This window comes from Mobula birostris, chromosome 2, assembly GCF_030028105.1.
Source record: "Mobula birostris isolate sMobBir1 chromosome 2, sMobBir1.hap1, whole genome shotgun sequence".
Classification (NCBI taxonomy): Eukaryota; Metazoa; Chordata; class Chondrichthyes; order Myliobatiformes; family Myliobatidae; genus Mobula; species Mobula birostris.
Genome location: NC_092371.1, coordinates 47,578,973 through 47,642,804, shown reverse-complemented (window position 1 = coordinate 47,642,804; position 63,832 = coordinate 47,578,973). Strand labels below are relative to the sequence as shown.

At 38.4% G+C, this 63,832-nt stretch overlaps 1 protein-coding gene across 2 annotated transcripts; it reads left to right on the top strand.

Annotated features, from left to right (window-relative positions):
• The first annotated feature begins 10,257 nt into the window (after positions 1 to 10,257).
• Positions 10,258 to 62,812, top strand: LOC140208301 (stathmin-3-like). 2 transcript variants are annotated; one of them, XM_072276891.1, is made up of 7 exons: positions 10,258 to 10,475; positions 13,662 to 13,786; positions 55,109 to 55,204; positions 56,420 to 56,557; positions 57,653 to 57,822; positions 58,589 to 58,780; positions 61,067 to 62,812. In XM_072276891.1, the coding sequence occupies exons 2-7, from the start codon at positions 13,768 to 13,770 to the stop codon at positions 61,124 to 61,126; spliced, it is 675 nt and encodes a 224-aa protein (XP_072132992.1). In that variant the 5' UTR covers positions 10,258 to 10,475; positions 13,662 to 13,767; the 3' UTR covers positions 61,127 to 62,812. The 2 variants fall into 2 exon arrangements, with proteins under 2 accessions (XP_072132992.1, XP_072132995.1); XM_072276894.1 differs by having other exon boundaries at positions 10,258 to 10,498.
• The last annotated feature ends 1,020 nt before the right edge of the window (positions 62,813 to 63,832 follow it).

Below are 63,832 nucleotides of genomic sequence, written 5' to 3'. Positions count from 1 at the left end.
TGTACTGTGCTGTACTATTCTATGTTCTATGTTCTATGTTCAAATAGGACTAATATAATTAATGTTCCGAGTTCCCATGATATAACTTTATCATTCAAAACAATTCAATAAACAGAGTGGAAAAACGGCATATATTGGTTACCACCAAAACAATAACTATTGTAGGCAGTCATCTCCTACAATTGCCAATTGAATTAGGAAAGCTTTGGTTTCCTAGTGAGGAAACTCCATTATTGTCCATTATTCTTCTGAGGGAGCTTCATTATTCTAACATGGCTTAAAGTCAGATGTCAAGAAAATTTGTAATAGGATTAAGAAAGTATGTGGACATTTATGCCTTAGAGGAGGATTATAAATACCAATTATGATTTGCCTTTAGAAGACAAAAACCTGTCAATGGATTTAATTGGAATATTGTTAAAGAACAGTGTAGCAGTGTAAATGATTAAATTAAGTTCTAGGAAAATAACTGTACTAGATAAAATTTTAAAATGTAATGTATTGTGAGGGAAGACAAATAGCATTCAAAAACTTTGACAGGAAAATCATACAGAGCGCATCTCATTTTAAAGAAATATGGGATGTTTACATGGGAGAACAAAGCCATGTTAAATGGAAGAACTAAAAGATGTGAACATTGTTTATTGATAAACCTAAAGAGCAAACAATAAAATACTGAAGACACAGAAGACATAAAAGCAGAAAACAGCTCAGGCTATATCTGTGGCAAAAGAAATCTAGACAAAGGCAATCCCGCTGTGGAACTTCCTTAAGGTGTGTATTTCTGCTGGAGAAATGGGATATATTAAAGAATGAAGGAAAAAATAAACAGTTACAGATTTTGTAAAACAAATGAAAACACATCTCCTATGAACAACTATCGAGCTTAAACGCTAAATCAGTTTCTTTCTCCACAGATACAATCTGATCTACTGAATGTTTCTGATTATAGCACAGAAAGTATTGGATAGATGAAAAGATTAATATAATAAATATATTCAAGGTTAAAGATGAAATAATAATATTATACACTAGTAACAATTAATGACCCAAGGATTGGAGTTAGGGACAATCAGGAGCAAAGAATTTAGCTGCACTGAATTACACTAAAGGACTCATGGATTCCCTTGTCAAATCCTCTTGGCACAGAGAAATACCACCAGAAAATAGCTGAAACGAAAAGGAGCAGATTCTGGCACAACATGGTCCTGGCTCATGTTGTGGTCTTTTGAAAGATTATCAACCCCAGCTGTAATCTGACTTTGAGAGAATTTATCTTTTAATAAACAAATGCTATGCATGTATTTTTGCATGAGTGAAACAATGCATATTCTGTCAAATAAAAGGGGTAAGTTTAGGGGAATATATGAGAGAGAATCAGCCAGTCGGTGGCACAAGACTTTGAGACAAGTGGTCCAAGGTTCAAATCCAGTTGGCTCTTTGCACACTTTCCATCTGTGCTGGGTTGATCATCGAGCTAGCAACCTGGCCTCGTATAAAACAGACAAATGCTAAAGAAAGGGAAAGGAGAGAAACAACAACAACATATGAGAGAGAAGAGGACAGAAATGTGGTAATCTATCCAACCTTCATATTGGAAACTGCCAGAATTTTGCATATTCTATTTATAACAAAAGCTAGGACACTGGATTTTCAGATTAGCTATTTAACCTAACTCAAAGGTAAACAAGAGGTTCTGCAGATCCTGAAAATGCAGAGTAACACACATAAAATGTAGGAGGCCTGTTGAAAGGCCTTGGCCTGAAATGTTGAAAAATCCACAGATGCTGCCAGACCTGCTGTGTTCCTCCATCTTTTTGTGTGTATAATTCTTAAATAGCAAGAAGCTCCCCACCAAGTGGTGGTTATGAACAGCATCAGAACATTCTTTGATCACATGACATTTATGTACAAATACACCACAAATAAAAGTTGATAGTGGGAGGAGGATAACATAGTGTAAAATACATCAGCATGTAACTTCTGGAGTGAATTGCCTGTTGCTGTGCTGTAAATTGAGATGTATTTTTAAAATAAATTTTAATAAATTTATCAACTTCTATACCATAATGAGAATGATATCAGGTAATTTTGACCTTCCTACATCGTGAAATTTTGTGGGAATTGGGATGATAGTGAAATCAAATTGTTCTTAATTTTGTCAGTTGCACACCTGCCCCCGTTGAACATTGACATAGGTGATCAAATATCCTGTAATATAGAAATCACCTTTTCTCATCAGTAAATCTGCTTTTTCATGTTCCATTATGTCTTTAAGACACAAAAGCTCAAAGAGACCCAGCTGTGAGTAAACAACTGAATTCAAAGTAAGAGATCAGAGAAAAGTCTTGTGATGTTGTCAGAAGCCCATGAAACGGGAAAATTTCAGAACTCAGTAATTGATGGCCAGTAATGGCTTCAACAAAGGGATGTTGGAGACCACTTTTTTTTAAATACTTTTTCTAAGATGAATTAATGTAAGACTAAAGTTGTATTTTAATCTTCGTTACTTTTTAACAAACTCATGTATTTTTCACATTATATCGTGGGTTAATTTACTGGCAGAAAACTGTATAAATTAATCTACCAGTTTATCACCTTTCTCATTTTTCATTGGCTAAGTATTGGCACATTACCCATGTTATGTAATTGTGCAATTATTGATTGGTTTAGCTTATCAAAGGAATCACTCTTATTTCAATTATAAAACTGATGGATTTTTCAGAGACACCATCTTTTATGACAGCTTCTCGTTCATTTTAGCTTTGGGTCTCAGCTCCTTTTTTTCAGTTTGCTTTGTATTTGTATGTACTTTAAAATAAATGATCATAAAGAATTGAGATTGCTCACCACTCTTGACTCCAGAACCCCAAGGATCGGAAAATAATAGAGATCAACAGTTTGGTGTCTGAATGTGGAACGATTACTTGAAGAAATCTGGACAAGGAAAGGAAGTTTTAAGTGTGCAGCTTGGAGGTAAGACAATTCCTCCATTCCTTAATTGTCTGAGAATAAATATCTTCATTACATCATTTAAAGGGAGTTTAAGAGTGAGCAGAATGTGTCTGTATTTTATTTGTGGCAGAGCTAATTAAAACTTCTGTGGTTATGCAACCAGTGGGGTCAGTATAAATTATTGGTCCACAAGTTAAACAGGTCATCAGTTACATGAAATTCGCAGAACTTCTAGTGGGACTGGAGAAAATTGCATGGAAAGCATTCAAGAATGTTGTTGAAAGTTTTCTGGGCAGCTACCTACAGAGCAACAAAACACATGCAGCTGGTTGACAACATGCACCAAGCATACAAACCATGAATTGCTACATGTCACTAAAGATTCATTTTCTGCAAACTTATTTAGACTTCTTCCCTGCAAATCTTGGCACAGTCAGTGACAAGCTTGGTGAAAAGTTTCACTAGGATATTGCAGTATCAGGGCAACTGGAATCTATCAATGCTGGCTAATTAGTATTGGACACTTAAGCGAGAAGCCTCATACATTGTGTACAAACAAAAATCATCAACAGAACATTTTTAGCTTAGCTGAACTATTGCAAAACGTTAGCACTGTTATGCAATTAAACACATTATATTCAATAAAACTTAATTTCTTGTTTCTCCAAATTCTTACGTGATACAACTAGTCTGAAATTATTTTTTGTGTTCAGCTTTAAGTGGTCTAATATAACCAAAAATATATCTGAGGAAGGAACTTCTTTTGAAAAAATTTGCTGTCCAGTGTAATTGGTCTGGCAGCCATGGCGAGACTTGCTCCAGTGAAAACTAAGGGAAGAACACAAAAGAATATGGAGGGTATGAAATGATACAAGAGGTTTATCATTAACCACCAGATCCAGAAAGAATTGACAAATGGTACAGGGAAGTTCCACATACTAAAAAAAAAGCTTAAAAGCTTGGGCTGAACTTCAACAATTAAGAATATGTACAAATTGCATATGATGGCACTCTAATTTTAGTTACCATGCTAATAACCTAACAAATGAACCAGTTGACACGACAAGTTGAAGAAACAGAATTTACCAGCTGGTTGGGAAGCAATTAAAGCATGGTTGGAGAGACAACCTCGAACCAGATTGATCAGAAGAAAGTGGTCGATTGCAAACAGAAGCCTTCAGAAGATGTTTGTGAAGATCCACTGTAGGATAGTTTGGCTCAGTTACTCAGGAGTCCCAGGAATAAGCGAAGATAATATTGAAGACGCCATATATGGCTCTCTCAAATCAACTTTCATCTATGGATTGAAACCAGATGTTGCCAAAATGGTGAAGCTAACAGGAGCAAATTGGAGGGAAACTGTTGTTTCCTGCAGTGAAATGGTACAATTTACCTAACAAGTGGAGTGGGATACCGACGTCCGAATAAGATTGGTACAGACTGGTCAATGGTTTCCACCTGCTAACCAACAAAGCAAGTGGAATTGGAATCCATGGCAAATTCATTATGGGACACAATCCCAAGGTAGTAAAGTGACATGCAAATTATGTGGTAGAAGAGGACATTGTTGGCATAAGAGATCAATTTCACCATAAGATCAACAACAACTTCAACCCCCATCTCACCAGGGAAGGAAAATTTTAATCAAATACCACAACTTCAGGCTACATTTGCAGATGTAATGGAGACATTATCAATATTGCAAAAATGACTAGACCTGTCCTGCAGCATTTGTCTACAGTGGCAGAGCAAAAATTGGGTGGCTTGTGTGTTAATTTACTAGTAGGATATGAACGTGTTGAATTCTTACTGGATACAGGAGCAGGGCTAACATGCATAACAGAAACTATTGCCCAAAAATGCAATGTGTCATTGACTAGCACCTGAAGATATGCACATAGTGCTGGAGGACAGAAAATTGAGCTAATCAAAAGCAGGCCAGTTCAAGTACTATTTGGTCCTCACCTAAGAGAAGGACAATTCTGGATGGGAGATATCTCACAACCTCTTCTCGGAACAGATGTCCTATTGACTTTAATTTCCACACTTGAATTCATTGAGGGTCAAATTATCTGGAATCTCATGTGGTTGGAAGAATCTAAATTAACCAGCCACTTTATATGGTCATGAGACAATAATGACCATAGCCTGCTGGAAATGGATTCTGCCAAGTTTACAGGTAAGATGCGAACTAGTACCAAACAATATCCTCTAAGTAAAACATCTTTAGAAAGCATCAGACCTATTGTCAATCAGCTAGAGGAGTGAGGAATTCTTGTCAAGGCATACGGTCTGTCAAACAGACCAGTCTGGTCTGTCAAGAAGGCAAATGGTACTTGGAGACTGATGATGGATCACAGGATTGCCGATCTATGTACTAACAAGTTAACCCCTCTGGTGGCAGATCCATCAGCTATCTTCAGCATCCCAATTCCATCCTATAAGTGGTTTGCTGTCATTAATATGGCCAATGTCTTCTGGTCGGTACACTGATGCTTGAATGTCAACCATGGTTGTGTTTTACAGTTGATGGTCAACAACATTAGTAGATGATGCTACCACAGGCATTTCACAATTGTCCTACTGTCTACCATTTGGCATTGTGACAACACCTAAGGAGCTTTCCAAGCACTGACTCAACTATCATACATATGTGGATGACATCCTAATCGCCTCTGAGACTGTAGATGAACATGATGTACTCTGTCTGCTTAATCATCTAGCCCCCAAGGGACACAAAACAATCTTGGACGAGGAACAATTGCAACAACAAGAAGCCATTTACTTGGACAGAAAATTTCCCAAGGCAAACAGGAAATCACTGAAGATCATACTAAGGCCATTAAGGCAGCAAAACCATCTACAACAGTCCAGCAACTTTGATCATTTCCAGGTTTGTGCAACTACAACAGAGCTTTGGTCAATTAATATGTTGAAATTGCTCAGTCCCTCACTGTGTGCTGAAAGGAGCAAGCACTCCAATGGCCCTGTAAGTCTTAATGAAGAGCAGGTGGAAGCTTTTCAAATTTTAAAGGCCATACTAAGGACTGCACCTGTATTGGGAATCCCTGATATGGGAAGAGCATTTACCCTGTATATCAACAAGAAGTGTGGCTACATGATGGCAGTCTTAACTCAAGAACATGGAGATCAGCAGCATCCTGTTGGATATTGGTAGGGCATTGAAGAACGCTATAGAACAGAGGGATCTAGGAATAATGGTGCATAGTTCCATGAAGGTAGAATCTCATGTGGATAGGGTGGTGAAGAAAGCTTTTGGTATGCTAGCCTTTATTAATCAGAGCATTGAGTATAGGATTTGGCATGTAATGTTGAAATTGTATAAGGCGTTGGTAAGGCCAGGTTTGGAGTATTGTGTACAGTTCTGGTCACTGAATTACAGGAAAGCTATCAATAAAATTGAGAGAGTACAGAGGAGGTTTACTAAAATGTTGCCTGGGTTTCATCTCCTAGGTGTAGCTCTCCCGGCCAGCCTCAGGGTCGCTCAGCTTGCTGTCGTCTAGGGAAATAGCCCTCGGCCCCACCAAACTGGGTAATCAGTTTGTGTGGATGCTGTGTGATGTACCCCACCCCGCCCAAATAACAGACAATACACCAAATATGATTAAATGATTTACAGTTTATAGATACTACTTGAACTACATAATTAATAGAGAATAAAATATAAAAGGAAAATAAAAGGCGCCACACTTACCAAAGTTCAACCTCTTTCTGCACAAACAGTTGGAGCTCAGGACCCTTCTTCTTCACCCTGCTACCCCTTGGACCACCTCGACTGGCCGCCTGGGACCAACAAAGGTGGTCGACCAGACGCTCCACATGAGTCCGTCTCCATCTCCTCTCCTCACCGAACGCCCCACTTAGGGTTCGACCCCGTTAGCGGGCTCACAGCACCTAGTCCATCCTCTGTCTCTCTCTCCTGCCTTCTCCCCCCAAACCCCGCGCATACAATATCTTACATAAGTTACAGAGAAAGGTTGAACAAGTTAGGTCTTTATTCTTTAGAGCGTAGAAGGTTGAGGAGGGACTTGATAGATGTGTTTAAAATTATGAGGGGGATTGACAGAGTTGACGTGGATAGGCTTTTTCCATTGAGAATGGGGGAGATTCAAACAAGAGGACATGAGTTGAGAGTTAAAGGGCAAAAGTTTAGGGGTAACATGATGGGGAACTTCTTTACTCAGAGAGTGGTAGCTGTGTGGAACGAGCTTCCAGCAGAAGTGGTTGAGGCAGGTTCGATGTTGTCGTTTAAAGTTAAATTGGATAGATATATGGACAGGAAAGGAATGGAGGGTTATGGGCAGAGTGCAGGTCGGTGGGACTACGTGAGAGTAAGAGTTTGGCACGGACTAGAAGGGCTGAGATGGCCTGTTTCCATGCTGTAATTGTTATATGGTTATATGGTTATATATTACTCTGCCAAATTAGACAATTTAGGATGGGGCTTCATTTCTACTAGCAGTGCATGCATCTTACCTACCAGTCATGACAGTTTCTGACATCATGCTGGACAAGACTTTAAACGTTGGATGTCCACACTAAGTACATACTTTACTGACCGTGAACAGGGCCTCTCAAGTGACAGCTGCTCGCTTGACCAAGTGGTCCACTCTTCTTGAGGCATTTAATATCATCACCCAAGGAGGAATTCCTGTGAATCTAGCTACAGCTTTGCCAGTGGACATGGAAGATTATGATCATCATGACTGTGCAAGAACAATAACATGGCAAGAAGATGCAAATTACCATAAAGAAGTGCCTTTGCTGAACCCAGACCTGATTCTGTACACTGAATGGCCTAATCCTGTTCCTATATCTTATGGTCTTATGGCTCCTGAACCATTGAGGATGCATTCAAATGGCTGGTTGGCTTGTTGTCACAGAAAATGAGTTGGTGACCTCAGGAAACATGGCTCCGGGTAGCTCTGCACAACAGGCAGAACTGAAAGCTTTGATTGAAACCTGTAGGCTACCAGAAGGAAGATCAGCTAATATCTACACAGATTCTCCATATGCTTTCAGAGTTGTCCATGACTTTGGAAATTTTTGGAGACCAAGAAGGTTTCTTACAGCCATTGGAACTCCAATCAAGAATAACCAACTAGTACGAGAACTTATAGAAGTCATACAAATACCATCAGAAGCTGTACTATCTAAATGTAAAGGTCACTAAAAAAGCACCACAGTGGAAAACTGTGGAAATGCATTTGCAGTCAAAACTTGCAAAAAGGACAGCAAGGGAAGGAATAAAGGAAATCGAAGAAACAAAGAAAACCTGATGACTGAAACCAAGTTGAACACTGTGTCATAGACGAACATGCAAGATATTCAAGAAATGCAAGATCAGCTGAAATGAAGAAAAGTGGTACTGGATGGATAATGATGGGTTATTAAGTGATGATGGAGTATGGAGATATGGCACTAGTCATAGACTGCTAGCCCCAGCTGAGCTGCTTCCTTACCTGGTACAGAAGATACACTGCTTAGGACACATTGGAATGCAAAAGATGGTTGACAGATTCTTCTAGTGGTGAGAATCCAAAGTACAGGATGCAAGCTTGTCAAACAGTTGAGAGATGTATGACATGCTACAAAATAAATCACAATCAATGGAGAAACTACCTCAGCGAAGTACTCCAACCCCACCCAGTCCATTTTTACATCTACATGTGGACTAGATTACTCCACTGAAATGCCAAGGACATTCAGATGTGTTAGTAATAGTGGACAAAGTTTCAAGATGGGTGAAGCCATCCCAGTAAGTAAATGAGTATCATGAGGAAGGTGTAGCATAGCCTACAGCTTGTCCTTAGTTTTATACAGCATTAGGGCAACCCCAAACAAGAAAATAAAACTGAGTCCAGTTGAAGTGGTGATAGGGTGACCCACAGTGTCTATAAAAAGTATTCACCCCCCCCACCCTTGGAAGTTTTCATGTTTTATTGTTTTATAATATTCAATCACAGTGGATTTAATTTGGCCTTTTTAACAGTGATCAACAGAAAAATCTTTCCTGTGTCAAAGTGAAAACAGATCTTTACAAATATAAAACACTAAATAAGTGATTGTGTAAGTATTCACCCCCTTTAATATGACATTCCCACGTATGGATGCGAGATGTGGACACTCACCAAGACTATGCAAAAGTCTCTAGATGGTTGCTATACACGAATGCTCTGGATGGCTCTTGACGTGAGTTGGCAACAGCACATGATGAACGTCGAGCTCTATGATGACCTACCAATGCTCTCCACTAAAATCGAGGCGAGAAGACTGCAACTAGCGGGGCACTGTCTACGCCACCCCAAGCTACCAGCCAGCCTAGTCATCATATGGGAGCCCAAGCATGGGAGGATGAACCCTGGGTGCCCTCCCAAGACTACGGTCAACACGCTCCTAGAAGACAGCGGTGCAGCTAATGTAGATGAACTGAACACACTGATGAGGGAGAGGGAGAAGTGGAGAGTCCGTCATCGTGCCCGACGCCAGCCCCCTAGGCCTGAGTCGACATAGTAGTAGTAGAATGAATACCAAATCATCGCTAGTGCAGCCAAAAGCTCTTAGAAGTCATAAATAATTAAAAGGAGATCTGTTTTTGAATACCTGTGTGTAGTCAAAGTGTTTCAATTGATTGTAGTTAAAATACACCTAAATCTGGAAGGTCCAACTGCTGGTGAGTCAGTATCCTGAGAAAAACTACACCATGAAGACAAAAGAACACTCCAAGGAACTCCATAAAAAGGTTATTGAAAAACACAAGTCAGGAGATGGATACAAGAAAATTTCCAAGTCACTGAATATCCCTTGGAGTACAGTTAAGTCAATCATAAGGAATGGAAAGAATATGGCACAGTTGTAAATCTGATTAGAGCAGGCCGTCATCAAAAACTAAGTGACCATGCAATAAGGCGACTCGTGAAGCAGGCCACCCAGAGACCTGTAACAACCCTGGAGGAGTTACAGACTTCAGTGGCTTACATGGGAGAGAATGCACATACAGCAACTGTTGGCCGGGTGCTTCACCAGTTGCAGCTTTTTGCACCAGAATAGCAAAGAGAAAGCTACTGCTGAAAAAAACTCACATGAAATCTTGGCTAGAGTTTGCTAGAAGGCATGTGGGAGACTCTGACGTTAGCTGGAAGATGATTCTATGGTCTGATTAAACCAAAATCGGGGATTTTGCCCATCAGACTAATCATTATGTTTAGTGTAAGCCAAACACCACACTGTAGCAGGCTCTGGATGGTTTATGAAGGTAGAAGGTAAAATGAATGTAGCAAAATACAGGGAAATCCCAGAGGAAAACCTGACACAGTCTGTAAGAGAACTGCGACTTGGGAGAAGATTTGTTTTCCAGCAAGACAATGACCCAAAGTATAAAGCCAAATCTACACAGGAATGGCTTTAAAACAACAAAGTTAATGTCCTGGAGTGGCCATGTCAAATTTCAGCGATACCTCTTTAAGACACAAAAGCTCAACAGGAAAAGAGAGCCAGCTGTGAGTAAACAACTGAATTCAATGTAAGAGAAAAGTCTCATGAAATGGGAAAATTTCCGTACTCAGTAAATGATGGCCAGCAATTGCTTCAAGAAAGAGATGTTGGAGACCACTGTATTTTAAATACTTTTTCTAAGATGAATTAATGTAAAGCTGAATTTTAATCTTTGTAACAAACTCATGCATTTTTCACAGTATGTTGTGGGTTATCCCCATTTACTGACAGAAAACTGTATGTTAATCTACCAGATTATCAACTTTCTCATTTTTCATTGGCTAAATATTAGCACGTTACCCATGTGATGTAATTGCGCAATCATTGATTGGTTTAATTTATCTAAGGAATTTCTCTTATTTTGATGATAAAAGTGATGGATTTTTCAGAGGCGTCATCCTTTATATTTGGCTTCTGGCTGCTTTTCATTCATTTTAGCTTTATTTCTGAGCTCTTTATTTAGTTGGCTTTGTATTTATATGTTTGTTAGTACTTTAAAGTCAGCAATTGTTAAGGATTAAGACTGCTCGCCATTCTTGACTCCTGCAAGAACCCTAAGGCTCAGAAAGCAATAGAGATCAAATAGAGATGTTTGAATCTGTGAGTAATCCAGACTGTAAAAGCTTCCACAGATACAGTTTATAGAAATAAATCATTAGCAAACATTAATAGGGATTCCGTACAAACATACAGGAGAAATTATATTGGGGGATAAGAAAATTGTGTGCAAATTAAACATATTTCATAGAATAAAACATAGAATACCTCCTGGTTACAGCAAGGAACAAGAGGTCCAGAGTGATTGAGGTGATGAAAGAAATCAGCATTAAATATTGGTGAAATAAATGGAGCTAAAAGAATATATATGACATTGATCAGATGACCTGCATCTCAAAGTTTTGAAAGATGTGGCTATGTACTGTGGGGAAAATGCTAGCATCTATTATTGAGGACGTGGTGGCAGGACACTTTCAGTCCACAGTGAAAACTAGAAATAGATCGATTGGTCAGCATGGACCTATGAAAAGGACATCTGATTTGTCAAATTTGCTGAAAGGTTTTTGAGGTTGTTTCTACTGGAATAGATAAAGAGACGTACACAAGAATTATTTGGTTTTTTGGAAGGTTTTTAATAAGGTGCCACACGAGGTTATTAAACAAAATCAGGGGACATGGGTTTGGGAACAATATACTGTGCTGGGCAACTGGAGGCTATGGGTTAAGGGTGAAAGGTGAAATACTTAAGGGGAACATGAGGGGAAACTTCTTCACAGAGAGTGGTGAGAGTGTGGAATGAGCTGCCAGAAGCGGTGGATGTGATTTTGATTTCAACGTTCAAGAGAAGTTTGGATAGGTACATTATCCAATTTGGATAGGCCTATTAACATTGGATAGGTTAATAGGCCTATGGAGGGCTATGGTCCTGGTGCAGGTCATTGGGACTGGGCAGATTAAATGGTTTGGACTGATGGGCCAAAGAGCCTTCTTCTGTAAGGACTGATTATGAACAGAATAACGTGGTGAGGGGAAAATGGGTTATTTTAAGGTGTGTAGCCTAATGAGGTGCAGCAGGGATCACATTAGTTGGTTCCCTCATTCAGACCATTGATTTGAACTATGAGGGAGCCAACTGCAACTTATCCAAATTTGCTGATGATTCAAAGTTGGATGGCAGAGTGTGTTGTGACAAGGATGGGAGAGGCTTAGGGGTAATATATGCAGCCCAACTGAATGAACAAGAACACAGTAGATAGAATGTAATGTCAAAAAATGAGAGGTCATTAACTTTAGCGGAAAAAGTAGAATAGGGCAATATTTTTAAAATGGTTGAAACGCGTGTCCATTGGTGTTCAGAGTATCTATGTAAATACTATGTGTATATTACTGAGAGTTATCATACAAGTGTAGCAAGACATTAGGAAAGTAAATGGTGTATTGGCCTTATTGATAAAAGTACAAGTGTTCAAAGGTTTTACTACAGTTACATCTGACCCTGATGAGAAAACCTTGGGATAACATCCATTAAACTATCCTCAATCCAAGCCAGTATATTACCTGAACCTGTGCATCATAGTTTTGTTTAATAATTTTGTTACCTCAGGAATTTTTACATGGTTTGATCACAACAGGTTCTATTGGTATGACATTTCCACTGGGGAGAGATTTTCTCTTACAAGAGCTGACAGTCTCAAAATGCAGGATCAGCCATTCAGGACTATAAAATATTTTCTTCATCCATAGTACAGTGAATCTTCAGAATTCTCTGTGAGGAAGGACTGTGGGCTGTAGAGTCTATACTGAAAACAAAGATCAATAGAGCTGTGAATATGAAAGGAATCATGAAGAGCAGGGTTAAATCAGAAAAGATAAAAAAAAGCTTTGATTTCACTGAGAGTTGAAGCAGGCATGAGAAGGTGAATGGCCTATTTTTGCTTCAAATTCCTTCATGTTTTATGTGTTTTTTTACTGACTTTATTTTATTTGAATTTTTAATAGATCTTAACTTTTTAAATTATTTACTTCAAATTCTAATAGTTTCTAAATGACACTGAATTAGGATTAATTAAAAACTATTAAAACCAATGACAGCTTTTCTCGCTGGTAAAAGCTAGAGCATTTCATGGGAAGGGTCTCTGCAATGCCCTGTCTTGCTGAATCACTTTAGAAATGAAAGAATATTTATGGTCTATATTACATGTAGCTTGCATGGAGAAATGCTATGCAGTGCACAGTACTGTAGAGGTTAATGGAATTGCAATATCTATCATCAATGCCTTAACACAGGCTCCTGAACTTGTTTTAGCATTTGAAGGTACTTATTGTATATATTATATATAAAAAAAACCTTTAGTTCAGAGGCCAATAATGTTTATTTTGATTTCTCAAAGACTATCCATAAATGCAGCATATTTTATAAAATGATTGGGTTTTTTAAATAATAACTTCCAATGTCAAACTGGCTGAAAGAGCTACCATTTGGAATGTGCAATTAATAGGGGAGTTTCAAAATATATCACCAAATTCAAACAGTTTTATCAGTACATTTTAGGACCCAGAGGTCTTTGAGCCATTAGCAAATTAATACTCATTGTTCAGGGAAAAAGGCAGTATAGCAGTGACATCAAAGCAGTGTCTCTACCACTCAGATTTACTGTCTCGAACAGGTTGCCTCTCCTCTTTCTCTCCTGCAGTTTACACACCACTGAGTCAGTGCCTTATTCAGACATCTGCCTCCACACCACTGCAGAACAGACCCATCTCATTCCTGCTACTTGAGCCTCTACATCCTACATCATCATGTCTAGCACCATAGCCGGTATGTAAAAAATATTTCTTTTATGTTTATTGCTTTACAAATATATTTTGCATGTTAATTTAATTTGGAGGAGAGCAAGATATTGTGTTGGAAAATCTGTCAGCAGTTCATTTTCCAAGGGCAGATCTGTATGCAGTATGGGTTACAGTTAGTTCTTCGAATGTTTAATTTAAATGCTATATTTTTATTTCATGAAAGTACCTGCTGTAATTTGAAATGATGAAGCATATGGAATTGGTAATGTATCAGAATTGTATTATTAAAACAGTGGAAAAGAAAATGATCAGCATTTCTCTTCAGTCTTCCTTAAGCAGTGTGAGGCAAATTTGACTTAATGCAGAAGGTTCCACCCAGCAGCCATATTTCTTCCCTGGGTGGACAGAAAATTGTGAAGGTCTGTATGTCTGAACACCCTGATACAGAGAATGAGAGGGAATTGCCTTTCAAATAAATTGATTACAAATACTGTAACATTGACAGCAAGCATGGTGGTTGACACAAGCCTGTGTAGTTATTAATTTGTATCGGAAATGGACTGCGGGGGAATGTCACTGAAACTAGGTCAGTAAAATAATTTAATAAGAAAAACTGCAATCAGGAGATGTTTATTTTTCAGGCCAATTTCAACCAGGAAATTATACCTGAAGAGAAATTCGCAACTCTGGCAGGTCTCTTGTTTGATTTTTGTACATATCCTTCAGACTTAAGAAATTTACATTTTTCCAATTAAATTTTTAATATTTTATGATTGCCCAAAGATAGTTTCTTTTAAAATAATTTGCTGAGACTGCTACTGATAACAGCCACGTCCCAGAATAATTCAACCTGCTTTATTGATCCATGTTATAAAGAATAAATTACTGATGGGAACCGAGACAAAGATTATTAGTTCAGAGTTCTGCGACCTGTTAGAAAGTTTCTTTGTGAAACAAATAAAAACATGAATGTGGAAAAAATAGGCTGTTTGTTGAGGAAAACTAAAACAATAGCGCTTTTACTGTCATGCTGAAGGAGGCGGACAAACATTAATTCTTCTCAAATGAAGTCAGTTCCCAGCGCAATATAAATGAACAGAGGCTACTAGTTTGTAAATGCAGTATTTTTTTGCAGCTGGGATCTGCTTAGATTTCTAGAAGCACCAAATAGATTTAGCTTGGAGAATTTATTTTAAAGGATATTATATTTAAATTGTCGTGAAGGGCACACTGGGTAAACAGTGGCAAGTCCAATAACAACATAGATGATATCGAAGAAATTAGTAAAATAGCTGCTCTGTGATTTTATGATTTGTAAGCCGTAAAGAAAATAGTGTTATATAATGGAAATCTCTGCAAAGATCCTGGCACTGACTCTGCCCAATTTCAAAGCAATTTCTCAGGTGAATAATACCTGCACAGTTTTCAAAATACAAAGTACTTGTCAAAAATAAATATACTCTAGAATGCATTTATAATAGTGGGCTACCAGTTAAACAAGTCTTCAGAAATTATAGCTTGCCTCACAAAGCACAGAGCCTAGAATTCTAAATGCTGTTTCTTTGTAAATCCCTTTCTCTTTGTGTACATGAAACAATAAACTATGGACAAAATGGAGTGTTTATTGTTTCCTGGCAGACCTAAATCTTGTGTGCTTAGAAGTGATAAAAATTTGGTAAATATAAGGCAATAGTTGCCTTAAGGAATATGCTCATAAGCCATTATGAAGATGAAAGTGATGCTAAATAATCAAGTGAAGATGATATTACACTGAATACTTAAAATAGGATAACTATCAGTAAAATACTGTGCTAGTAAATTAAAACAGAAATGGAAAGTGATTTTCAATTGTTTTGGATCAAATCTTTGACCTTCTGTTTTCTTCAGTTATGTAAGTCTGAGACAATAAGAGGCTTGGATGTGTGTATGGACAGCAATTCCTTCATTTTAATGAATTTCATTGAAGTTAACACACTTTGTTGACATGGCAGAATCTTAGGCTGAAACAATTAGTTTGCTGCTACAAATTACAAGGGTTTGCAGCATCTGCAACGCCTGGCCAGATTTGCAGGCCGTGTCGTCACAGTTGAAACCTGCATCAAACTGAGGCAGTGTCTCTGAGTGTCAGATCACTTGTGCTGCAATTTGTGGTGCAAGACAAGTGGGGGGTCATGGATTAAAATGCCTGGATGCTTAATGAGGGTTTTTGTATTTAAATGAGGGTATATGTGTTTTAAGCAAAACATCATAACTTACCTGTTCATTTTGTTTAGTAGATCATCCACTTAGATTTCAAAACATTTTCTGTGCAGCCAGTTATTTTCCTGTTTTGAACATTTAAAAATAAACCAATTATTAATGCTGATAAGCTCTTACTTTCCTGTATAGATTAGACTTGCCTGCAGGTGGTAGAGAAAGTTGTTATCCAGTAAATACGTTCTGTAATCTTGCACTTCATTGAAAATATTAAAGATCATTAGAATTTTTAGTTAAGGCATACTTCATTACTTTCTTTCATTTTCTCTTTACAGTATTCACCAGTGCAAGTCATTTTTAGATACTTAGCAAACAGCATATTTAGAAAACCAAGGAAAAGTATTTGGTATTCAATAGGCTTTTGAATGTTTACCATCTCTAAACATTTTCCTAAAAAAAAATAAAACAAAGCTTTTGGTGATAATTTAGTTTATCTCTTATTTTTATATTTTATGTACATTTATTCTAACAGGTGCAAATTTGCATGTCAATTAAGAAATGTTGACATGGTACATGCATGCGTTATAAAATTGAATCACTTCAGAAGCATTCTATTTTAGGAATCTAACAGCCTGAAATCACTAAAGATTTATTGTCTTAATGTGTCTGCATTGTCACCATAAAATCTTTTTATACACAAGAAAGAATAATTGCTTTTTAAGCTTATGTTAGAGCTTTCCATCAGAAACTGACAACTTAGTTTTCTTTGGGTAATGATGTATCAGCTGTTTCCTGATGCATTTCTTCTGTATCATACTGGATATCCTAAAGGACAACAGCAAACAAGGACATTTATGCTAATAGTGTCATTTCTGATTGGATTCTTATTAATACCAATATTATATCAAACACAATGTACAACACTGAATTATTTTAAATTGTATTAGAATTATTATCACCTTTTGAGAAATTTGCTGCAATTACTCAGTGTTAGCTTTGGTGGCCTTTGATTTATATTTTACAGCTTGTTTTGATCTTTTGCATTGCTCCCTGGTGTGAGAAATTTCATTGACCTGAATTATAACTTAAGTCCAGATGTTCACTTTTATTCCTAAGATAGATGACACTTAACAAAACCCCTGGGAATTAAATCTCTTATCCGTCCTTGCCAGCTTTTCTTTTTATCTACCCAAAAAAATTGCTTCTCATAGATTTTCAGTGACTGCTGCAATACAAGAGCATTTTGTGAACAAGATTAAAAGCTCTATGCTAAAGTTTACCTATTTTTGTCCAGACATAAGGTCATGTAGCTTTCTGAGATTTGTGAATTACAATTTCAAATAACATAGCCCCTAAGTTTACAGACAATGATCAAAGTAATCTCCTAATAAGTGATCAACAGATAGGTGATTGAACTCAACAATCTGATTTGTTTCTTTCTTCACAAATGCTGTCTGAACTACTGAATATTTCTAGCATGTTCAGTTTTCTATTGCAGATTTCCACAATCTAATATATTTTGTTTTGATAAAGTAATATCCTCATTGCCTTCTGACAGTTCACTCTGTCTTCAACAAAGTGTATTCTTTTTGTATTCAGATACCAAATCATCATGTATAGTAGGATTTGTTATAAGATTGATAAAGAGATGTTATTAATGGCTAAAATTTTGTTGAAGAAAGGTGACATTCAATGCAAGATGGCAAAAACTAAAAAATGTAGAAATAATGAACTGGTTGAGTAACTTCATTGGAATCTAGTTGCACACATAAAACACTAACTTATTCTTTCTGCAAATGTTGCTTGATTTGCCTTGTGTTTCCATCAATTTCAGTTTTGCTTTGTACTATCAACATCTAACTTACATAGATTATTGTCTGATGTGTCATAGCATTGCTTTAAGGTGGTTGCTCGGTTAAAAACCATTAGATTCCAACTACTCTGCTATTTGACAAAGCAATTGCTCTAATACCATTGTAAAAAACTATCTGAAGATATAATCAAGTGTTTTCTTTAGCATGAATATACTAGAAAGAATGTGGAATATTTTAGCTGACATCCACTGCAAATCTGCTGTACCCAAACTTGCTCAATTCCTAATTGAAGGGTGCAGTGGAGGCTTCAGTTCCGTACAGTACCAACTGCTGGACATCTACAGTTGGACTGAGCTGTGCAAACTTCCTCAAATTTCCACCTCTCAAGTTGAGAAACCAGTTCATTAGCTCATTCCAGGTTAACAGGCTACAACAACAACAAAAGCCCATTGAAATCAATGGGAGAAAGCAAGTGCTGGGATAAAAGGCAAGTAAAGGTTTATATTTGTTTTCTTTAGTTAACTAAAATGACTTATTTGTTTTCAGTGTATGTGTATTTTCCTTTAACTGTCCCAACTCAAAATTTTCCTCTAAATATCTTGAATTTTTTTTAACATTATTGTCAGATCCTGTGTGATTATACATGTTTGCTACTTACAAGCATTCAGTTCAAACAGAAGATTTGCCAGCTGCTGCATCCTGTTTTCTGGACTCGGGAGAGTTTTTAAAATCTAGATTTTGATTTAAAATCTGAATTGTTGCACTATTACTGTACTGACGTTCAGACAGAAATGGAGATACCTTTATCATGGATAGGTGAAATCCCAAGATGCATAATTCTCTGAAGGAGCCATGATTTTCATCTGTTCAGTTGCTGAAATGAAGTTTTATTTATAATCCCTTCATGATCAGAGACATATTAAGAGGAAAAACTGTGATACATCCTGCTCTTCATTTCTCTGATGTACATAATATGCAGTATTTGTGATTCTCTGTTATGAAAGGAAGCCACAGTAAAATTTCCCGGTGATTTACTTATCATTAGTTTGTGATAGGTTGGGATTCCAGTTGATTCATTACTTGAAACTGGAGCAACAATCTTGTTATTGGCATTTTCTCACTACAGCCATCTAAAATCTTGTTAAAACTGGGTTTCAATGGAAAGTAAGTCTTCAGATACACTGTTCAGTGGCACATGCTGTTTTGATTCCTATTTTACTCATAGTGAATGGTCAATTATGCATGCACAGGCATATGAAAAACACATTTCTAGTGAGGTGAGGAAGAATAATAGGTACTAGATAAGGAAGCTGTCACTTCTGGAGTCAAAAAGTACTAATTCAACATTAAATGTGTCATATTGGATGTATACTGGTTTACTTGGTGGGATTTTCACTGGAACAGATGTCAACTCTTATCAATATATTAAATTGTTAAAGTACAATATATAATGAAAGCAAGCTATAAGATGAAATGCCAGTCAGACCCAACAAGAATTAGACATTTAAAATTTCAAGTGATGCACTATTTAGATTCTCTTACAATTTACTGGATCAAATAAAGGATCACTTTATGTACCATATGCTTAGAGGAGATAATATCATGAAAGTGTATTATTTGTAATATTTCTGAAAAGTATTTGCTGTTAATAACTAACAGAGTCAGATTCTTGGAAAAAAATGTTAAATGTCATTTCATGATTATGGATAAATGGCCATTATTTTTAAAGAAGTGTTAAGAGACATCTAGATCCTAAAATTATATTACTTTTCTCTTAAATACTTCTATATTTCATTTTACTAATACATATAACAATGGTAATAACTTATTACTGGTAATTTACTAATGCCCATTCTCAAAGCCATAGTGCAGTATTGTCACTGAGCACAATTTCCAAGTTTTACGATGTAATACGGTTTTATGAAAGATGTTACAGAGGAGTATATAATGTGCAAATGTTCAGGGAAGATGAGACCTATGAATGGTTTCATTATTCATTTGAAAGCAGTGCCATTCATTGTCTTAAAATGTCATTCTTGGATAACCTACTCTTTGAATATGTCATTCTATTTTTTTACATGGCTGATGCGTTCCACTTCGATAAAAGTATCACTGAAAAATGATTGTATTAGAGCGAGATAACTGTATATTGAAAGGTGATATTCTATGGTATGTTTAATAAAGCCCATCTTTCCATGTGCAAATTCACATCTAAGCTGTACTATAACAGAGGATATACAGTATAATGTGGAAGAATGCAAAAAGAAAAGATAAATAATCAGATGCCCGGATATAATTTTTAGAAATATTATTTTGCAATATATAATGTATACATACAGTATTCCAGATACGGATTAATAGCAGAGAGGTGCTAGCTTCTTGATTATATCCTGACAAATCGGCAAATGATGCCAGAAATATTTAACCATTCAGTACCTGAAGTGTTTCTGTGGAGTAAAGGAAGAACTGGACTGATTTGGAAGCCAAACATCCTCTAGTAGATGACATCGTCGTCATCATCATCATCATCATCATATCATACACTTGGTAACTGCTACACTGGAATCTTCTTTCCAGGCATATTGTTCATATATATGGTGGTGCAGTCACCAAAAGCTGGAAAACTATTCATATTAAAAAGTAAATTTGCTTATGACAGCATCCATTGATAGTTCATGTAGAAATAAATTAAAAGGTGATAATTATTCACCAATCATTTCAATGATTTTTTCATCACAGTGCCAGCTGGAGTCATTGGCACCTGAGAATCTTAAAAATCTTTAAAGGATGAAAGAACTGATGTATCACCATTAAGCCCCTCATACTTATAACCTTGATGGAGCCTATACGTGTATTAGGTTTTTAAAAAAATGTTTTTCATTTTAATGCTTTCATTTTATTTATCATCCAGGATAAGCTTTTTCCTTGGTCTGATGGAGAAAACATCATTTACAGTGATTGAAATGGAACATAAAAAAAACAGAATACTTAAATTGAACTGTGGGCTGGTGCATGTAGAAGAAAACAATGGTTATTAGATTGCCTCGAGAGAGAAAATAATCATTTTCATTACATAACCTCAGGAAACATGTGAGAAAGTTAACAACATGGCCAGCATACATTGAGGAGATTGTTACTGTTTGCCAATTGAGAACAGTTTTCAAAATTGGCACATTGTTAAACTAGAGGAAGCAAGCTTTCCTGAGTGTGTTGTGTATAAAAATATTACATTTAAAATGATTTTCAGATTTTATTTACAGTGTCTATGAAACTGAGTAACATAAGAGTACTTCAGAGGCTCACGGTCTTTACTACCTGGCTGACTAAAATACCAAACACAGAAGCTACCAAACCCCACTCTGATACTACTAATAATGCCCAATTACTAAATAACAGAGCTTAAAAATAGGGCAATGATACCATTGCAGTTAGCTCAGCAGACTGGTTGTCCAAAGGTTAGGACTTTGATTTTGAGTTCACATGGTAATTGGAAGGAAGATCAAGTTAATTAATAAAAGTAAATTGGAATTGCCAATGGAATTACTGGATTGTCATTAAAAGAGCCATTTGCTTCAATTTGGGGAAGGGAATAAGACTATATGACCATTAGATGTAGGAGCAGAATTAAGCCATTTTGCCCATCGAATCTGCTCTGTCATTTCTTCATGGCTGATCCAATTTTCCTCTTAGCCCCAATCTCCTGCCTTTTCCCCATATCTATTCATGCCTCTCTCATCCTTACCAATCTGACCTCTAAGCCAAGCCACTTTTACAACAGTGGATCAAATGAAATCTAAAATCAACCAACAAATTAGTTCAAGGGCCATTAGTGATGTCCATTAGTGATGTCCATTAAATGATGACTTTGCCGATAACATCAACACCCCACGAACAAACATAAATAAAATGTAAGCCAGATTGTGAAATCTGAATATCTGAAGTTACCATCTGCATGCATTATTGAGGAATGATTAATAAATTTATTTGAAATTCCTCTCCATGATACTTTTATGAAGACAGATACATACTCAGAATAAACAGTCAATGCTTTCAGTAATAAAATGGATGAAGAAATGCAAGACAATTGTGTTTAACTCTGATTTGCCACAGTCCCAAGAGATACATTAGGGACTAACTGTATTATAAACTAAACATGCGTATTTAGTAGGATAATGACATGAAGTTGGGAAAATTGACAAATGTGATATCCTCCATATCTGAATTATTAATATGCTCTGCTTTAGCCTTGGCTATTTTTATTCAGCTGGTGATACTGTCTGTGATTGGGGCATCCATTTTGAAGTGATCCAGGTTCTTAAGCATTTACCTTTGATGCATTACTATTATGGATGTTGCCAATTAGAAAGCTTGCAAGAGCAGATATCTGAGCTCAGGTAGCCCCACCGACAACCCCCCCCCCCCCACCACACCAAGCTCCCTGAAGATCCAATGTATTGAAGTGGAAAAGCTGCTGCAACTGCTTCATGTGAATGGGACTTTTCTTCTGTAAACAAGGAGCCAACAGATTTCATGTAAATTGTACAATTTTCCAATTTAAGTGAATGAAGACTAAATGTGCTTCAGCTAACAATTGGTAAACATAAAATGTACAAGAATTATATCAAATTCCAGAGACAAGTGACTGCATAATAATGTAGTAATAATGGCTTTAATAGTGTAGTGTAGTTTATTTAAGCATTATGTAGATCCAAATGGACTTGCCCAGAGTGAGAACAATGACAATCATTTATGGTTGCTCTGTATCACTCTGGGAACTCAGCATGTAAAAGCATTTATGAAGGAAGCGCGGCAGCACCTCTACTTCCTTAAAAGTTTGCCAAGATTCGGCAGGACATCTAAAACTTTAACAAACTTCTGTACAGGTGTGTAGAGAGTATATTGACTGGCAGCATCGCTGCCTGGTATGGAAACACTAATTACCCTGAATGGAAAATTCTATAAAATATAATGGACATGGCCCATTCCATCAGATGTATAGCCCTTTCTACCACTGAGCACATCTACACAGAGCATTGTTGCAAAAAAAGCAGCACCAGGGACCCTCACCACCCAGGACATGCTCTCTTCTCGCTGCTGCCATCAGGAAGAAGTACAGGAGCTCAGGACTCACACCACCAGACTCAGGAACAGTTATTACCCCTCAACCATCAGGGTTTAGAACCAGAGGGCATAATTTCATACAACTTGTCCCATCACTGAACTGTTCTCACAATCTATGGACTAATTTTCAAGGACACTTCATCACACTTTCTTGATATCTATTGCTTATTTATTTTTTTATTATTATTATTTCCTTTTTTAAATTTCTTTTTGTGTTTGCACAGTTTGTTGTCTTCTGCACACTGGTTGTCTGTCCTGTTGGTGCGGTCTTCTATTGATTCTATTATTGATATTTGATTTATTGAGTATGCCGCAAGAAAATGAATCTCAGGGTTGTATATCTATGTACTTTGATAATAAATTTACTTTGAACTTTAAGCTGGATTCTGCCTGAAGCTATTAAGATTTCTGTGCCAAGTCTTATGATATCACTCATAGAAACATAGAAAACCTACAGCACAATACAGGCCCTTCAGTCCACGATGCTGTGCTGGACATGTACTTATTTTAGAAATTACCCAGGGTTACCCATAGCCCTCTATTTTTCTAAGCTCCATGTACCTGTCCAGGAGTCTTTTAAAAGACTCTATCGTATCTGCCTCCACCACCGTCGCCGGCAGCCCATTTCACACACTCACCATCCTCTGTGTAAAAAAACTTGCCCTTGACTTCTCCTCTGTACCTACTTCCAAGCATCTTAAAACTGTGCCCTCTCATGCTAGCCATTTCAGCCCTGGGAAAAAGCCTCTGACTATCCACATGATCAATGCTTCTCATCATCTTATACACCTCATATACTCCTTATGCTGTTCATGGTTTCTCAGGAACATCTTCTCTTAGGCAATTCTCTCAGGCTTTAAGGCTGCTTTATCAGACTCTAAAATCCAAACACTTTACTGTTTAACTTATCTTCTGTCCTTTATCCCATACATCGCTCTGATAACTCTATCCAACCACTGGTGTCATTTGGAACCTATGATTGGTTTAGGTCCTGGCCACTAAGCATTTGAGTATACTTAGTCCTGAATCTAGTCTAGATTAAGAAATAATTAGAAATAATTTCTGCATTTGTCTTGTGTTATCATTTGTGCGCTATAACTTTAAGAGACAGCTTCTTTAAAAGGCAGAAAATTTCCCAAGGTTTGATTAAAATAGTGCAGGTGCTGATAAGTTTGGTCATTGCCCAACAGATCAAACAAGAGTTGTGGTTAGACTGGAATTGCCTCTGCCAGTACTGATATTGTGGCGGAGAGACAATTCCACTCATACCACAGCTTAATTTTTGAGAATTAGAGGGGGATTTGAAAATTTCAAGCCAGGAAATTTGCTTGGTGAGATATTGAGGAGTGACTTAAATTGGAAAGGCTGTTTGTTGAGCTGGAGGACCAACTGGAGATCAGAGTTTCAGAGAGGCAGTTTTAATGTCAGTGACATGGGGACTTGGTGAGTGATTTCATGTAGAAGTTAAACACAACATAAAAGCCAAAGAGAGGGCAAAAATTAGTGAGAATTTAGAGAATTGGGAAGCTTAAAAAGAACAAGGCAACTAAGAAAGTCATTAAGAAGGTGAAGATGGAATATGAAAATAAGATAGCCAGTCATATTAAAGATGAAACCAAAAGTTTTGTCAGATACACAAAGAGCAAACGAGAGATGACATTGGATATTGGACTGCTGGAAAATGATACTGGAGAGTTAGTAATGGGGGATGAGGAAATGGCAGACAAACAGGATAAGTACTTTGCATCACTGTGGAAGACACTAACAGTATGGTGCAATTTCCAGGGTCCAGGATCAAGGGTCATGAAGTGTGTGAAGTTACCATAACTAGAGAGAGGGTTCTAGGGAAGCTGAAAGGCCTGAAGGTAGATAAATCACCTGGACCAGATTGTTCTGAAAAAGATTATGAAGGCATTAGCAATGATCTTTCAAGAATCACTAGATCCTTGAATGATTCCAGAAGACTGAAAAATTGCTAAAGTCACCCCACTTTTCAAGAAGGGTAAGAGGCAGAAGAAAGGAAACCATAGGGCTGATGGTCTGACCTCAGAGGTTGGGAAGATGTTGGAGTTGATTATTAAGGATGAGGTCTCAGAGTACTTGAAGGCACATGATAAAATAGTCAGCATAGCAGTTGGCATGTATTTCTCAAGGGAAAAACTTGCCTAACAAATCTGTTGGAATTCTTTGAAGAAATAACAAGCAGGATAGATAAAGGAGAATTGGTTGATGTTGTGTACTTGGATTTTCAGAAGTCTTTTGACAATGTGCCCACACATGATGCTGCTTAATAAGCTATGAGCCCATGGTATTACAGGAAGGATTCTGGCACGGATAAAGCAGAGACTGATTGGCAGGAGGCAAAGAGTAGGAATAAAGGGAGCCTTCTCTGATTGGCTGCCAGTGATCAGCATTGTTCCACAGGGTTAGGACTGGTTCTTTTTACGTTATGTTAATGACTAGGATAATGAACTTGATGGCTTTGTTGCAAAGTTTGCAGATGATATGAAGATAGGTGGAGGGGCAGGTGGTTTTGAGGAAGTAGAGAGCCTACAGAAGGACATGTATTAGGAGAATGGGCAAAGGAATGGCAGATGGAATACAGTGTCGGAAAATGAATACTCATGCACTTTGGTAAAAGAAATGAAACTGTTGACACGTTTCTAGATGAGGAGAAAATACAAAAACTGAGGTGCAAGGGGACTTGGGGAGCCTTGTGCAGGATTCCCTAAAGGTGAATTTGCAGGTGGAGTATGTGGTGAGGAAGGCAAATGTGATGTTAACATTCATTTCAAGAGGATTAAAATATAAAATCAAGGATGTAATAGTGAGACTTTATAAAGCACTAGTGAGGCGTCACTGGGAGTATTGTGAGCAGTTTTCAGACATCCCACCTCTCCTGGAAGTTCCAGGAGTCTCCCGCATATCAATAATGGCTCCCTGATGCCCAGAAAATATATACAATATCCCGGAAATTGATTTTTTTGAGAAAGAGAGGGAGAGGGAGAGCGAGCAACCTGATTGGTCTCTTGTCATGCTAAGAGTGGTCCCCAACCACCGGGCCGCGAGGAAACAATATGATTTGGCGATATGAGTCAGCTGCACCTTTCCTCATTCCCTGTCACGCCCACTGTTGAATTTGAACGCATGTGAGGTCATTACACACGCATCATCCATGTTAGCCCGGGAAGATCAACTCCTCGAGCTTGCAAATGACGGCGGGCTAAAAAGTATGTTTGACATAACATCTCTGCTGGCATTCTGAATCAAAGTCAAGCCTGAATATCCTGAGATAGCCACGAAAGCACTGAAAATGTTGCTTCCATTTCCAACATATCTCTGCAAAACGGGGTTTTCTGCAATGAATGCAATGAAAACTAAATTGCGGAATAGACTGGACATAAGGAACCCCCTTCAAGTATCGCTGTCTCCCATCACCCCTCGATGGGACCGTCTTGTTGCAGGAAAACAAGCCCAGGGCTCCCACTGATTCAGCGATATTGGTGTGTTGCAATGATTTTATATGTTCATATGAGGAAAATATGCGCTGTGTGTTTAATATCCAAATGTTACTTAAAATGTTATGATGCTGTTGACTTATAATTGATATCACTATATTCCTGCGAAGAAAATATGCGCTGTGTGTTTAATATTAAATTCGTTAGATAAACCCTTTTAGAAATGAAATTGAGTGTATTAGCCACTTATAAGTGACTTATAGTTGACTTATCACCTATATCCTGGTCATGATTAAAACCATCCCCCTCCCCACCCCGGTCAGCCGGTCCGCAAGAATATTGTCAATGTTAAGCTGGTCTGTGATGCAAAAGAGTTTGTGGACTCCTGCTAAGTAGACCTATCAGTTTTCTCTGTGGGTGGGCTTTACAGTGGACCTCAAAAATAATGACAGTGTTTCTTGCTGCACTGTTTGCAACAGTGACTTTTCTATTGCCCATGGTGGGTTAAAATGTAAAAGGCATGTTGAGGTGAGTTTAACAGGTGTCTTTCATTCATTAGCATAGCTAACATTATTTAAACTAGCTGGCTAGCTGCTAAGGAGCTACGCTATTGATGTCAAACAAGATGAGGCCAAACTCCCTGTAGACTCGCTTAAAGTTGTAATAAAATAAACATGATAATATAACATAAGTACATATTTTAATGTCACGTTTTCTGCATATACCCAACTTGGTTTACAAATTAGACAAAATCACTAAACAAAGTTTTACATACACCCTTGGAGGTCCACTGGGGGGGGGGGGGTGGTATATGGAGTTGCAGGGGGCGAGGGTGCTACCTTCCCGAAATGAGTTTTTGCATGGTGGGATGTCTGAGTTTTTGGCCCTTTGTCTTAGAAAGGATGTGCTGAAACTGGTGATGGTTCAAAAGAGGTTCATGAAAATGATTCCAGGATTGAATGGCTTGTCATATGAAGAATGTTTGATGACTCTGGGCCTCTACTCATTAGAATTCAGAAGAATGAGAGGTGTCCTCATTGAAACCCATCGAACAGTGAAAGGCCTTAATAGAGTGGATGTGAAGATGATGTTTCTTATGAAGGGAGAGTCTTGGATCAGTGGACACAGCCTCAGAATGGAGAAGCATCCTTTTAGAATAGAAACATAGAAAATAGGTCCAGGAGTAGGCCATTTGGCCCTTTGAGCCTGCACCGCCATTCAGTATGATCATGGCTGATCATCCAACTCAGAACCCTGTACCAGCCTTCCCTCTGTACCCCCGATCCCTTTAGCCACAAGGACTATATCTAATTCCCTCTTAAATATAACCAATGAACTGGCCTCAACTGTTTCCTGTGGCAGAGAATTCCACAGATTCACCACTCTCTGTGTGAAGAAGTTTTTCCTCATCTCGGTCCTAAAAGGCTTCCCCTTTATCCTCAAACTGTGACTCCTCGTTCTGGACTTCCCCAACATCAGGAACAATCTTCCTGCATCTGGCCTGTCCAATCCCTTTAGGATTTTATATGTTTCAATAAGATCCTCCCTCAATCTTCTAAATTCCAACGAATATAAGCCTAGTCAATCCAGTCTTTCATCATATGAAAGTCCTGCCATCCCAGGAATCAATCTGATGAACCTTCTTTGTACTCCCTCTATGGCAAGGATGTCTTTCCTCAGATTAGGGGACCAAAACTGCACACAATACTCCAGGTGTGGTCTCACCAAGGCCCTGTACAACTGCAGTAGTACCTCCCTGCTCCTGTACTCGAATCTTCTTGCTATGAATGCCAGCATACCATTCGCCTTTTTCCACCGCCTGCTGTACCTGCATGCCCACTTTCAATGACTGGTGTATAATGACACCCTGCTCTCGTTGCACCTCTCCTTTTCCTAATCGGCCACCATTCAGATAATAATCTGTTTTCCTGTTTTTGGCACCAAAGTGGATAACCTCACATTTATCCATATTAAATTGCATCTGCCATGAATTTGCCCACTCACCTAACCTATCCAAGGCACCCTGCATCCTCTTAGCATCCTCCTCACAGCTAACACTGCCGCCCAGCTTCGTGTCATCTGCAAACTTGGAGATGCTGCATTTAATTCCCTCATCTAAGTCATTAATATATATTGTAAACAACTGGGGTCCCAGCACTGAGCCTTGCGGTACCCCACTAGTCACTGCCTGCCATTCTGAAAAGGTCCCGTTTATTCCCACTCTTTGCTTCCTGTCTGCCAACCAATTCTCTATCCACATCAATACCATACCCCAATACCTTGTGCTTTAAGTTTGCACACTAATCGAGATATAGAGAATAGAGATGACAAGGAATTTCTGTAGCCAGTGAGTGGTGAATCTGTGGAATTCTTTGCCACAAGCAGCTGTGGAGGCTAAGTCTTTATGTATATTTAAGGCAGAGGTTGATAGATTCTTGATTGGTCAGGGCATGAAGGGATACGAGGAGATGACAGGATATTGGGACTGAGAGGAAAATTGGATCAGCCATAGAAACATAGAAATCGAAAGCACATTACAGGCCTTCGGCCCACAATGTTTTGCTGACCATGTAGCCTACTTTAGAAACTGCCTAGAATTTCCCTACCGCATATCCCTCTATTTTACCAAGCCCCATGTACCTATCTAAGAGTCTTTTAAAAGACTCTATTGTGTCCTTGTCTACCACCTTCACTGACAGTGCATTCCATGTGCCCAACACTCTGTGTGTGAAAAACTTACCTCTGACATCCCCCTTGTACATACTTTAAAACTATGACCCTTGTTTCAGCCATTTCCTGGGAAAAAGCCTCTGACTACCCACACGATCAATGCCTCTCATCATCTTATACATCTCTATCACGTCACCTCTCATCCTCTGTCACTCTCTCTATAGCATCCACATCCTTCCTGTAATGAGCTCAACACAGAGGTGAACATAGTACTCCAAGTGGGGCCTAACTAAGGTCTTATATAGTTCTTACCTCATGGCTCTTCAGCTCAATCCCACAGTTGATGAAATGGTGGAGCATACTCGATGGGACAAATGACCTAATTCTGCTCCTGTATCTTATTGTCTTATTTAATCAGTAGTGCTTTATTTAGGCTGTATTTTTCTTGGAGTTGTGTTCTGGTGATCAGCATTGGCACACCAGGAAATTCTCCTCCACTGCTCCAAAAAGATTGGTGCATGGAAAATGGCACAATACCATGTAGCTGTAACACAGAAAGCATATCAGAGTAGCAGAGGTACTGCTGGAAGTGCCTGGTCAAATTTTCTGTGTTGTGCTCAACAATAATAACTCATTGTTACTGGATTTCACTCATGAGAAAATCGATTTTCAATTGCAATGTACTGGAAAATAAAGTGTAATTGAATTTTCAGAAAAGGTGACTTTATCAGTCATCATCAATACAGTATGTCTGGTTATACCCTGTGTGATGTAGATCACGTTACTGCTCAGTTGGGGGTCTAGAACTTGGAAGCCTACTGAGGTTCAATGTTTTTTATGATGCACGCATCAATTGTTCTGCTCCTGTGTAGGAAGGCCTGGAGATCAGAAGATGAAGTAGTAGCCATAACTTCATAGTATTACCATGATGGCCTTTATGGAAGATGTAGTGATATTAGAATCTAAATACTGTATTGGGTAGTGAGTAGTGATAATAATTTGATACTAAGTGAGGATGGTTCTATGAATCAAGACTCTCTATGGTTTCAGTCTTTAATGGGATCCTTGAATCCTGGCAATTGAGTTTAAATGTGACAATTAATCAGAATCTTCCTATCTCACTTTCAGCTGTTATCCATATTTGGACTCAATAGTCATTAGGTCAGGATCCAGGTAGTCTTAGTTGAATTTAAAGAGCATGTCTTATGGTCTTGCCTTATATTAGTGCATAGGTTACTGATAAGGGCCAATTTTGTGTGTCCTTGATAATGTGTGGTATTCCATCACTTCTCTGCAGATTGAGGATCAGCAAATGGGCATTATTTGACTGCATTAGATTTAATATGTTCTCAAGTACAGGACCTACTTGGGCAATTTTCTAGCTTGCAACTATGTTGGATTGCTTTGCCGAGGTTGACACAAGATACTGCAGATGATGGATTCTAGAGGAAAAATGCAGTCCTGATGCAAGGTCGTGACCCAAAGCAGTGACTGTCCCTTTTCCTCTACAAATGCTGCTTGACCTACTGAGATCCTACAGCAGGAACTTAAATGAATTTGAAGATCTTTAATGTTCATATCTTCATATGTCATGGGCATTGATTTTGCTGATAGACAACAATAGTTCCAAACAGAAATGAAATCCACTTATAGAGCTCAGTCTGGTTTGAATCCTCCAGTATTTATAGAACCATAGAAACCATAGAAAAACTACAGCACAGAAACAGGCCTTTTGGCCCTTCTTGGCTGTGCCGAACCATTTTCTGCCTAGTCCCACTGACCTGCACATGGACCGTATTCCTCCATACACCTCCCGTCCATATATCTGTCCAACTTATTCTTAAATGTTAAAAAAGAACCCGCATTTACCACCTCGTCTGGCAGCTCATTCCATACTCCCACCACTCTCTGTGTGAAGAAGCCCCCCCCTAATGTTCCCTTTAAACTTTTCCCCCCTCACCCTTAACCCATGTGCTCTGGTTTTTTTTTATGATGGAGAACCTTCTCTTCATCCTGCACGTAGTTAGTTAACATGGAATGCACCCACCCATTGAATTCAATGCAGACTACTGGACTGCTGCCATTAATAAAAAGGACAGGTAGATTCCTTTGTTGATTTACCTATTATAGCTTTTAATAACAATAACTGATTCATGTATATTCAGGACCATTTTTTCAAAGAAAAACTTTTTAAGCGTTATCAGTATTTTTTATTATTTGCTTCATTTTGAGTAGTTTTTAAATGTTTCTGGATATCCAGATCCTACAGTCAATCTGGTAGCAAATTCTACTAGCTTGGTAACTGTATAGGATTATCATTCTTGTTCATCTGAATCCAGAGGAAGAGTTACTGTAGGGCAAGCTGGTGCAGCAGGTGTTGCTGTGGCCTCACAGCTTCAGGAACCTGGGTTACCCCCGGGTTGCAGTGTTTCTGGAGTTTGCACATTCTCCACATAACTATCAGGCATTTCCCTGCCTAGTCCACTTTTCATCAACATTTTAAAGACTTTCAGGTAGGTTAATTTAACAATTGCAAAATCATTCTTACTATGGTAAACAACAAAGCTTAGGAAATGAGGCTGGACAAGTGGTTGATAGGGAAGCACTTTGGGACCAGTGATCATAATACTAGTATTTTCACGATAGTCATGGAAAATGGGTAGGAATTGGCTTCTAGTTAAAGTCAGAAATTGCTGAAAGGTAATTATGATGGCACAGACAGGAACTCGTAAAAGCTGATTGGATAAGGTTGTTTGCAGGTAAATAGGCAAATGGGAGGTCTTCTAAAGTGAGATTGGAAGAGTTTAGAGTGAGCAGGTGCCTGTTAAAGTGAAGGACAAGGCTGGTAAGATTACAGAATCTTGGTTGAGAATCTGGTCAGGAAACAGAAGGAGTTTATTTTTGTCAGGTATAAGCAGCTGGGATCAAGTGAGTTCCTTGAGGAGCATAAGGAATGTAATAAGGAAATTAGCAAGGTGGAAAGGGGCCACAAGATACCTGTATGTAAGACAAAAAAGAAACGTAAAACATTATGTAAAGTATATTAGGAGTAAAAGGGTAACTAGGAAAAGACTGAGTCCCCTTTGAGATCTGTGTGGTAATTGGTATTTGGAGACATGGGGAATGGGCAAGGTCTTAATTGACTTCTTTTCATCTACATTTACTTGGGAGGAAGACGTGAAACCTGGTGAATTCAGGAGAGGAAACAGTAATATCCTGAGAAAGGAGAAAGTATTGAAGGTTTTGAAACCAATAAAGGTGGACAAATTTGTTGAGTGTGACTAGTTCCGTTATAGGATGTTGTGGGAAGCAAGAGAGGAGATTACTGGGGCTCCAGCATAGTTTTGTTTTTGAATGGTTATCCTCTTGTGATGCAGCACAAGAATGAAGAGTGTTTTGCCTTTATTTGACAAGGGCAGCAGGGCTAAAGCAGGGAACTACAGGTTGGTGAGTCTTACAGGCGGGAGAGTTACTGGTGGTATTTCTGAGAGACAAGATTTATTTGGATATGGAAAGGACATGACTGATTAAGGATAGTCAGAATGGTTTTGTGAGTGGAAAATCATTTCTCATGAAAGTTATTTTTTGAAAAGATGACAAAGAGGATTGATGAGGGCAATGGATTTTAGAAAAGCCTTTTACAAGATCCTGCATGGGAGGCTGGTCCAGGAGGTTAGAACATGTGTGTTCCAGGCTGAGTTAGGCAATAGGATATAAAAGTAACTTGATAATGGGAGCAAAGTGTAGTAGTGGAAGGGTTTTTTTTTCCAGCTAGATGGCCCGTGACCATTGATGTGACATAAGGATTGGAACTGCATTCTCCACTGTTCATCATATACAATATACTAAAGTTTGGATGCGAACGTAGGCATGATTATTAAGTTTTTGGTGGGCAGTGATGGTTTGCCTATAGTTAGAACACATATACAGTAGATCAACTGGGAGTGACTTCATCTTGAAGTGATGCATTTTGAATGGTTAAACCAGAGCTGTACATACACAACGAATGTCAGGGCTCTGTGGAGCTTCGTTAACTGACGACTATAGGTATATAGTTCTCTGAAAGAGGAAACAAGAGTAAATGGGGTAGTGAGGAAGGTATATGGTGTGGTTTCCCACATCAGGCAAGGCACTGAATGCAGAAGTTGTGATGTTGTATTACACCTGTACAAAACAATGATTTGGCTGCACTTGCCTGCTGTTCTGGTCATCACATTACAGGAAAGATGTGAGTTGGCTACAGATGATGGAGAAAAGATTCACAAGAATGTTGCTTGAATTGGAGGACTTGAGTTAACAAGAGAGAGTGGAATAAGCTGGGTCTCTATTCTCTGGAGCGCAAGAGGCTGAGAATTGACATGATAGAGGCGTATATAATTATGAAAGGGATGTCCAAAATTAAAGGGCACAGTTTTAAGGTGAGAGGGAGGAGGTTTACATGGGGCATGAGGTTAGATTTTTCAAAAGAATAATGGTATCTAGGATGAGTAGTCAGAGGAAATAGTGGAGGCAGGAATAGTAGCAATACTTAAGAGGGATTCTGGACGTGCTTGAAAATTCATGGCAAAGAGAGATTTGGAGTTAATGCAGACCAGTGGGATCAGTTTAGAAAGGTGTAGATTAGCACAGATGTAGTAGGCTGCAGAACCTCATTCTGTGCTGTGCAACTCCATAGCTTTCAAAAAAAAATTTTGAGGGGAGTTGATGAATATGTCAGAGTGAACACTTTCCAGTGGAAAGTAAGGAAAGGGAAGGAAGGGATTGCTCTTTTGGGCACTGCCAAGAGTCTGATGGGTAGAATAGCTTCCTTCTGTTTATACTAAGTAAATTATCTGACACTGTTCTTAAGACAAGTGTACTGTAAGTGCTGTTGAATAATTCTTGAGAGGAGCTGCTTGTTGTTGATACATAATAAAATCATAGTGCACAGAGATCGGAAGGAGTGAACATTTAATGTGAATATGAAGTCAGTCACCTGGCCACTTTGGCTTGGAAATTGGTTGAATTTTGAGATTACTTTTGGAGCCTCACTGGTCCAGGCAACTGAAGGGTATTCTATCACAATCCCAACTCCCTCATCACAAGCAGTAAAGGTCACTGAGGAGAAAACAGTGAGTCAGCCATGGCAGAATATTTGCATCTGACTTGCTCTTGTAGCTAAATGTTTATGCAAACTGTTCAATTAGATTTCTGATCGATATTGACCCGGAGGGTATTGATGGAGGCTCAACAATGTTAATGCAATTTTAATGTTAACAGGAGGTGGCTAAACTCTTGATCATTGACTACAACTTGTGTGGCGTAAAAAGTACTACTTAGCTTGTAACAGCCCATTTCTGAATGTTGTCCAGAACTTCTTGTACATTCTGATTTTAAAAAAACACTGTATAGAAGTGCAAACAACAGGAATTCTGCAGATGCTGGAAATTCAAGCAACACACATCAAAGTTGCTGGTGAACGCAGCAGGCCAGGCAACATCTGTAGGAAGAGGTGCAGTCGACATTTCAGGCCGAGACCCTTCGTCAGGACTAACCTGACGAAGTGTCTCGGCCTGAAACGTCAACTGCACCTCTTCCTACAGATGCTGCCTGGCCTGCTGCGTTCACCAGCAACTTTGACGTTTTTGCTTGTATAGAAGTGCATTTTTTTTTTACTCTAAGCAAGAATATTGTCACTGATTTCCATAAGATTTAATTCACCTAACACAATGAATGCAATTCACGCTAGAAGCATGGGAAGTCTGTTTGTGCTGGAACAGAATGTTGCTGACTCTGTTATAATGGTGCAGCTGATGCCGTACTGTAGAAACAATTCTGCTTTAAGGGAATCAAGGGAACAAGAAAATAATAAATTTTCAGAATGCCTGTGTTGCAGGAAATGGTATTACAAAATGGAGAAACAGACACTAAAGATTATGATGATTATGAAGACACATAGTCCTCTTTTATTGTCATTTAGTAATGTATGCATTAAGAAATGATACATTATTTCGTCCGGTGTGATATCACAAAACACAGGACAAACCAAGACTGAAAAAACTGACAAAACCACATATTTATTACATATAGTTACAAACAGTGTAACAATACCATAACTTGATGAAGAAGTCCGTGAGCACAGTAAAGTTCAAAGTTTCTCGAATGTCCCACATCTCACGCAGATGGGAGAAGGAAGAAAAACTCTCCCTGCCATGCCGACCACAGTCCGACTCTGAGTCATCCGAAAACTTCAGGCTCTGATCAGCTCTCTGACACCCGTGTACTGAGCGCCATCTCTGTCCGAACGATTCGACCTCCTCCTCGGTTGCCAAAAGCAGGCAAGGTCGGGGATTTTGAGGCCCACTCTCTGAAAGATTCACGACCACACAGTAACGACAGCAGCGAACGGGCGTTTCAGAAAATTTTCCAGATGTTCCTCTGTGCTTTCACGTCCATTCTCCATGAAATCAGAATTGTCCACAGTCCCTATTTAACAGATACGATAACATTTTTCACCAGAGAGCTGCGCACGCGTGGCATGCCCACCATCTTCTCCTCCGCCTTAGAAGGGGCGGCTGAAAATGTAAATAGCTACTCAAGCCTATTGTGGCTGCCACCTCAAATATATTTACTTAGTCATTCCTTCTGCAAAAATAACTTTCAAAGTTTCCTTATTGTTTCATTTTTTATTCCTGTTTGGGTCCCACCAGGCTCTTGTAATTTAGAGACTTGAGAATGGGAGAGGGGTATCACTCCTCGAGTTGCCAACTATATATTCCAGCAGCAGTTCGATGTGATTGGGATCTTAATCATGCTCAGCATGGAGAATCCTGGGAGCAGGGCAAGTTTAGTGGGCCAAACGGTGTCCTGTAACCATGGACATTACATGAAATGAGAGAAGAAATATGCATGCTATACAAAGACATGAATTTGGAATGGGACTATGTCAAATGGTCCCTTGAACCCTGATCTGCGGTTCCATTGGCTGATTTGATGGTAACTCTGGATTTGCAATCCTGCCTACCCCTAGAAACCCTTCACTTCATTTGTCAAGATGAAAATTATGGGCTCTGCTGTTTACTTATTTGTGAAATATGATAATTAAAATCTGAAAAGAATCCTCCAAGTTACTCCACTAAGTACATAAAAGCTGAGATTTTCTTGCCCCAAAATGCTGGCTGTCTCTCGTTTTATTTTCAGGGGCAAAACATTTCCCACTCCCCTAAGTCAGGAAATTGAACATCTTTGACCTTTGCCCTGTCAGCTTTATCTAGGAATCATGTCAGTTTACCTACATCTGTAGGTGAATCCAAGGCAAGAAGGGCAATGAAAGAAAATCTGACAGTCGCTTCCATTTATATTTTTTACAAGAACCTTTTGAAATTGTAATTGGTGTCAGTAGGAGACCTCCAAAGACCAAGTGTGCTCCCTGGTTCCTGGGCTGGTACAAGATGATTGCTGGTACACAAACCCAGTCTGATCCCTAGAGACTGGGACCAGGTTGCTCCCTGTTGCCCTGACAGGACACTGACTGTGCAGTGTGCCTGACTTTGCTCATGGTCAGGAGCATGGCAGGCAATAGATCGCTTATCAGCAACCATCACAATTGGGTTCTCGGGGTAAACATCATGTTTACCATTTACCACTTATAAGGAGTTTCGTCTGAACGGGGGATGCCTGGCCCCTCTCCCTCAGTATTTATTTGTTTTTATTGAAGTAAGTAATCAGCTGCAATTGTATTTAAGGGCAGAGTAGGTTTGAAGGTTCTTCGGCCTATACCTCATATTTTCTATATTTTTTGTTTACAAGAAGATTGGTGTGTTGTCACACAGAACTGACTGCATTCTTTTCATACAATAAACAGGTTATTACAATACTCTGCAGAAGTCTTTTATATATAAACACATTTTATGACATATGTGAGTGATGATAAACCTGATTCTGATATGGGTCTCTATTGTAGACTGACAATAGGAAGGGAGCAGGGGGAGGGGAATCTTGGTTGGGAAAAGGGAAGAGAGAGGGGAGGGAGTGGGAAGCACCAGAGAGACATTCTGCAATGATCAATTAACCAATTGTTTGGAATCAATTGACATTGCCTGGTGTCTCAGGTCTGGGAGTGTCTGTGCTCATGCCACTCCCCACACCTGGAACTCCTTCTCTTCCACCTGTCCCACGGCCTTCCCATGGAACTTCACCCTCGCCATTCCCAACATCCTTTGCTCCCAACAGATTTACAAAATCGCTCTGTGCTCACATTTACAAACGTTTGTACAATTATAGTACCGTGCAAAAGTCTTAGGCACTCTGCCTATCCATTGTATATCTGCCTAAGACTTTTTCACAGTACTGAATGTGAACAAAGCATAGTGTAATACGGGCTGATTTTACAAGTCATTTTAAGAGCTGGTTACTGGAATTATGGTTTCATGTCTTATAATTGATTAGAACATTTACTACGATCATGCCTCCTTATTCCTTACACTTCATACCACAGAGAATCAAAAGACTAGAAAATAAACTTTGAAAGGGAATTGTATGTACGCTTGAAAAAGAAACATTTGTAAACTACGGGGATTAATAGGGGAGCTTTAATAAAATCGAACAAGTATGATAGAGCAAATAGCTCCTTGATTTTATCATGTGCTAGCAGTGTAAGTGAGTGTTCATGGAATGTACAGTCATACCAGTGGGAATGCTTTCAGTGTACTATAGGCAAAACAAAATTCTAAGGGCCGAGACACAATCAAAATATCTATTTACATTTTTAAATAATTCTCAACAAAAAAGTTATTTTACATCTTTGGGCCTGTTTTGATAGCACTTATGTGAAACTTGCAGTGGAGATGTTTCTCCAACAATTGTCTAAATACTATGGCCTACCATTATAAGGATGTGTTTCAATATTTTTATTTGAGACGGAGTTAAGAGGTTGTTTTGTCAGATGGGGAAAATTATTTCAGGCAGTCTCCAGAGAAAGTACAACCAGATAACTAAATGATAAACAAGTTGCAATTATATAAACTCTTCACATCCTCATTTTAGGATATCCCTACACTTGGTAAGTGATAAATGTAAGAAATACACAAATTTGCACAGATTGAATTTGTCACAAGTCAATGTGATTATGGCAAATTATCTTGTTTTAGGTAGTTTTTAAAAATGCATTTACCTGTAAGAATGTGAGTATTATTAGTAATGCCAGCATTTATTGGTGATTCCTACTTCTGTAGAGAAGGTAATAATGAACTATCTTGAACTCCTCTGGTTCTTCTGCTAAAAATGAAGGGAGTTCTATGATTTAGGTCATGTGACTGTGCGAGAAAGATCATATGTTACCAACACAACATGCTGTTGAGATAATCAAGAACAATGGGGTTAGTGCAGAATGGTGTGTAACTTGGAAAAAGCAATTGAAGAAAGGGAATCATTTCAGGTCTCGGACCACTTATCAGAGCTGAAAAAGTGAGAAAGGGAGTGTTTACTCAATTGTAGAGGGATAAAGGTGAAAGGAATAAAGGGAGTATCTGTGATAGGGTGGATGCCAACATTGGCCAAGTAACAAAAATGTTGTTGATATTGTCAAAGAGAGGGTGATGGATCATTGTTAGACAGGAGCTGATGAAGATGGTAGTGTCTGCTTCACTTGATAGGCGGTTTGTAGGTTTGGGAAGAACATCAAGTGAATGATAAACATTGGCCTGAACACCAAGAATAACAATTCTGCTCCAGTGCCATGGAACTCTTTGTATCTACTAGAGAGAAAGCATGACCTCAGCTTAATGACTCATCTGACAGTTCCTCCTGTAGTGCAGTAACCCATCAGGATTGAACTGCTCACAATGTTAATTGAGTTCACAAGTTGATCTCCTCTACATTGGAGCAACCAAACCCTGATTGGGATGTGACTGCTTTGAGGAACACTTTTGTTTGGTTCAGAATAGAGACCATGCAATTGCAGTTGTCTTTTAATGAAATCTTCAACCATTCCCACTCCAATCTTTATCTTTGGCCTCCTACCCGGTTCCAATAAAGCGTAATTTATTCCTTAGGAATCATACATTTAGACATGTTGTCATCCTCTAGACTCAGTAATGAATACAATAATTTCAGATATCCAGCCCTTCCAGTTCATGTCAGAACAGGCTGTTTCTGACCTAAGGTATTCACATTTAATATTAGCTGAGATTTTCACTCTTTACAGATGTAACCCTCTCTACCGAGTGTTTCCAATGTTCTTTTTTACTTAAGATTTCCAGCAACTGCTGCATTCTGCAGGTCATAGTACTGGAATTTGTTGGTGATCACTCCACTGTGTTCATTCATCTCCTGATCTTCACATATCTCCAGAGAGATCAATTATGATTAACAAGCATTCATCATCTTCACACATATCTCCTGGATAACCTTAGTCTCTATCACAGATATTCCATTCCTTCCCTTGACTTAGCCCCTTTCTTTGGCTTAATTGTTTTCTCACTTTTCTAGTCCGATTAAAAATGACGGACTTGCAACATTCACTCTGTTTCTCTAACCACTGATGCTGAGTATCTCCAGCACTCCCTGTTTTTATTTTATATTTTCAGCATTTTTGTTTGCCTCTCAGTCATTTCAATGTTCTCTTAACATTATTACAGTCAATGTTGAACCTGTTAATAGCTGAGAATATGCAGTAGCTAAAAGCTGCTGTGACATATGCTCTTGTTCATAATAACAGTCATTCAGTGCAGTAATGACAACCTTGCACCACTTTACAATACAGTTACTATTTAATATTAAACATTGAAGAGAAAGAACAAGGTTACATATTGTTTCAGGTTTAACATAACAATGGGTTTGCGAGGTGATGACATGTTATAATTTTCTATTAGATTTCTGACGTGAGATAAATGCTGGAATGTGATAATAGTCAACAATTTATAAATGAATTTTTGAGGTCATATTGGTGGAGCCTCTTAACTGTGGGTTCCTTATTATTTGCTTTCATGCATTTATTTTGTTTTATTTATTGAGATACAGCACGGAATAGGCCTTCCGGCTCTTGGAGCCACACCACCCAGCTACCTCCCCGTTTAAACCTAATTACAGGACAATTTACAATGGCTAATTAATTACAATTTACAATGGCTAATTATCTACATGCCGATATATTTTTGAACTGTGGGAGGAAACTGGAGCACTTGGAGGAAACTCAAAGGAAGAGCAGACAAAATCATTATAGGCAGTGGTGAGAATTGAACGCAGGTCGCCTGTACTGTAAAGCATTGTGCTAACCACTATGCTACCGTGCTGAGAGCAGGAGTGTATAAAGATCGGTGACCACCAACTGGAAGATTAATAATAGTCTTGGGAAATATTGCGTAGCTGTTTCAATTTCCACGCAGATCTTTAAAGGGCACCCAGATAACCCAATTTTTTTCACCTTGTTTACAACCCTTATTTTGTAGCCTGGGGGAAAGTACACACTCAGGACATCAAATACTTTTTCGGGTTTTAATTCCTTGATCTGTTTTAGATGTTTTAGTGCCGGAAGAGGGTCTCAAAACAAAACGAATGAATTTATACAAAATAATCTGCAGATGCTGGGGTCAAAGCAACACTCACAACTTGCTGGAGGAACTCAGCAGGCCGGGCAGCATACGTGGAAAAGAACAGCCAGCATTATGGGCCGGAACCCTTCATCAGGACTGAAGAGGGAAGGGGCAGAGGCCCTATAAGGAAGGTGGGGGGAGGGTGGGAAGGAGAAGGCTGGTAGGTGTCAGGTGAAAAACCAGTAAAGGAAAAGATAAAGGGATGGGGGAAGGGAAGCAGGGAGGGGATAGGCAGGAAAGGTGAAGAAGGAATAGGGGAAAGCACAATGGGTAGTAGAAGGAGGAAGAACGAATTTACAACCAGTTCCTGCCGTTACAATCTCAGTTTAACTTTCAATTCACACCCTTGTGTACCGACAAATTGCGTATGCAGTATAAAAATACATGAAGGAAACTGCACAAAACTAATACAAAACTAATATGGTACTAATACAGTAGTGGCAATTCTGAAGGTACACAACATGAACAACATTAGAATCCCACCAACCCTGTACCTTATATATAGCAGCGAAAATGTAAGCGAATACATCTCGTCTAAGACGTCTACTACTTTTTAGTATACACGTGCTGAACTTCCAAACAGAGACTAAACGTTCATGTTACACTGTTACATTCACAATCAGTCATGATATAATAAAGATAGACAAAAGGTACACTTTGGCACAACTTTTACAACGTATTGCCTGGTAGTTAAATTACAGGAAGATTAACCTACTTGGCCAGGAAGGAACTTTGCACAAGCCACGCTGTCCAGCGCCGATGCCTTCACTTGTGAAAATCTAAAGCATCCAAATGTAAAACATGTCAAATTACCGATATTCTCAATTCGCCAACAAGCATAAATGAATTCACATGGATATCGTCAATTAATACTCACCATTCCTCACCATGCCCGGTATCTCTGGGAGGAACCTAATCCCAAAGCCCCACCAGCTTCTTCTGCAGAAAACAAAAATGGTCTCCCCGCTATCCCGCGCGTGCATAATGACATCACCATCTCCACTTAAAGGCACGGACAACTAATCTAGCATTACCCGGATGGATGCTTAAGTACACTTTCAACGATAATGAATAAGATTCAACGGTTACCCGGTTATACTTATTTCAGCTCATTTCTCAGATACAGCTGGTAATCATTAAAAAGATCACTGGAGGTGGTTTGTAACACCAAAACTCTTTTGGTGAATTCAGGAAAATCTAGAATACTGCACCCTTCTTAACAAGCTGTGTGTAATGCCAACTGTTCTCTTATAATGAAGCTCATAAGGAATAGAAAGATGCTTGTTTGGTGCCCATAACCTAAATGAGCAAGGGTAAAGAGATGGTTGCCTGAAAACAGTAGTGACTTCATTGAAACGTAGAATTCACACTAGAGAAGCAGAGTTGATGTTTCCCTGCCAGGGGCCATAGTATCAGAAAAACAGGTTATTCATGAACAAGACGGGCAATATATTTTTCACCCAGAGGATTGGGAAACTTTGCTAACTCTAATCAAGAGGGTTATGGAAACACAGTGGCTAACTGATCAAGATGATGTCAATGATTTGATGGCTCTGTGGCCAAGTTAGTGGATGATACTAAGAGAGGTGGAAGGAAAGGTAGTTTAGAGGAAGTAGAGAGGCTACTAAAGAGACAGATTAGGAGAATGGATAAAGAAGTGGCAGATGGAATAGTGTTAGGAGGTGTATGGTCATGCACCTTGGTAGAAAAATAAAAGCATAGACTCTTTAAATGGAGAAAAAATTCAAAAATCTGAGGTGCAAAGGGACTTGAGGGTCCTTGTGCAGAATTCCCTAAAGGTTATTTTATAGGCTGATCCAGTGCTGAGGAAGGCAAATGTGATGTTAATATTCATTTCAAGGGGACTAGAATATAAAAGCAAGGATGTAATGTTGAGACTTTATAAGACACTGGGGAAGCCTCACTTGCAGTACTGTGAGCAGTTTTGGGCTCCTTATCTAAGAAAGGATATGCTGACATTGGAGAGGGTTCAAAGGGGGTTCACAAAAATGATTCCAAGATTGAAAGGCTTGTCATATGAGGAGTGTTTGATAGCTCTGGACCTTCACTCAGAAGAATGGGGGTAATCTCATTGAAACCTATCAAATATTGAAAGACCTCAATAACGTGGATATAGAGAGGATGTTTCCTGTGGTGGCGGAGTCTAAGACCAGAGGACACAGTCTCAGAACAAAAGAGCATCTTTTTAGTATAGAGATGAGGAGGAATTTCTTTAGCCAGCAAGTGGTGAATTTGTGGAATTTGTTGCCACAGGTGGCTGTGGAGTCCAAGTCACTGGGTACATTTAAGGCAGAGGTTGATAGATTCGTGATTAGGACATGGAGAGATATGAGGAGAAGGACGGAGATTGGTGCTGAGAGGGAAAATGGATCAGCCATGATGAAATGGCGGAGCAGACTCAATGGGCCAAATGGCCTAATTCAGATCTTGTATCTTATGGTCTAAGATAAAGGCAGGTAGATTTTTTTGATATTAAAGCAATCATATAGTTAGTGTAGCAAAGTGGAACTGAGGAAAATGATGAGGCATGATCTTATTGAACAACAGACAGGAACAATACACAAAAATAGCCGACACCTGCTTCTGTTTCTTATGTTATTATGTGGTGTCTGGGTTAAAGATTGCTTGAAAAAACATCTGCTATCCTTAAGGTACACTGGTTTGGTCTGTGTATCTTGGCCTAGCAACACATTACCTTTGTTCCTGCACACTAAAAAAAGTTATTTTCTGCCAACAATGGCCAAATTTCCCTTGATGTTTAAATGACTCTGTATTTCAGAAATCTGAATAGAGCTCTTTAGGAAAATGCTAGCTTTTGTCATATGGCCCTCAGGAGAACACCAATGTTTCTATTCCCCTAGTGCAGTAAACCATTGGTACATGGAACACAGCAAATAATGATCACCACAGACATAATGGCGTCACTTTTTAAATTGTTGGCTTTTGACTGCCACCAAGGAGTTGTTATTGGCTGCAATAAAAAATAGTTCAATCCCTGTGGGTGGTAAACACAGTAATATTTAAGCGGCCATGCATTTCAAAGTAATTATGTGAGTGTCGATTTTTGGTATTACACTAAATGATAATTGGACTTCTTGAGTTAATAATTTGTATTATGAAGAATATCACTGAACCTCCCAATAGCTTACAATCAACCAGAACTAAAATGGAGCAGCCATATACGCAGTGTGGCTACAGGAGCTGGTCAGAGGCTAGGAATCTAGTGGTGAGTAATTCACCTTCTAACTCCCCAAAGCCTGTCTGCCATCTACAAGGCTCTCATTAGGAGTGTGATGAAATACTCTTCACTTAGCTGGATGACTGCAGCTTCAACACTCAAGAAGCTCAATACAATATTGGATGTAGAAGCTCACTTGATAGGCACTTCATCTGCAACCATTCATTCACTCCACCACTGAAGCACAGCAGTAGTAGTTTGTACCATCTCCCAGATGCACTTCAGCAACTCACCAACACTCCATAACAAACTCACAATTTCTACCAGCTAGAAGGATAAAGGCAGTAAAAATATAGGAACCCCACCACACAGTAAATACCCTCCATGCCACAAGACATCCTGACTTGGAAATGTAGTATGTCACCATTTTTGGGTCAAAATCCTATAACTCCCTCCCTTATTGAATTGGGATATACTGGCACCTGAAGGACCTCAAAGAAGGTAACTCAAAACTACATTCTCAAAGATAACTAGGCTAGGCAAATAAATGCTGGCTCAGCCTGTGAATAAAAGATGTGCAAAATTCTTTTAGAAGTATCGTTGTTGTGAAAGGTGCTATATAAATTAATTTCTTTTTGTTTTGCTAATCATACTTCCATTCACTTTTGGCCAACAGATAAATTTGGAAAGTAATGGAACTCTTCTTTTCTCCTTTAATATGTATATATATTTTTTGATTTTTTTTCCCCTTTTTTTAATTTCCAAAACCATTTAGTAGGTGTGCAATATGTGCAAAAGTCTACCATTAAGACATCTTCATTCGTGACAGACATCTTTACAAGAATGTGTTTCATTTTTAATTTTAAAATATATTCCTGTGCTCTTGGTTAAAACAATGTTAGCTGCAACAGTAATATGGAAAAAAGGTGAAAATATACAAATGCCAACTAATGAAATAAGAGAAAATATGTCAGATAGCTGCACAAAACATTAAAATACTATATGTGCCAAGACCACAGCATCTAATGAATCAACAGCCATTGCAAAGATAAATACATAGAACTACAGTAACATTACACAGAGATTTAGCCATTAGATTGCGTGCAGCAAGATTAAAGTTAGTTTTCAAACCAATTATTAAGGAAGAATGTCTCTCATTTTTCTGTTTCCATTGTTATCTTTTCTGCTTTTTATTTCTTCTTTCCCATATTTCTTCTGCACTTTCTTTCCTTTGCATTTTTAATTTCCACTCAAACTTTTGTGCATTTGTTTCTTTTTTTTCCCTTTGTGTCCTTTCTCAAGAAGTTCTGTTTTAACTTTTCTGTTATATCCCTCAGTTAGTATTAATATGGAACAGTACAGCACACCGAAAAGCCCTTTGACCCATGATGTTGTGCTGAACTAAGCCAATGGTGCCTAATTGTACAAATATCTTCTGCCTGCACATGATCCACATTCCTCCATTCTTTGCATACTCATGGTGTATCTGAAGGCCTCTTAAACACCCCTATAATGTCAGTTCCCAGGCACCCAGCACTGTGTGTGTGTGTTTGTATTTAAAAAAAAACTTTTTCCACACATATCCTTTGAATTTTTCCCTTCTCACATTCACATTAAAGAAATGCCCTCTAGCATTAGATATTTTGACATTGGGTGGTGGGGGAAGGATGATGGCTGTCTACTCTATCTATACTGCTCATAAATTCATAAACCTATTGGGTCTCCCTTCTGCTTCCTCCTGAGAAAATAATCCTAAGTTGTCCAAGAAAATTGTCCTTATAGTCCAGGGTAATTTTAATTGGTAGGAAATTCACAATCACCAACATTGGCTTGGGTTCACTTTGAAAGGCTGCTCTGATGTGATGTTAATTACATAAAGGACTTTTCCCACATTATGTGCTTAGTTTTTTGGTGTTCAATAAATGAGCTGCAATGATTCTTCTGGCATTTTTAGTTGTGAAAACCTACAATTGCACCTGCTTTCTAATTGATATAGCATCCTGGTAAACCTCTTCTGCACCTTCTCTGAAACCTCCACATTTACTGACTCTTGAATTCAGTTCATTCAGACTAATGAAGACAAGCTTGCTCTAAATCTTTATCACTGTGTCAACTTGTGCAGCCATTTTCAGGTAGCTATGGCCTTGGACCCCAAGACCCCTCTGTACTTCAACTCTGCCATTAACCGTATACTTTCCCTGTAAATTTGATCTCCCAAAATGCAACACCTCATACTTCCTCAGATCAAAATCCAACTGCTGACATCTGCTATTTACAGCCCATATTGCAACAGATCTATATCCCATATTATCATTTGGCAATCTGCTACACTATCCTCAATGCCACCACTCTTTATGCCACTTGTAAACTCACTAGCCTACTCATCCACATTTTCAACCTTGTCATTTATATATATCACAAGTAATGGTAGTGGAGGTTCCTGTGGAACACTACTAGGCATGGATATCCAACAGAAGTAAGACCTGTCAACCTCTACCCTCTGTCTTCAATGAGAAAGCCAATTTTGAATCCGAGTCATCTTGGATTCCATGAATCTTAATATTGAGACCATAAGATATAGGAGCAGAATTCAGCCATTTGGCCCGTTGAATCTGCTCCACCATTTCATCATAGCTGATCTATTTTCCTTCTCTGCCCCAATCTCCTATCTTCTCCTGTTATCCTTTCATGCCCTGACTGATGAAGAATCTATCAACTTCAGCCTTAAATATACCCAATGACCCAATATACAAATTCCACAGATTCACCACCTCTGGCTAAAGAAATTCCTCCTCATATCTGTATATTCTGGATGAATCTTCCATGGGGGACCTTGTTGATTGCCTTACTAAAGTGTAAATTGACAAAATCCACTGCTCTATATTCATTGATCACTTTCATCACCTCCCTGAAAAACTCAGTTAATTTAGTAAGACATGATTTGCCCCACACAAAGCCATGCTGACTGTCCCTAATTAGACTACGCTTTCCAAATGCTCACAATCCTATTCCTCAGTTTCCTCCCCAGTAGCTTCTCTACCACTGGTGTGAGGGTTACTGGTCTATAATTTGCAGATTATCCCTTTCTTCCTACTTGAACAAAGGAACAATTGTCTCTACATGGTCTTTGGTATTATGTCATACTCTGTTTATTTTTAAAAACAGTCCCATTGGAGATGGAACCAGAGACAGACAAAGAGACAAAGGAAGAACGGAAGGCATCTGCGGAATAAAATGAGCAACCCTAAAGGAACTGGCATTTTGTTTTTTTTTTGTCCTCCGAGCTCTCATCAGTGTCTCAAGAGGACACAAAGGTATTGATCAAGGACCCAGAAATCTCTACTCTGGCTCCTCTCAGTAGTCTGGGGGATATCCCTTAAGGCCATGGAAATGCATCAACCTTAATGCTGTTTAAGATTCCCAACACGACCTCCTCCTTCACTTTGAAGTGCCCTAGCATATCAGTATACTCATCATCGATCTCCCATACTTCTCCTTGGCTCCTTGGTAATTACCAATATAAAGTACTTATTAAAGACCTCACCCGGCAATTTAGGCAGAGTTGCTGGAAAGTACACAGTCTATTCATTTCAGTTATCCTCCCAACCATTTCACAGCAACTTGCCCCACCCCACCCACACTCTTGGCAGTCCTTCAATTTTTTGATAGCAAAGCTATAGCCTGAGAAGATTAGACAATGATGGTCAGAGTCTCTGCCTTTTCTTTCTGAGTTTCTCTTAATATGCTGGATAGCCCAAAGAAAATGTACCCCTCTTCCTTAATACAGTGTCAGTATTATACATTTCCTTCCTGAAAATAGAGTTCAGAAATCAATAAGTACTTCTTGTCATTTTGGATTTCAAGCTGGGTTTCCAATAGGCATCAGTTTTTCATTGAACATAGAAAATTACAGCACAATACAAGCCCTTTGGCCCACAATATTGTGCCGACCTTTTAACCTACTCTATGGTCAGTTTTGGCCTCTAGAGGCACAGTTCATTTTGTATGAACATCACTTCTTATATGTAATCTGTCTTTTGTATCCTATTCCTGTAGGGTTAGTTTTGATTCAATTTGAAGTGGACAGTGGAAACATATACCTGTACATCTCCTTCAACTCTTTATTTGCCCTTGAAACAGCAATATATTTTCACAAGTAAGAGACGTCATTAAAAACCTGAAGAAAGCTAGCATCTTGGGTGATTATTTGAGAATTTGTTTAACTTGCTGCATGCCTATGAACATATGCACTGTGAGGGCAGTGGAGTGAAAAGATAACCTGTCTTCAAAGGCATTATCTGCAGACTGGAGATGCATCTGAATGCAAAAGATCAGCTTCCTATCCGAATAACGTCAACCCCTTAAGACTGGAAGTCAGGTCAGAATGTGGTTATTTGATCATGTCATCATGATGCTCAAACAGAACCACAATTAGCATAACTACAGCATGAGCCCTCACCAAAGCTGAAGCAGCTAGAATTAGAGCAGCATATGCAAAGTGCGAAGATAAGATGCAAATAGGGAAAGCTTGTGTAGATGTAGAGAAAGCTAATGTAGACTTGGAGAGAGCACATGTAGAAGCTACATTAAGTGCACTCAAGGAAGAGCAGAAGATGAGTATGCCTCAGCAGAGGCAAAGGTGTATCAAGCAGCAGCTGACTTAGACAGTTGTGAGTCTATAACCAGAATCAGTTATGCTTTGAAACTATGCTTGGTGGGGAGTCACTGCAGCATGCAAGAAGAGTTAGAGCAGTTCACATTAATAATCCAGCTAAAGGTTTGCAAATGCTGTGGCAGAAGCTGGACAAATGCCAAGCCTCTCCAGAGGCAATCAAAGAATCTTTCTTCAGCAGTCTTGATAATTTTCTAAAGCTGTCACATAAAGAACTGTAGAAGCTACGTGAGCTTTTGGATCTGTTTTTGGAACTGCAAGCTGCAAAAAAACAAGGCTCTTTTTCTCGGATACAGCAAGAGGAATAAACCCTATAGTGGCAAAACTACTGAAAAATATGCAAGAACAGCAGACAACTGAAAGGTTCAAGTATAAAACGAAGCATCATGCCAACTATCCGCCACTTTCATTCTTTATGGAATTCATCTGCCGCTGTACAGAAATGCGAAATTCCCCTAGTTTTAGGCTCTCAACTTTCAGTAACGTCATTCAAAGAGCAGTGTTCAGCAAAAGCATTGAGAACAAAACCCCTATCATGCTCAACAAAACTGAAGTAGAAAACTTTATCATGAACCCTGATAGTCAATGCCTTGACCAGATTTTGGCAAGCTGGTCTTCTGTTACTAGGAAGACAATTTTAAGCTGGCACCTTCCATTGAAGATGAGGTCTTCCTTAGAATCATGAACAAAGAGTTTAGCAAAAATGAATCAAACTGTTTGGTAGCTCCCTTTCCTTTTCCACTCTCCACAGCAAGTTCTACCAAACAACAGAGAACAGGCCCTCAGCTGACTCATGTACCTTAGTCATACATTGAGAAGGAAACCAGAAATGAATGATCGTTACACAGAGTTCATGGAGAGACTCTTCATGAAGATGGAGTGACCCTTCATAAACAATTATGCTGAGCTAGCAACTCCACCAGATCCCAACAAAGAAAGTGTTTGTCCAACTTTAGAGTTTATCAACAGGAATCTGCACAAATATGAATTGTCTTTCATTCAAGTGCGCAGTTCAAAGGTATATCACTGAACAATGTGCTCTTGAGGAGTCCAGAGCTCAATAACAGTCTGCTTGGGGTCCACATGTGCTTCAGGACTGAGTCTGTCGCAGTGATGGCAGACATGGAAGAAATGCTCCACAGCTTCCTTGTGAGAGAGGATCATCAAGACTACGTCAGATTCTTGTGGCTTTGTGATCACCAGCTAAACAAGGAGATTCTGGAATATCGCATGAGTGCTCATGTATTTGGCAATTGTCCATTCCCAGCTGTGGCAATCTATGACCTTAAGAGGACAACTATTGAGGGAGAGAAGGAATTCGAGACTGAAGCACAGAGATGCATAAAAAAGCATTTCTATGTTTATGATGGTCTGAAATATTTTTTTTAGTGCAGGAGAAGTAATCACATGCATGAAGTAATCCCCTATTTTGTTAGCTTCCATCAGTTCTCCATAGTAATCGCAAGACATGTTGGCAGAGTCTAATCAGAAACTGCATAAGATTGCATCCATCAGTACTGAGGTCATGCAGTGTTTCCCATCTGAAGATCTGGCCAAATAATCTTGGTCTTGGACAGAACCTCCCTCCTATGCAGCATAACCTTGGTTTTAGATGGGATGTTGTTACTGACACCCTTACTTTCCGGGTTGCTGATACCGGAAGAGCTTTTATGCGTCATGGTGTGCTATCGACTATCAGGAGCCTATTTGACCCTGGTGGTTTTGCTGTTCCAGTCAGCTTCCAGAAACGCTTATGTTAAGAGAGTTGACCTCAGACACTTGTGAATGGGATGTCCCACTCCCTGAAGAGAAGCATGAGCAGTGCCAGCAATGGTGTTCTTCCTTTCAGCATTTTAAAATGTTTGAAAATATGAAGAATATAGACAATTCCACTATCTACAGTCCAAAAGACAGAGGTCTGCATCTTCTATGATGTGTCAACTAAAGTTATTGCTGTTGCTGCATATCTGAAGATCACAAATCCTGCTGAATATAGTATAGTTGGTCACATTCTGGGGAAGGCAAATCTTTCTCCCAAACCAGACCTCACCATACCAAGGCTTGAAATCAGTGCTGCTGCTCTAGCAGTTGAGATGGCAGAGGTGACACGGTAACTGAATAGCTGGACGCAGAACTAGATGATATCAAGTTCTTTACTGACAGGAAAGTCATGCTCGGTTATATATTTCATTATACAAGGAGATTCTGTGTTTATGTACATAATAGGATCCAACATATCAGGTGATCAACTCAGAAGAGCCAATGGAACTATGTTCCTACTGATCTCAACCTCTCTGATCATGCCACAAGATGGCTTGGAGCTCACCCTCCCCCCAGTGGTTAACTAGCCCAGTATCTCTTGCCAATCCCCAAAAGGAACATAGTCAGGAGCAAACTTTCAACTTGGCCAACCCTGAGACAGGTGTAGAAATACGTCCTCAAGTGTTGACGAACATCACTTATTTATCACTGCTCTAACTTGGCAGTATATGTTTTCAGTGTCTTTCAGGGAGGAAGTCCCTTACCAGAGCAATTGCCCGGCTCTCTTTCCTTTACAAGAGTAGCTAAAGACAGCCTTTGCAATAGTTGGCACAACTGTAGGCAATCCTTCAGCACAGAGCCACTGAATTGGGCAGAGGTTAGAATCCATTTTGTTGTTTTATGCAGAGGAAGTGCAGTGCATCACAAAGCAGGAATCTCTCCCAAAACAAGATTCTCTCGGTAAACTCTGTTCTCTTCTTGACTCTAAGGGACTATTGTGAGTTGGAGGGCATATTAAGATGGCAAACTCACTTCAGAGGTAATTTGTTCAGTCCCCTTCTTGGTAAGAACCATATCACCTACAGACATTGCCATGAGCAAGTATATCATCAAAGCCAGTTTTTTGAACTGAGAATGGTTAAAGGGTGTTATAAGACTGCTTTCAAGATCAGTCTCTGACTATCCTTCCTTTTCCAAGGAATAAGTGAAATGATCATTTGAATTTTAGTTTCAGTAATTAAGTTTGACATCCTATGGATGTCAGATGGGGAGTGTTCTGGCCTCTGGAGACACAGTTCATTTTGTGTGAACATTACTTTCTACAGTATTTGTAAACAAGAGAAAATCTGCAGATGCTGGAAATCCGATCAACACACACAAAATTCTGGAGAGACTCAGCAGGCCAGGCAACATCTAGGAAACACTTTGGCAGGGTTTCGACCTGAAACGTCAACTGTACTCTTTTCTTAGATGCTGCCTGGCCTGCTGAGTTCCTCCAGCATTTTGTTTTGTTACTGTATATGCAAGCTGACTTTTGTATCTTTTCCTGTATGTGTTAGTTTTGATTCAATTTAAAAAGCATGTTGGAAAGACATACATTTCCAGCCACTCTTTATTTGCCCTTGAAACAATATCTTTTCCTAAGTAAGAGATTTCATTTAAAAACCCTAAAGAAAATTTTTGACTCAGGTGATTTTTGAGAAGTAGTTTAACTCGCTGCATGGCTGTGTATGTATGCACTGTGAGGGCAGTAAACCTTCCCACCTACATAGCCCTCTACTTTTCTCTCATCCATGTTCCTATCTAGCAGTTTATTAAATACCCCTATTGCATCTGCCTCTACCACCAATCCTGGCAGGGTGTTCCATGCACCACCACTCTGTGTGTGTAAGAACAAAACACAAAACTTACCTCTGACATCCTCCCCAAACTTTTCTCTTGTCCTACTTTGAATGTACTATTGCTTTTCCCCTTAGATTTCAGCCCACTTTTTGCTCATCCCACCTTAGTAAAATTGGCTTTTATTGCTGAGATCCTTAACTGATATCCTTCCTATCTTCATTCCCTGAATTTAAGTTCTGAACTATCCTATCCCATTGGATTTGCTATTTATCTACAACAGAAAATCCATTAATTATTTTAAGGCTGTTATACCTTTTGCACTGGTTTTATTCGAAGTAATATTATAGTGTTTTGAACTCTATTCTTTCAGTCCTACTAAGAATTAATGCTAAGTATTTACTCTGCTGGTTTTCTCCACCTCTCTGGGGATCAATACCACACTTCCTATTCTGCCATTTTGTTTTTGTTCTGCAGTTCAATACAAATGTTTCATAACAGAACAGCACACAAAATGCAGGAAGAAATCATTGGGTCTGGCAACATCTATAAAGAGAAATGGATGGTGACATATTAGGCCAAGACCCTTTATAAGGACTAGAAATAATGGAAATAGCCAGTGTAAAAAGGAGGTGGGGGTGGGGGTGGAGTGTGAACTGGCAAGTGATGGATAGGTGGATCCAGGTGAAGGCTTGGGATGAACTGATAAGCAGGTAAGGGATGGAAATTATGTCTGAAACTGGAAGGTGATTGGTGAAAGTGACAAAGGGCTTGAGAAAGGTGAAAACTGCTGGGAGAGGACAATGGACAATGGAATAAAGGGAAGGAGGTGAGGAGGGGAACTAGAAGGAGGAATATGTGGGTGATGGACAGATGGAGAGAGTGGGGTTGAAAAGATCTGGGGTCATAGGGCATGTGGGATACGGCAAAAAAAGAGTACAGGGAGTAGGTACTGGAATTTATACAAATTAATATTCATGTCATTAGGTCAGAGACTTCCACGATGGAGTATGACGTGCTATTCCTCTAGTCTGTGTCTAGCTTCAATTTAACAGTAGAGGAGGTTGTGGACAGACATGTCAGTATGTAAATGGGAGATGGAATTAAAATGGTTGGTAACCAGGAGATCCTAGCTGGTATGACAGATGGAGTGAAAGTGCTTGATGAAATGATCATCCAACATTTGTTGATGTCACTGATGTAGAGGAGGCCGTATCAAGAGCATCGGATACAATAAATTACACCAATGGGTTCACATTGTGAAGAACTGCCTCACCTGGAAAGAATGTCTTGGATCCTGAACAGTAGTGAGGGTGAGGATGCATGAGCAAATGGAACACTTAGCATGGTTGCAGAGACAAATGCCTGGAGGGATGATTATTGGGGAGTCATGGAGAGAGTGTTCCTTGTGAAAAGCAGGGAGGGAAGAGGAAGATGTGCCTAGTGGTGGGATTGCACTGGAGATGGCAAAAGTTGTGGAGAATTGTATATTGGATATGTAGGTTTGTGGGTTGATAGGTGAGAACAAGGGGAAATCTATCCCTGTTAATACTGTAAGAGATTCCTTCTTCATTCTTTCTCTTTGCTGGATTTGTGTTTCGTAACCAATCACAAAACACCACTTTTTATATAATCTTCCTCCACAAGTTGTTATATTTCTGTCCATACATGCTGTCATCTTTTTGCAAACTATGAATCAGAAAATAATTCTGCTTTCTCAGAAAGAGGAATTAGTGATTTATAAATGTTGATGCAATTCACACATAGAGTTACAACAATGTTTTTTGTTCTTACAAACTGGTTGTATATTAATATTTGCTCAGTTTACATACTGTTCATGGTCTTTCTGTATTAAAACTTCAAAAGTAAGTCATAGGATGATATTTTTAGAAGAATCCATATCTCTTTTTGAACAGTTTTTCCCCTATTAGGACATCCACTGGAGTAGCCATCAATAAAGCCAAAATCAATGTTGAGAACAATGTAGCTAACTTAACACTGTAAGTTAGAAGAACCATAATCAAACTGAGTGGAAATGATCAGAGGAAATGTTATGATTGATATTCAGTCTGCTCAGCGAAACACAAGAAAGAAAATCAGTGTATAAAATAAGGGGGCAGGCCAGCATAGGAAATAGGAGAATAGACCAGCATGGAAGGGCAGTGCAGGACACAGATCAAGAAACACAAAACTAAGTTCTAGTGTGAAGGGCCAAGTGGTGACGAAATATAGCTGCTGCAAAAATTTCTTGTGCTCATTTCTCATAAGTCTTCCTTTACTTCTACTAATATTTTGGCAAGAGATTGATGTAAATTGGCAAAAAATTTACTGCTCACTTTTTTCAAGATTATAGTGGGAGCATTTGAATTGATTATATTCATCCAATATCTCAAGACCACAACCATAATACAATATACTGTTTTACATTGGTTGTGAAAAGTATAGAAGTGGTAAATCTGGAAAATGTCTTTGGATGAGTACATAATAAGACGCAAATCCAAAAGAATAAAGTCAAAATTAGGACTAATACAAAAATATTACCTTGTCAGAAAAGTGTAACCAAAGCAAAATACCAGGAATCATTTAAGAGCTAATTTCATTCACCAGTCAGAGGATGTTGGAGTAATTCTGCATACATAAACAAGAAGGAGGTAAACTTCTCTGATCAAGTTTTACAATCTTGAGATCATGGGTGAAAGTAGTTGGCTACTCTCTATTCTTCGTAATTTTGAGAAGTATCATTAAAGAAGAATGGGGATTAAAGTGTATTACTTTCCATTTGTACTGCTTTCTGAGAGTCTTGCCTCTGACAAATATTACATTTGATTATTAAACTAAGACCAATTTGGTGAAACAAAAGGAACCTGGGTTTCCTTGTTTCATGTGCAACTGAATGGTGACCCAATATGTTTAATTATTTAAATTTAAGCAATTTTTTTTGCTAGATAGCCATTTATGTGAAACATCAAGAAAAAATTTTTTACAAAAGTCTTGTTGAAAAATTCATGTTCATAGAAGTAAAATTATTATGTTTTTATTTTCTAAAGCCTACAAGGAGAAAATGAAGGAGCTGTCAATGCTCTCCCTGATCTGCTCCTGCTTCTATACTCAACCACATCCCAATACAATCAACAAATTTGGAGGTGAGTACTGGCATTAAGTAATTTCTTTGTTCTGGCCTATGTTTAGATTGTGTAGTTATAATGTAATTATTCCAGTTACATAGTGTAAATATATCTATGTACTTTTTAACGTTGAACTTTGAAGTGCAGATAAAATCAAACAGTTTAACATTTTGACATTCACTTTAATTATATTTTTGTCGGGATTAGTTAAAAAATAGGTTGATCAAATGTACTAGCTTATTGATGAGCAATATACTGAATTGAAGGATCCGTTGTTCCTGAAAATTCATTAACAAAATTTCAGAAGCCTGAAGTCACCAATCTGTCACTGACTCCAGTATGTAATCAGTAACCTCTCTCAACTCATGATCACAGAAGTCTTAAATCTTGCTTAAAGTCCAGGTCTATAGCACATAAAACATTAAGTCTTTATAACTAGTCGTGTATGGCCTAGTTTAATTCCAATATAATTAACCAAAACTCCTGTGAATCAATGTGACATACCTTCTGGTTCCAGTGCAACCAACCACCTGTACCCTCAAAAGACTTTGCCTTCAAGAGAAAATGTCTCTTGGGAAACTTTCATCCATAGTACAGCTTATTCAGCCTCCTGCATCTAAACCAGCTAAATGTGAGCAAACACAGACCACCACTGAGTCAATCTGGGGACTCAAGTTAACTCAGTTCTGTTCATAATCATGGATGTCACCAAATCTGACTTAAAGCACATGAAGCGATCCTGATGACTCTAAACTTTAAAAAATGAATGGATTTGAAGCAAGATCTTACACAAAAAAACAATTCTGCATTCTATTTTTATGTTTAAATGACTGCTGGGATTAAGATATTTGTGACTCTTATTTCCATTATTCAATACAAAGAAACTTGTACTAAGTCTTCATGGAGGACAGCCCACATGTTCGATGTATTTTCAGTGGAAGAGGTGTGTAAATACTAAATATTCTAAACAAATAGCTTTCTCAAGTTTTGAGGTTTCTTTTGCATACCATTGCAGGTAAACAGAAGAAACCCACATGCAATATCATGGATATTCATTAATGTCTACATATAAGAAGAAAAATTTAATTAATATGCTAAATATGTATCCCAGATTACTATCTGTGGTAACAAAGGACAGAACACAACCAGTAGCTTTAAAATTAATGGAGAAATAATTCATTCTGAAATATATTTTATTTATTATTGTTTATAATAAGGTTTTATTTTATTTAGAGATACAACGTGGTAATAGGCCCTTCCGACCCAACAAGGAAACTGGAGCACCTGGAGAAAACTCACACAGACAAGGGAGAATGTACAAACTCCTTACAGATAGCAGCGGGAATTGTTCAAAGGTTCAAAGTTTCAAAGGTTAATTTATTATCAAAGTATACAACTTGAAATTCTTCTTCTCCGGGTAGCCCATGAAAACCAAGAAAGGTAACACGGTCATCAACCACCCACCCCACCCCCCACCGCACAAAAAATGAACAAAAATGGAACAGGCACATTGACCCCAAATCCTCCTCCCCCACACAAAAAAGCAAACAAAATGGAACAGGCCCAGTGACCCCCCAAATCAACCCTACCTGCTCAAAAACGAAAAAAGAAAGATCGTACGAAAAACACAGAATATAAGACTGAAACAAAAAAGTTTATAGTCAAAGTCCAGATCCAAAACGCAGAAAACCTGGGCAACATTCACTGGGCCCAGCAGCAGAACTTTCCCTCAATGTAGCAGACCCATCAAAAATGTAGACAGCCAGAACTCATCCTCCACACTTGCCTCTATGCTTAAATCTTCCTCGTTGCTTTTCATTAGCTTTAATTGGTGAAATGGAATCAAATAATGGCATGCACCCTTTCCCTCAGCCTTCACACATGCTGTCTCTGTCTCCCAGAATGCTCTCAGAGACTGCAGAGTGCTGAAACACCCAAACGACCTCCAAGCGTCCACATTCACCTCGATATTTCAGTCTCCCTCATTACTTTCATCGGCAAAGTGGAGTCGAACATTGTCTCGCACCCATCCTTGCAGCCTGCCCACCATGGGGTTCCTACATGTTGCCTCAGCCTCCCGAAATCCCCTCGGAGACTGCAGAGCGCAAGAACACCCAAACCGTCACAGGCTCCAACAGTTCCAGAATCACATCCAAGGTGAAAAACAAACATAAAAGAAGTGAAATACATGATTTCATGATCTATCCAGGAGATGTCGACCAAAGGAGCATTGTTCGCTGGTGCCATCTTGCCCGGATGTCATCCGTAAACTTGAACCCAGATTGCTGGTGCTGTAATGGTGTTATGCTAACTGCTATGCTGTGTATCCTCCTGTGGTGCCCCTAAAGCTTAAGCGATGGAATGGGAGAATTGAGATTAGCTTTTATTTTAAGCTACAATGTTATTTGGACCAGTAACAAAAATACGTCATTCATCATATTGTTTTTAATATTTTTTCTTCCTTAGATATGGAAGTGAAATCAATTAATAAGCGTGCCTCTGGACAGGCTTTTGAAGTGATTCTGAAACCACAATCCACTGATCTGTCACCTGAGCAACCCATCACACCAAAGAAGAAGGACATCTCTTTGGAGAAACTGCAGAACCAGCTGGATGCTGCTGAGGATAGGAGAAAGGTTGGTGACGTGGACTGGTTTCATATCCATTTGATGAGTTAGATATTGCTACACCACACAATATCTAAGAAAAATGCTATTCTTAAACTATCCCGCTTTCCCACATCATGTGAAGTTAAAAGTTGATCTTTCCATTTGCAAAAGTCAAAAAAACAACATTCTGTTGATATTAGAATCTGAAACAACTGGAGGAAAAAAGGGAAAATGCAGCAGGCTGCAACTGAAGAGGGAGAAAATGAGTTTTTTTCAGGTTTATCAAAGGTTATTCATCTGAAATATGATACTAAATGCCATCTTCTCAAATTATGTCTGAGCTGTTGAGCATTTAACGACATTTTTGTTCTGTAGAAAGAGCCAAATAGGAAGAGTGGAGTAAAAAGCGTTATCTCTATACCACATGACAAAGAAAGATACTCTACAAAAGGAAATTATTCTGTTTATTGCACCTGTACTGATCTTTTGAAAAATCCAGTCAAATAACCTAACTGCTTTCTTAATAGGTTTTAAAATTTTCCCCTTCAAGTATCTGTTTAACTCTCATTTGGAAGTTACTGTTAAATCTGTTCGCTCATCCTTACAAGCAATGATTCCAAGTCCTAACAAATTAACGTGAGGAAAGAAAGACTTTTTGTTTACCCTCAAGCTCTTTTGCCAATGATTTCAAGCTCTTGTTCTCCAGTTATTGTTCTTTTTTTCAGTTTCCTTTGAATGTTATGATGTTTGTTGAAGTTCCTTTCACATCGGTGTCATTTCTGTGGATTTGCAGACCCAAGAGATGCAACTTTTGCAGCAACTGGCAGAGAAGCAACAGCACAGGCGCATTGTGCTACACAGGGCAATTGTGGATAACTGTAACTTCATCTCAACGACTGAAAGGAAGTTAAATCAGAAAATGGAAGCTTGTAATGAAAATCGCAAAGCGCATATAGCTGCCCTCAAGGATCGTCTGCGTGAGAAGGTAAGTATTCCACTTCGTTTTTAAAATTTAATACATGTAAACCTGTTACTCCTAGTTAATTATATTCTTCACTGTTATCCCTATTCATCTGGGAAAGGCTTTATAGGTTGCTAGGCTGTCTGAGGGCTTGATTTTAGTTTGGACTAATCTTTCACATGAAGATATTCTAGCTTTATAAGTTTGGCAAAAAGAAGCCAATTTTCACTCCTTTTCCATCATTGGTATCTGGAATGCCTTAGTTATAAGGTTATGGCAACAGATACAATTGCCACTTTTAATGATAAACATAGCAATACATTTTTCAAATCTTTATCCTATTTATTGTCCTTTTCATGCTTCTTTTACAGTGGCTTCTGAAAAAAGGAATTGATAAAATAAATGACTAATTCTTTAGTTCTGCATAATGTCTTATTCTTAACTAAATGTTGATTGCATGAAGTAATATAATATATTGAAATTGTTATTTATATTTTGAAACTCGATTAAGAAAGGAACATATAATAGTGAGAACCAACAAATGGACTCCAAACATTAAAAAATCACTGAATGCTATTTTTAGTGAGGCTCCAGGCCTATGATTCAGGCTTCAAAGTGTGATTGTCACAGAGAATTACCTGATTATGCAGCTTGGGAATAACCCAGCATTGGCCTGGGCCCTCATTAATATTTTTTGGGACAATTCCAAGGATATTTCAGCTATCAAGAAAGAATAATGCAATATTTACCACACCTGACTGTTGGATAAAACATGATCATATCAGGCACTATGTTTCTCATTGATCAGAGGAAGAATTTTGAGTGTTTCAGGAAACCACCAGGATAATGAAAATGATGAATTGGAATCAGGTTTATTATCACTGACATATGTGTGTTGTGAAATTAGTTGTTTTGCAGCAGCAGTACAATAAGAAATATATAAAAAAATAAAAGTGCAAAAGAGAGGAAAACAGTGAGGTAGTGTCTATGGGTTCATGGAACGTTCAGAAATCTGAAGGCAGTGTATTCCTAACATGTTGAATGTGTGTCTTCTCCCTGATGGTAGCAATGAGAACATGGTATGTCCTTAATAGTGAGGGGGTGAGTCCTTAATGTTGGATGTTGTTTTGTTGAACATTTGCTTGATGTTGAGGAGGGTTGTACCCATGATGGAGCTGACTGAGTCTACAACCCTGTGCAGCTTTTTCCAATCCTGTGCAGTGGCATCTCGATACCAGAAGGTGATGCAACCAGTTAGAGTGTCCTCCGCGGTACATCTGTAAAAATTTGCTAGAATATTTGGTGACCTGATAAATCTCGTCAAACTCCTAATGAAATATAGCTGTTGATGTGCCTTCTTTATAATCACATCAATATGCTGGGTCCAGGATGGATCTTCAGAGATGTTGACATTCAGAAACTTGAAACTGTCCACCCTTTCCACTGGTGACCCCTCGATAAGGACTGCCAGGTGTTCTCTCAACTTCCTCTTACTCAGGATCAGTTGCACTGCTTGGACATTCCGAAGGCATTGTAGAGAATAACCTGTGTTATTAATGTAGTCATTTGGCATCGAATGCAAAGAAGGTCTGGTAGTCCTGAATGTTGCCATTAAATAGTTGACAGTAGCCCAATTAAAGAAACCTAGCTCAGTGTGTTGTTCAAATATATATGTCTACATTTAATAACATGTTTTTCATCTTCTTCAACCTGCTGTTGATGGAAATTTCTTTAGTTTTTTTTTAACAGTAGGTACTCTGTTGAATACTGACCTGTTTTTTGGATTCCTGTTTATAAGTACAGTAGGTAATCGAAGAACCCTCTACAAATGATAGCCTGATGAGCAATAAACAGTTTTGGTCAAAAAAAATGTGATTACTGTAAATTTTTTAAAAGTGCAAGTAAAAACAAATGTATTATGCCTGTAGATCAAATGATAAGGCAAGCATAGAATTCGCATAATTGTCTGCCCATTGAGCCTAGTTTACAAAATTAAGACCAGCAGAAATCAAAAATCTGTATTCTGTACTTTATAAAAATTATTTAATAAATTTGAAAGGCAGAATACTTAAGGAGAATTGGCTACCTAATCTCAGGAGGTTGGGTAGAATGTATTTTATCTGTACCTATATTTGTTGGGGTTTTTTTGGATATCTATTAAATAAAGTAATTGCCCACATTAATTTTCTGTTTGACATACTGAAATATAATGTTGGAACTTGCCCAAACTGATGATAGTGAAATGATTACAAGTTTTAAGACTTTTTTCAGATATCTTACCTTCTATAATTTGTGCATTTTGTACAACAGGAAAGGCATGCAGCTGAGGTCCGTAGAAACAAGCTGCTACGAGAGGAACTTTCTGGCTAAAAGAATGTTTCATTGCTTTATGAAGATCATCGTGGAATAAATCTAATAATAAAATCCTGTTCTCATAATACAACTTTTGTTTCTGAATTCAGTACTTCTATATAATAGATCATGCTTTTTTGCATTCAGAATATTGGTTCTTTTGTTATGTGCAATACTGACAGTTGTAAGCAGGCAAAGATCAGCAGCACATCAGTAATCTAAAAATATTTAAAACATTCAATTGTTATTGACGTCATAATCTGCCAATGTATTTTAACCTGTATATATAGATGCATTATATTAATTGACAGATTCAACCTACAATTTGAAAAATTTGCAAACAAGTTAATTCATTTTTATATATTTTCTGTATAATTGAACCATTTTGTTTTCCTGAAATTATTAGGTGCCCATAAGCATTAGAAATATTGGATAGATTTTACTATTCACATTGGAGCGTCCTCTTGGTCTTATACTCAAATATGGTAATATCTATCTGCTAGCATGAAGTAATTGTTGAAATCTATATCCATTTGAAGAATAATTGAATATCTCTGATATAATTTATTTGCACAAGTCATTATTTGTATGTCAGACCCAGCTCATCAGAGAAAATAGATTAAACTGATGACTTATCAAACATACAGTACTTCTAAAAAAAAGTGTGCCTAAGATGTATTTTAAATATGTATTTTATTATTTAAATATTATTTTATTTAATAATGGCTTTATTTTTAAATTTCCAAAAATGACAATAAGTTAACAAACACATGATTATAAATGAATGTCATTGAATTATTCAGTGGGAAAAGTCACAGATTAGTATGACCTGTTGCTATCTGAAGGTCTGTATGTCTTTACACACTGTGGAATGTTCAATCTTATCAAATGGCCATGTTGCTCACTAGACCTTCAAAAGAACTATTTATTTGGCTCTTTATGTGGGTTGAACTTGTTCATAAACAGTGTAAGTTTCTTCTTTTAATAGAAAATGTTATTGGTAGCATTATATATTAATCTTTCTATATGTCACACTCTCTTAAGGGGGGAAACTTCAATGTAAGCAATGTTTTTGTGAAATTAGTCTCTTTAAAAAATAAATGGTATATGTGAGGAAAATCTTAAATTATCCAGCTAATTTTTTTGTCCTATTACTGCTATAGCTGTGCTGAGTAGAAAATGGTTTGCCAAATATAAAGCTGTATAAGTTTCAGAGTGTTCGTTTGTTGTGCAGTAACTAACTTTGAAAATTCTTTTGTAAATAGTTTTTATTTTTAAAAATTGTGATTGGCAGACTAGTGCATAATTCATAACACTGTATCATGCTAACACCTCATTTAATTACGTATGTGCCATTTCACCTCTAGCTCTGACAGTTTGTGTATTTGCCTATCGGACTTGAAATTAGAGTCAGGGTAAGACCGTAAATGATGCTAGATTCTTTCATCCACTCACTGTAAATGAAGGTGGCATGTTTTAATCACTTGATTAGATCTTGCTATTCTTGATGTGTTTGTATATGAATCCTTTGAACTTTTGGGAAGATGCTAACAAATCACTCCCACTTTACACAATTAAAAGTGACTGGAAGTAGTCAATTTGAAGATACTTGCCCACTCATTTTAGACTCCATAATGTGCACTTAAGTGTCAGTTTAAGATGGCTGTAATGTGCAAGATGTGATTACACAATAAAGTCCATGATATACAGTTACCTTTTCATGTATTGCACGTTTATTTGATATGAATCTCTGTATATAGTTTGAAAAAAAAATTATCGGCGAAGATAAGGTCATAGTCAGGATTTTTAAATATGATGAAGTAGCATTATATTGGTGTAACTCTCTCACCATAGGCTCGTAATGAGTTAGATATTACTGCGAATTCAGCCTAACAGCAACATAAGTCTACAATGCAAGGGGAATAATGATATTTCCAATAAATAACCATTTCTAGGGTAAATATGATTTGGGTAAACATAACACATAGAAGTGTGGATGTTCCTTTAAGGGAAAAGTAGGCTTGTTACTGGTATGAACACTGACACACCCATGCAAATTTACTGTTCACCAGGAAGCAATAATTTAACTCATCAGTATAAACTTAAATTGAAATTGTATTGACAAAGTATTTTAAACTATTAACAAACAAAATACAAAAAAGGGGCCATTACATATACATTAGCCTAAAGTGTGCACATAATGTTTGGAACTCATTGTCGTGTATATCAATCTGGGTTGTATCACTTCATTTACTCACAGTACCAAAACAATTCTGCCTGAAAACACAGTCCAAGCAAAACATAAATAAGTATCCACGCAACATCGAAGGACAAGGAGTCAAACTTTCTCCAAGGCTGTGAGATAACTAGCTGGCTAAAAGTATCTGCACATTCTCTGTGAGACCAAAGTCTGCAGGAGGAGTTTCTCACATCAGTATCTGTCCTTCCAAATTTATTTCTGAGCATTTCCCCATGCTCTTCATTCATGTTTGTCATCCGTTTTCATTATTTTGTTCTCCTTCTTCTTCCAAGACCCCTCCAGAAAATGGCTATCGCTGATTCCGCTAGAATGTTCTGGGGCATTTTATTGGCCAAAATGTTAATAAGACAAATCCTACTGGCTAATACAACAAGCCTAACTTAACCAACTAAATTATTATTATAAATGGCAAAACAAAATGAAATACCCAATTGTATAATGTAATTAAAGGAACACATTGCATC

Excerpts from the sequence above, each read along its gene's own strand:
- LOC140208301 (XM_072276891.1), top strand. Across the intron at positions 56,558-57,652 it reads AAAGGTTCAAAGTTTCAAAG|ATATGGAAGTGAAATCAATT; the intron begins GTTAATTTATTA and ends TTTCTTCCTTAG. Across the intron at positions 58,781-61,066 it reads AGGATCGTCTGCGTGAGAAG|GAAAGGCATGCAGCTGAGGT; the intron begins GTAAGTATTCCA and ends TTTGTACAACAG.